This window comes from Euprymna scolopes, chromosome 4 (assembly GCF_053919585.1).
Source record: "Euprymna scolopes isolate OS-2025 chromosome 4, ASM5391958v1, whole genome shotgun sequence".
NCBI classification, from domain to species: domain Eukaryota; kingdom Metazoa; phylum Mollusca; class Cephalopoda; order Sepiida; family Sepiolidae; genus Euprymna; species Euprymna scolopes.
The window spans coordinates 29,965,950-30,038,038 of NC_136485.1; the positions used below are offsets into that span (position 1 = coordinate 29,965,950).

Consider the following 72,089-nt stretch of genomic DNA (forward strand, 5'->3'; position numbering starts at 1 on the left):
AAACGTGCAAGGGCAATAACTCAAATCTAGATGTTTTTCTTTCTATTTGACGAGTTATTCCTCTTTGATCTACATTGCTGAATCTTGAGATACGAGAAAAATATCTGTTGTAATTTGTAAGAAAAAAAAATGGTAAATTTTTTTTTACTCTCCACCTTAACACTCACTTTTTATGAAGTTTTCGGGTATGCTGAAAACGAATTTCACAACTAAAACGAATTTTGCGCAGACAAGTAGTTTTCTGGATATTAAGATATTTTTCCAATGTATTACTTAAATGTCAGTAACCGTTCTTTACATAAGAGGGTGTGCGCATTAGTACTTTTTTTTTAGTTTGGAAAAAGCATGGCCACCATTGAGATTACATTGGATAATAAAGTATTTATATCCAGAAAACTACTTGTCTGTGCAAATGCAACATGTGATATTCGTTTTCAGCGTACCCGAAAACTTATAAAAGTCGTAACTTTTCTCAGAAAACTTTTCATGACTTGAAAGGCGAACTTTCATTGATTGATAAATTAATGCCATGTTCTATTACACTCTTTTTTTTGATTGGTGGATTGACATTAGAGCACCGGGTATGGGCTGGTGTTCAAATCCATAACTTCAGTTCATATGTACCTTTCTAAAAAGCCAAACGCAATTTTTGTGTCTCTCTTTTCTCTTCCATGAAGTCATTAATTGAAGGCAGTTGGCTCCTTTATTCTCTTGAGACGTTTTACCTAAGCAATTAGGTTTCTTTTAATATCGTCTCCTTACATCAGCAAATAGGCTGATATTGTTTTTATCTATTCAGCAAAGATATATATCTTCAAATAGATCTGTAATTAAACAGAATCATACCAAGAACTAAAAATTCTACAGTAGAGACCAACTAATTCTTCTTTTGAAAACAAAACTCAATAGAGTAGCAAAAAGGCTGTAACGACTTTAGCAAGCCAAAAGAACCCTATGGAAGGATAACTGGTTTTTCATCATATCGGGTAAGTATGCCTTTCTTTCATTGTCTAATTTTGCACTCTGTTAAGTTCTGAACTGTGTAAGATTAAATTACCTACATTTCAAAGGTTAGTTTTGAAGTGGAGAGAAAATAAAACAAAACAATAACAAAAAAATATATTAGATGTTCATTTAACTGGCGCTTTTGTAGAACTCGTCATTAGTGTGAGGAGGATAACTCCATTTTACTAAGAGATTTTTCATATGTGAATTTAGGATGCTAAAACCAGTACATCTTAGAGAAATTGTAAGAAAAGAAAGATGCGTCTACCCTTCGTTTTTTTTTTTTTATATATAAATCTTAACCTTTAAAAAAAATGAAAAACTACAGAAGAAAAAGAAGCTGCAACTACTTTTTTAATGTAACAAACTGCGACTTTTTTTTTTTTTTTTGACTACATTTTTTATTAAATCATCCATTTCATCATAAAAAATGTTTCTAATAAAAAATTACATTTTGTTTGAAACAATCTTTGGATTGATTTTTGGTTTTGCAATACAAAAAAATACATTTCTAAAAACCTGAATAGTTTTGGGTACTGTTGCTTCTTATGAACCGGATTCTCATTGGATTTAACAGGAAATGTGCCGAGCACTCAGCCAATCAAAGAGCGATGACAAACACTTAACAAAGCAGCGCTTCTCTTTATTTGTCACTCAGTCCTCATTTTTTTTAATGAGTGATTTTTCTGACAAAGGGAGAAGAAAAAGCTGTATTTTAGGTTGGCAGTATTTTGCGTGAACAGTCGACTGAGATGGCAAAAATTTTCTGTTTCTATGTCTATCCTTGTAGCCATGTCACTAGTAAGGGTGCTGGAGGTAAACGTTTTATCTGGGCTGACGTTATCCGCCTGATAGTCAGGGACCCGAACCTTGGATTAACCACTAAGGAGGCTGTCCTATCAGCAGGTGCAAAGTACTACGGCTGCTGTATTGTCATTTGGTGAATGGATTCTGGACCATGCAGTAGCTTCTGGTGGGGCCTCTCGATGCCATATTAGTGGGTAATTGTTACAGCTTTACCTTATCATGTTCTACAAAATAAAAAATTCTTTGTTACTTTTCTCTCTTAGTTTCCCCTCTCTGTTATGCTCTAAGCAAGTCTGACGACCTAGTCCACAAACTCTAAAATCCCATCATGACAAGTTTAAATAAAAAATACATGATTAAACCCGGATCTGAAACTTCCAACGTAGATACTCACTACCATGTCTCCTTCTCCAACATCAAGGGTCTACGTTCTAACCTTCCAGAGGTTGAAGCCCAATTACAGGAGACTAAACCAGACCTTTTATTTTTAAGCGAAACCGGAATTGGACAAACTATTTCCCTAAATGAGTTCGTAATTAAAGGATACTCTAACTTAACTTCCAAATCTGACCCCCATGGTCATGGAATATTTGCCTATATTAAAGATGGCCTTCCATGTGGTAGGGACATCTCCAGAGAAGATCCTAACTTACCCTATATGTGCTTCCGGGCTGCACTAGCTCACACTACCGCATTTATATTTACTCTCTATCGCCCCCATAACAGCGGAGTTACTATCTTTAAAAGCATATCTGAGAAAATTGACCAAGTTCTATCAAAATATCCTTCAGCTTACATTCACGTTCTATAGTTTATTTTATTGTTTTTTCTTTTTTTTCTGCAATTAGTATCCGATAAATGTTATTTTCTGTTTCCTAGCATTTTTAAATTTGACCAGGTTTCCTCAAGTTTCTTGTTTGATCGGCGCTTAGGATATTCTGGTGGTTTCTGGCAGCTTCTGGTTGAACCAAAGCTGACATTTATAAGAATCATGCCGTGAAGAGTTGCCTCCCCTTGTCTGTTTTGTGCTGACTTGTGATTCATTTTCCAGGAAGCATATCTAGACTCAACTTTACCTCTAGAAATACCTCCTGTGTATTTCTATGGGAGTTTTTGGTCACAATTAATGTCAGTTTAAAAATTCAATCCAGGAGACAGATAATAGTGGAATATATTAAGGTACATCATGGCAACCATTTGAGCATAATTTCACCAGTGGTCCACTGAATATTATTGAGCACAACCATCCACGTTTTTAAAAAAGGGTATTAAATGTAGTTCATTATAGTACAGAGAGCAAACAATTGTGTGAAGATAATTTTTTTTTCTGAAAATTAGAATTATAAATGGTAAATTTTGTTAAGAAAGTCTTGCTTGAATTAAAAGTCAGGCTTAATATATAAACAGTAGATTTATTGCCACAACTAATGATAATTTTGTTTTCCTAAATTGAATGGAATATCTTGTTTTTTTTTTATATTGAGCATTAACAACGTTGTGAAATTCAATGATTTTGATTTTGGATATTTTTAACTCTGAATACATATTTATATATTCTCGCCTGCTATATTTGACCTGAAATAACAATATTTTACCACCCAAAAACGTAAATCTGAATTTTCCTTCAATTAATCATTTCATATTTACCCTAAATGCTATTTAAATATCTGATATTTTCATGATAAAGATACTCGTTATTATGAAGGAGAATTAAATGAAGAAAATAATTGGATGAACAAAACTATCTATGAGAAAATTCTCAAAAAATAAAATAAAATTTTAATAATACAAGGGAGATAATTTGATAGTTTATACTGGCAGACACAATGATTTACAACAAATTGCTGGGTGCAATAATCAAAGCCGAAATTTAGGATGACAGCTTTCTGATTAGATTCACATGTTTTTACATAGTAGCAATTTTTATAGCCTTACTTGCAGAAAGAAAAGGACTAGTTTGTAAATATGTGGAGACAGTAGCCTGTTACTGATTATGTGCTGAAATTACCCATCATGCCTAATTATAATATTACAGGTTGAAAATCAGTATTTACTAAATGAAGATCCTGTAAATGTAAATTCAGACTAGTAGTAACCGTGGAAATTCCACAGTAATTGAAAATATCAGCCCTCACATTAACTAATACCTTCTCATCACATAAGCAAACAATTAAAATAGTTTTCTAATGATTAAAATAGGTTTTGCCAATATTTCTAAATGTTCATTGGATGGATTTATAGGTCAGAATTCAATGCAATTTTGTTCCATTTGAATATTTTTATTAATTAAACATTCAGGAAACAATTTTAACTTTTATTTATTATACAAGCTTTTCATAGATTCATTTTATTTTGGGTTCTAATTATCTGCTTTACCCCACTCAAAAAGTCCATTGTAAAAGTAAAAAACCAGTTATTTTCTTCTTTTATTTTTACTTTCGAAATAAAGTAAAAAAAAAAAAATTTAAAAAATGGAATTTTTACTTGATTAAATAATTCAGAAAGATTTTTTTGTTTTAATTTAATCATAGTTTTTTTTATTGTGCAGAGGGAAGTAAGATACAAGGTCGGTTTTAAAAGTGTGGAAAATCCAGCTCCCCCAAAAAGGAGCACTCTTGATAGGAACAAAAATAAAAATTGTCCAAGTCATGAATGATTTCTCCTCCACTGATCGAGGGCAGGAAATGTGAAGTGTAGCATCAGAACAGAGACTACACTGTGATTTTAACCCGAAATAGATTAATATTTTAAAAAAACATTTTTACAATATTTTGTTCATAAAATTGTTAATAATTTAATTTATAAACTAAAAAATGAAGACAGCACAATAAAAGAATAATATTTTTTATTTATCATATATGTTTTTTATGGATTAATTCTATTTTGGGGTCAAATTATCTGCCTTAACCCCCCCCCCTCTCCGTTCGAGAGGACACAGGTCAGAGAGAAGCAGCAAGACAAGGATGTACAAGAGGACACAGGTCAGAGAGGATCGGCAAGACAAGGATGTACAAGAGGACACAGGTCAGAGAGGATCGGCAAGACAAGGATGTACAAGAGGACACAGGTCAGAGAGGAGCAGCAAGACAAGGATGTTCAAGAGGACACGGGTCAGAGAGGAGCAGCAAGACAAGGATGTTCAAGAGGACACAGGTCAGAGAGGAGCAGCAAGACAAGGACGTTCAAGAGGACACGGATCAGAGAGGAGCAGCAAGACTAGGACGTTCAAGAGGACACGGGTCAGAGAGGAGCAGCAAGACGAGGATGTTCGAGAGGACACAGGTCAGAGAGGAGCAGCAAGACAAGGATGTTCAAGAGGACACAGGTCAGAGAGGAGCAGCAAGACGAGGACGTTCAAGAGGACACAGGTCAGAGAGGAGTAGCAAGACGAGGATGTACAAGAGGACACAGGTCAGAGAGGAGCAGCAAAATGAGGATATTCGAGAGGACACGGGTCAGAGAGGAGTAGCAAGACGAGAATGTAGAAGAGGACACAGGTCAGAGAGGAGCAGCAAGACGAGAATGTACAAGAGGACACGGGTCAGAGAGGAGCAGCAAGACAAGGACGTTCAAGAGGACACAGGTCAGAGAGGAGCAGCAAGACGAGGACGTTCAAGAGGACACGGGTCAGAGAGGAGCAGCAAGACAAGGATGTACAAGAGGACACGGGTCAGAGAGGAGCAGCAAGACAAGGACGTTCAAGAGGACACGGGTCAGAGAGGAGCAGCAAGACAAGGATGTACAAGAGGACACAGGTCAGAGAGGAGCAGCAAGACAAGGATGTTCAAGAGGACACAGGTCAGAGAGGAGCAGCAAGACAAGGATGTACAAGAGGACACAGGTCAGAGAGGAGCAGCAAGACAAGGACGTTCCAGAGGACACAGGTCAGAGAGGAGCAGCAAGACAAGGATGTACAAGAGGACACAGGTCAGAGAGGAGCAGCAAGACAAGGACGTTCAAGAGGACACGGGTCAGAGAGGAGCAGCAAGACAAGGATGTTCAAGAGGACACGGGTCAGAGAGGAGCAGCAAGACAAGGATGTACAAGAGGACACGGGTCAGAGAGGAGCAGCATGACAAGGACGTTCAAGAGGACACAGGTCAGAGAGGAGCAGCAAAATGAGGACGTTCGAGAGGACACAGGTCAGAGAGGAGTAGCAAGACAAGGATGTTCAAGAGGACATGGGTCAGAGAGGAGCAGCAAGACAAGGATGTTCAAGAGGACACGGGTCAGAGAGGAGCAGCAAGACAAGGACGTTCAAGAGGACACAGGTGAGAGAGGAGCAGCAAGACAAGGACGTTCAAGAGGACACAGGTGAGAGAGGAGCAGCAAGACAAGGACGTTCAAGAGGACACGGGTCAGAGAGGAGCAGCAAGACAAGGACGTTCAAGAGGACACGGGTCAGAGAGGAGCAGCAAGACAAGGATGTTCAAGAGGACACGGGTCAGAGAGGAGCAGCAAGACAAGGACGTTCAAGAGGACACGGGTCAGAGAGGAGCAGCAAGACAAGGACGTTCAAGAGGACACGGGTCAGAGAGGAGCAGCAAGACAAGGATGTTCAAGAGGACACGGGTCAGAGAGGAGCAGCAAGACAAGGACGTTCAAGAGGACACGGGTCAGAGAGGAGCAGCAAGACAAGGACGTTCAAGAGGACACGGGTCAGAGAGGAGCAGCAAGACAAGGACGTTCAAGAGGACACGGGTCAGAGAAGAGCAGCAAGACAAGGATGTTCAAGAGGACACAGGTCAGAGAGGAGCAGCAAGACGAGGACGTTCAAGAGGACACAGGTCAGAGAGGAGCAGCAAGACAAGGATGTACAAGAGGACACAGGTCAGAGAGGAGCAGCAAGACGAGGACGTTCGAGAGGACACGGGTCAGAGAGGAGCAGCAAGACAAGGATGTACAAGAGGACACAGGTCAGAGAGGAGCAGCAAAATGAGGACGTTCAAGAGGACACAGGTCAGAGAGGAGCAGCAAGACGAGAATGTACAAGAGGACACAGGTCAGAGAGGAGCAGCAAGACAAGGACGTTCAAGAGGACACAGGTCAGAGAGGAGCAGCAAGACAAGGACATTCAAGAGGACACGGGTCAGAGAGGAGCAGCAAGACTAGGACGTTCAAGAGGACACGGGTCAGAGAGGAGTAGCAAGACGAGGACGGTTAAGAGGACATAGGTCAGAGGGCAGTAGCAAGATGAAGACGTTCGAGAGGACATAGGTCAGAGAGGAGCAGCATGATCAAGATTTCTTCGGAAAAGTACCTGGAAATAAATATTGTTATAAAAAAGGAGTCGAGTTGTTACTTGTCCTATGTTCCTTACAACATACTCTGCGCAAATGTGTTGGGTCGCATGTGCCTAGATGTTAACACATGTGTAAACATGTGTAGCTTTACATTTGGCTTGAGATAATTTTTTCCAATTTTAGCCATAGCATCTTCATATAGTAATGTCTGCAATGTACTTGTGTACAAAGGAATCTATGTAATTAATAGGTTCAATTGTGTTGAGTCATCTAAGCATTTGTGTGATAACGATGAAAAGAAATTTACATCTTTTTCACAGTGCATCGATTCTTAACTGGCAGTCCCACTAGTTGATCAGTCAAGAAACATAAATTCTAGAAGTTTATCATAATAAAAGTAATTTCTGTTTTTAATAATTACTAGTTAGGTAGATAAAATCTGAAAAGAGTTGAGACAAACAAATATTTCTCATGTTTTTTTATTTACCAATAAATGAGATACAAGAATAAAAGAAATAGATTTGAATGGAGTCATAGACTTAATATAGAATAAGTGAGATTTACATAGTGCAACGGTTAAGCTAGTATATATTGTGTGTACAGGCAGGTAGTTTCAAGCTGGTTTAGTATACTCAGCATGGAATACAGGTTTGGTTTTCATTCTTATAGGAAGAGGTCTTAAGTGCTTTGTTGTAGGGAGATGTCATCCACTGCAGCAACCTGGAAAACTTGCTCTAGTCATGAATCCTTGCATAGATCAGATCCGCTGAGGCAGCCAATACTTCTAAGGGTGTATTGTCTGGCATTGGGCCAAGGATTTTCTGTATGATGGAGGGTAATTTTTCGAACCATAGCTCACGGAGTATGGAGTCTTTTAGTGTATTTCTTTCAAGGGACTTTTGCATAGATTGCAGAAATTGAGATGGAGTCTTATTGCCTCTGGCAACACGAGTAAGCTTTTTTATGAGATCCTCCTTTTTCTCCTGCTCACAGCGATTCTGAAAAGAAATATTTCACTTTTAAAAGATTTTATGAATAATTATTTTTTTTAACATCAACAGTTCTTTGTATAATTTGGATTCTTCTAACTACTGTTCTTATCTTAGATATTATTTTCACAACGTTTTGGTCAATCTCCATCATTTTCATGTGTATCTTGTCGAACTCAGGAATCAGTCATTCATCCCTCATTTAGGTCATTAAGGGCAGCGTGTTTTGCTCTGTCAACTATGACTGGACAGAAGCAAGACCGTCTTAAAAGACAAGATGGCCAGTGGGCAAAAATAATTTAATCTGCTGACGTCATCACGGATAGTCCATACCGGTGACACCGGTAGTCACCGGTAGGCACTCGTAACGTCTTGAAGTCAGTGTAATATTTCTTTTTTTATTAAAATGCCTTCACGGTGCATCGTTCCAACTTGCTGAGGAAATTATCGTAAAGGACCAAAAAGTGACAGTATTTTCATTTCCGAAAGATAAAGAATTATAATGCAGTAAAAAAAAAATATATTTTACACCATCTCCATTCAGCAAAGTAAGTTTTAACGTGCTCCCCCTCCTCCTGTATTTAACACGATGTAACTATAATTTAATTCAATATTATCATCCTAAATGTTTTACTATTCAAAAGAAGAAGCTTCAAATAAATTGCTAATATTAAAAAGAAATTTTTTACAGCATACAAAACTAATGAAAATGCGAGACAACATTGACTCTTTAAAACACGATTTTTTTAAGCTGTTGACACACGTTTTAAAAATCTAACAAAAATTAATTTTCCTGAAATTTTTCAATATTTAAAAATAAATTATGCCGGCTGATAAAATTTTTAAACTTTTTTTTTAAAGCTAGAAAGATAAAATTTAAAAATACTTATTTATATATATATATATATATATATATATATATATATATGAAACTAAACTAAAAAAAAAAAAACCCGCGTTCACTCGTGGTCTTAAACAGTCTTGGCCTTCGGGACAAGATCAAAGTGTAGTATCTGTTCTCCAGATGCTGCATTCTATTTCTTGTTCTCTTTCGGTGGAGGAGAAATCCTTCACGACTGAGACAATTTTTATTTTTGTACCTTTTCTCCACGTTAAAAAACGACCCTGGTGTAACTCTGTCCCGTGGGCCGTGGGGAGGCATAGTAAATAGGTACAATTCATTTCATTAACGTAATTGGGTTTGTATTACTGTACACATAGATTCGAAAAAGTTGTCAAAAATAAATATATAACAAATAAATGTTATCAAAGGCAAGATAAGTTACTTTTCTACAAAATATTTTTCGTGTTTTTATTCAATGTAACATGTTTATTCAGCTCGAAAAACATAGTGTTTACCGATGTATTCGAAAATTCAAGATGGCGTCTGATTCTCTCTTTAACACGGTAAGTTTGGGATAAGGTGTTATAAATAAAAAACTATACAACATACTATTAAAAACCCGCCGAATATATGTCAACCTATCTCACGGTAATATATATTGAGCGAGTTTTTAACAGTATTCTATCCGGTTTTGTATTTATAACACCTTTTCCCAAACTTACCGTGTTAAAGAGAGAATCAAACGCCATCTGGAATTTTCGAATACATCGGTAAACACTATGTTTTTCGAGCTGAATAAACATGTTACATTGAATAAAAACACGAAAAATATATCCAGTTTGGCAGAAAAGTAACTTATCTTGCCTTTGATAACATTTATTTGTTATATATTTGTTTTTTGACAACTTTTTCGAATCTATGTGTACAGTAATACAAACCCACATATTTTAACAAACTGAAAATATGGATATAAAAAAATGATTTTGCATGTTATTTTTGTTATGTGGTGAAATAATCTTAAATAAGAAACATGATTTTTTCTTTAGGTTAATTTTTTTACTGTGAAATATTTCATGAATTTATTAAAAATATTGTTTTTGATTTTGAAAAAATATTGTGGTTCATTTTGGTTAAAAAATATTCATTTTGATTAAAAAATATTCATTTTGATTAAAAAATATTCATTTTGATTAAAAAAAATATTCATTTTGATTTAAAAATATTCATTTTGATTTAAAAATATTCATTTTGATTAAAAAATATTCATTTTGATTAAAAAAATATTCATTTTGATTTTAAAAAAATATTCATTTTGATTAAAAAATATTCATTTTGATTTAAAAAAAATATTCATTTTGATTAAAAAAAGTTTAATTTTAATATTTGTTTATTGTCTTAACTCATATCAAATGTTTTGCTTGTGTTCTCCTTCAAATATTCATAATCTTAAATGCATAATTTTCATTTAATTATATTAAATAAACTTCAAGTTTATTTCAAATCAAATCGTGTTCCTTCACTTTTTTAAAATGTAATTTAAAAGTAATTAAAGAACGCATTCTAATCTTTAAAATCTATAATACAACGAAATATTCAATTGCTAATATACTTAAACAAATAACTTGTGTTTTTTTCTTATTATTTTTATTATTAATATTAGATGAGTTTCAGTATAAATCATCGTGTTCTTTCTTTATTTCTTTATTTTAATCCAATTTTGAAGTTTTGTAACGCTGTCTGTAAAAATTACTCTTAATTATTGACAGTCTAAGAGTTCCACATATCTTGCTTGTTGGGACCTCGGCGATGACGTCATTTTTTCAGCTGGCCGGCCATCTTTATAACGAAGGCCACGACAGAAGTCTCTACTATGAATTTCAAGAGCCTAAAACTTATTTTTGTCTCGTGATGTAAATATAACTATTTATTATTCCACTTTTGGAAACACTTATTGTAGTGTTTGTAGGCACCCATCGCTGCAGAGAATTACATACAAAGTACATATGGGGAAACCGAATTAAGCTACCCTGTTTTGTTTTCTCCTCAAACAGTTGTCTGTCTAAAAATTCAAAATCTGAATATCAGCAATTCTTATATGAAACTTTTTTTACCATATATATATATATATATATATATATATATATATATATATATATATATATTCTATAAACTTCCATATTAGACCTGAAACACAATATTTATGTATCTCAAATGTCTTTTAATTAATTATTTCATATTAAATTTTACCAGCAAGTTACTCATCGTGTCACAGCAGTTTTTGTTCTAAACAAACACATGTAAATGGAGATTATGATATTATGTATTTAATGTTATTCATGTATTTTGATCAATTTTGCTATTTACCCATGAGGTAAATGACATGACAAGCAACTTGCTGATGTAATTTTAATTAAGTTAAATTAATTTAAATTCGTAGCAGTTAAAAAAGTGAATTTGATATTTTCATTTTATTTTTTCTAATAAATAAAAGGAATTATGCTACAAAAAACACATTATGAAGAAAACAGAAATTATTCATTAAAAATTCTTTATAATTATTAAGATAATTTTTTATGAAAATGAAAACGAATAAAAACCTGAATTAAAGAAAATAGAGAAACATGAACAAAAAACAAAAGAAACATGAACAAAAAACAAAAGAAGCATGAACAAAAAAACAAAAGAAACATCAACAAAAGAAACATCAACAAAAGAAACATCAACAAAAGAAACATCCTGTGCATTTATTCTACATAAATTATTTTTTTATTTTAAATGAAAATTCTTTAAGATGTTGTCTAACTTTATTTTTTATGTTTTGGTTCATTGATTTATTCTAGAAAAGTAAAAAAGTTTTAATTGTCATAAAATCCACGCGGTGCAACAACGACTTTATTTGTGCCACTCGCTCTCTCCACATGAATTCATAAAGAGACAAACTAAACAAATTTGCTAAAATCCCGTCGATTCATTTCATTTTGACTCAATCTTAGTTTTTTGATTGCAAGGTCAAGGCTGCTTATTAGTCAAGAAAATGGTAACTGCACAGCCATATTGCTTTTTTATTCACTGAATGCTTACACATTTTAAGTGTACATTTCTGTTTTTAAATTGATTGAGTCTTTACTTTAATAATTAACTATTAATAGATTAATATAATTAATCATACCACATTAATTTGCTGTAGATGAGCGGTGTCTGCTATTAACCATTCCCATTTGGTGTAGGATCATTTTTAAGCATGGTTGGTAAAACCTCTCTAGGATCTTGATGTGTCAGTGATACATGCACTACGTCTTCAGGAAATGTGGATAACGTGAAAAATTCATGTGCGCTACATTTTGGTTTGATAGTGATGCTTCTGTCTGACCAAAAGTGCTATTAAAGCCTAGCAAGTGCTTTTACTTTATGCTTTGAAAATTAAATTTTTATAATAAAATATCATTTTTGAAATAAAGAGTCTAGCATGTAGAAGAATATTACATTTTTATTAACTTTATGCAAGAAATTAAAAATTTTCTTAATGACAATATATTTGCAGTTTTTTTCACAATGGAAAAAGGTTTGTCCTAAAAAGTAATGTGAATAAAAACCAATATTTAAAAATGTAGAATAAAAAGAAAAACTGTTTTAAAACACGCTTTCAGATGCAAATAAAAAGAATTTTTTCTGACTAATTTTGGATTTACAATCCCTTTTCAGAAAAAGAATTCCTAAGTTTTGTAGTCTGTGGTAAGTAATAGGTGTGACGTAACCATCCTAGGGAGCGATTGGGCTCCCCACTTGGGGGAGGCTGAGACTCCCGAAACACAGAAGAATGCCGGGCAGATATGATTGTTTTATTCATTAAGTATTGTTGTGTACCCGGGCGACAGCAACCAACCCTGCTAAAACAAAGATTTGATCTATTTTATGAAAGATGACAACTGCATGTCACTGTGAGAGTCGTAATGAAAACAATTTTATTTCTGACGCCAGCAAGTGATTACTCAGGGTTGTTTGGCCGGAGTGCAGTTACCTGACTGAGAGGTCACGGGGTTAACTTCTCAACTTTTCAATCATGAGAATAGCGCCTGGAATTCACAGGTGATGCCGGGGTGATGTAACTAGTTGCGATTGGTCCAGAAAGCAGCCCCGGCCTACCCCATCACCTCACTACATAAACGAGTGCCAGCGCAGAAATCGGCAGATCGAGTCGTGGTTTTGAGAGAAACAAATACAATCAAAGGGTTGTCACCCCTCTCTTCCCTGTGTCCTTTCACCGCCATCTCGAGAGAGAGAAATCAATCTATTGTTATATCTTTTTGGCTCAGTGGAATCTTGCAAAATACAAACAATTGTATATATTTTTTACATTTTGAATTAACCAGTAGAATAGATAATCAAGTCTGGCTTTCTTTTGTGCACATGAGATTGATTCTCTTCTAGTGTGACGGATTGACAAAACAGCGGAATATAAACCCAAAGATGAAATCGACTCTGACCAAATCGATCAACGGGTCCTACTATGCTGAGATAACTAACAAAGTATTCCCTGCGAAAGATGAGTACAGGTCACATTTGGGTGACCTACGATGGGAATAGCTTCACATGTGGAGCCGATTAACCAGTATCGGACCACATAGGCCTAGAAGTGATCGCTATCTGGGAAGTGGGTTGAGAACATGACTGTCTGTGTGAGGGGGGGCCATAGAGAAGCTATAAGTAGAGCATCCATCTGCATCTGTGTAACCTGAGAAAACAAGCCAATTCTTACGATGGACATCATGACTACGATTAAAGTCACCAAACACATGTATTTGGACATTACTATCTAAGGAGAATGCTGCATCTATACTATCAGACATAATCGATTAGTGCACAGTCCTAACTTGAGAAAGAACTGTAGAGAAAATATAAGTAACTAAGGCAGTGATGAAAGGCTAGTCGAAAACACAAACGTCTGGTCATCCAATTCGAGACGTTGCTCTCTAGTTAAGGGGAAAATGCTTCAAGTATAGACTCCAAGCCTGTGCATATATCTATCCGAGTTTTTTTACAGCCGAGAGAGAGAGATATCCTGTCATGTTATAATAGTTAGAAAGGATTAAGATATGCAGGTTTGTTTCACTTAATGGTAAGATATGTTACCCCATTCACGGACTAGGATGCGCCTAAATCCAAACGTAGATTCCATGAGCAAAGCTTCTTTTTTAGAACTGCACGCCAGTGGAACTCTCTGCCGCTTGCCTGTTTCCAACCTGACTACAACTTGGACGTCTTCAAGGCCAACATAAACAAACTCCTGACAAACCGCCCCCTTAAGTAAGACACTCTATCAAAACACCTAATACTAATGATTACTACAATATTATCTCACTGATTACTGTACACACAATAACCCTTATCCCTAAGTGGCCTTCGGGCCTTGATAAGTGGTGAGCTCCATGTAAAAAAAAAATATATAAGGAGTTTACTAAGAGATAAGACTTTACATCATCTAGATTACTTCTAAGCCCATGGATATTTGTGAATACAAGCCTTTATGGAGGAGGTGAATTGGTTTTGCTTGGATGGTTGTCCGATTTAATCATGCTATTTGTTGGGGGTTGTCATTTCATTTCATTATGTTTTGTTTAATTTCAGATTGTGAAGAAAGAGTTGGGTAACATGGCCCAGTTTTGACGCTAAGTACAAGATATACACACAACAGGCCCATTAGCTGAGTCGTGCCCAGGAAGTTGTGGCTTCATGAAAGCCCACCAGAGATAGGCACTACAACTATCCTCATATTATACAACTGATGATAGAGTTAGAGTCCTGTACTGTCAGCCGGAAACAGCAGCCAGACAAACTGTCAATCAGGTACACTCAACCTCCAAGACAAGACTGGCCCAGAACTGACCAGTGAGAACAAGTGGCATGCAAGCAAACCCAATTTATCAGTTTGTGAGAAAAAGAAAGAAATTGGGGATAGAAGAAAGGCATTCAATGTCCTAGTCGGGAAATAAGGCCAAGTACAGGGTGGCTCAAAAGGATCCCTGTTATTGCACCTCTGTGCATGGCTAATAGACAAAGGAGGATGAAAGCCGGCAATATGCAATACCTATCTGCTCCTTAAGCAATTTAGGTTTGCAAACTGGAGAATTTGTTTGAGTCACCAGCTCTAGGAGGTTTGTCGATCATGACTAAGGAGGCCTCTCTCCCCCAGTTTTAATATCAGAATTTTCTTTTTCCTAGATGAATGATTTGAGAAGTTCTACAGGTCCATCACCCCAAGAGGGGGTAACCATGCACATGGTTTCTACACCAGATGTTTCTATGCCTCCGCATAAATGATATTAAGTATCATACTTAAGAAAGTTTTGCTCTATTCTAAAAAAAAGTTTAAAATCAGAGATAGGATTCTAACATTAAGAAGCTGTGTATGTTATTTAGTATAGTGAGAAAAATAATTTGTTTTAGTAATTAATTTGTTTTATTATAAGTAAGTAAAATATTAATAATAATAAGTACCTTTAGGAATGTAAAATATACAAAGCAAAAAATAAAACGAAGTGGGTTGAGATTTACATGGGTTACATACTGTAGCAGTCGAAACTTGCTAGCAGCAGGCAGGGGCGAAATATTGCGGCTCAAGATTTAAATCTACTGTCTTTCTGGCTTGTCCAATCATAAGTCAGCTATCAGTTACATGATCGAGTGTATAAAACATGAAACCATTAAAATATTATCTTTTTTCTCCCTCCCCCCTGCTGGCTGGCAGCAAACACCACCTGGGCTCTTTAGCCACAGGCTTACTGGAGTATCACAAGCCAACACACATACTCTTTCCTACCATGGGACTCTAATTTAATCCTTTGTCCTAACTTCTGACTACAACACTTGTATACTGAACTATTCTTTCCTTCAACAAGTCGGTATAATTTTCAATCTATCCTTACACACAAGAACACTTCCATCTACTAACATGTTTCTCTCCTATACTAACGAGGATGACAAATGTTAAAATGAGATTTCCTTTCATTGTCTCCATATTTAACTACAATACAATGGATGGATGCAGTTTGTCCATTGAAAGGGGCTCCATAGCAAACAAGCATCTCCAAGTGGAATAAATTTTGGGTGCCAAGATTTCTATCTATTTCAAAAGTAGTAATAAAGGGGGGGGGTACCTTAATGGCCATGTATGTTTTTTTCAAGGATCGGCCGGTAATTTTTTTTTCCTTGTATTTAATTTGAAGAATAAGTTTTGACTTCTTTCCTAATGCTATTTCAAAACATACAAACTAGTTCAAAAGTAGTAATAAAAGGGGGGGGTACCTTAATGGCCATGTATGTTCTTTTCAAGGATCGGCCGGTAATTTTTTTTCCTTGTATTTAATTTGAAGAATAAGTTTTGACTTCTTTCCTAATGCTATTTCAAAACATACAAACTAGTTTTCGAAAGTTAATAATCAAAGTTAATGCTAACAAACAGTTACACATCTTCTGATTCGAGAGACAGAAATCTGGAAACAAAGAGTCATAAGCGAATAGATAGAATGGAATATAGAACTAGAATAAAATAAGAAAATAAAATTTGTAATATTTACCGTTCAGAAGTTTAGTTTGAAGTAGGAGTAATAGTGCGTTCTTTTGTTGTTATTTTTTATCCCCCCCCCCGCATCCGATTCCTAAATCAGGTACTTTGATGACCCCATATGGGTCGTTTTGATTTGTTGAGTTAATTCTATAGGTTTTATATCTACTGAAATGTTTCACTCCTCAAAATAGTTGGAAAGGATTTTACAATGCTTCCCATTTCATTGTTAATGGAAAAGAGGGGGTAAGTGAAAAAGCATACACTGAAAGTATCCAGTTTTAGTTGATTTTAGAGAGGATATTAGTTTGTTGTTGACCATATGCTTCATTGTTTTATAGTGGCAACATATCAAAGCAATAGGTCTATAATTTTGTGGATTGGATGCTTCTTTATCTGTTTTAAGTATTGGGATAATTGTCATTTTTTTTTTTTTTTATTTATTTCTGAAAATAGGTTATTTGTCCATATACTATTTAGGAGACATTTGATTGATTCTACTGGTAATTACTTTAGAAACTCGTGGATTTTATCAGGACTTACTGCTGAGTTATGGAATTTTTTTTATTGATTTGGTTAGCTCTATAAGAGTGTTTGGTTTGTTGTACGCTTTGGAGTTGTTTGAGGTTAGATTTAGTTTATTTTTTCTGCATTCTGTTTTATTTTTTTAAATTTTGGATTGATTTGATTCGAGTTCTCAGCAAATAGTTTTGCTAGTGTGTCTTCTATATGTTCTACTTGTGGAGAGAGAGACTACTTAAGGAAAATTATTTTCTTAACTTAGTCTATCTAAATTTAAGGATTGAGAGACGCAGACGGACAGACATTCATGTGAGATTTGCCTTAGATTATTCACATTGTTTTCCACCTTCGTGAAGAGAACTGGCAAAAACCATGATTCTCTCATCCGAAAACGTGACACCATTCATATCATGATTGTTCGCTTCAGATAGGGAGTTTGACCTTTACACTTCCCTCCAAATCATGCCATCTGTCATTGAAGAAATTAATAAATATTTCATGAAGTAATGTATTTTTTTATCATTCTAAAAACAAATTGAAAACGATGAAATAATAACATTTATTATTTTATGCAAAAAGTAATTAAATATGTGAACCGACACCTTGCTGCCCAAATCCCTACATAGTACCCCAGTAGTTGTTGCCCCTGATAGTAGCCCCCTACACCAAAGTGGCAATTTGCCTTGTTTGGGGTGAAAATGTAATAAAAAAAAAAAAAAAAAAATATATAATGTCGAGTTTTTATTTGACACTGCTTGCTCTAAACTTGGAGTTGCCTATTCTCCTGCATCATCAAATGAGGAATTGAGCAGCAATATATGTTTTTTAATTTAATTAAAGTTTTCACTAATTAACTTAAACAACCACCGCAAAAATTAAAAATAAAATGTTTAAATAAAATAGTTTTAAATCCAGATTATACAAATAAATAGTATTGATAGGACATATTATGAAGTATTGAAATTTAAATGTCATATTTTGAAGTTTTTATTTTTTTAAAATAGGATTCTTTGTGAAATTAATTTTATTAAGTCAGCATTTTTTTTCCAGTTGTTGACACTGAAGCTTCCCATCAAAAAGCTGTGGATGTAAATCTGCTTCTGCAGTAATTTAAGTCGGATATCTCATATGGTCATCTGAGGGAAAGTAATTACCAACCTTTTTTCTGTTGTATGTCAGCAGATATGAGCATTCACAATGCAGGCAGAGAAGGCAATGCAAATACACTAATTAAATATAAGATGAAAAATTATTTGAATAAAGTAGTCAATTTAAAACAAGAGTTGCACAAAGTTTACTTAAAAAATTAATGGATACTTACTAACTTATCCCAATATTTCAGGATAATCGTGATAAGTCCTGTTTTTTTGCGTTCTTCTCTGGTCAAATTATCAGAGTAGAGATTTTTTTTTTTTAAATATTCCACCAAATAGGTTTTTTTTATTTTTGTTAGGACTTTTTCAAGAGAAGTGACACCGGAGACGATGACTGAGGAATAAAAATATAAGGAAACTTGTTTAATGTTAGAATAAATATATTCCTTGTAGGGGAAAGAAGTTTAAGTAAAATTATATCTCTTTGCCCCAAACAAAATAATAAGAAAAAGAATAAAACAAAACGACACCTCCTTCTGATTCAAAATGCACAGCATTTTATTTTTCAACAAAAACAAGGTGAATAAGCCAAGGTTCGATCGATAAAGGTTCTTTCGAAATCATTATGATTGGACTGTTAGGTAAAAATCCTTTGTGGAATTAATGAGATTAGAAGGTTAAAGTCTTGTGTGACAATGAGATTATTTTAAGGTTTGTGTTTTAAACTGGTGAAGTTCGCCTTATTCAAAAGTCTCATGAGGAAAGTAATTCGGGAGAAAAGTAATTTGTTTTTTGTTTTTTTGTTTTTGTTTTTTTTACATAGGCGTCACCACTTATCAAGGCCGATAGGCCACTCAAGGATAAGGGTTAAAGAGTGTACAGTAGTCAAAAGGACGATATAGTAATCGATAGTAATGAAAGTTCGGTAAATTTGTTAACTTAAGTGGAACGACTCATCAGAAACTTGTTCACGTTGGACTTGAAGACAACCATATTATAGACAGCTGGAAAGCAGGAAAACAGAATACAATTCCACAGGCGTGCAGTTCTAAGAAAGAAGCTTTGATCATGGAATCTATGTTTAGGTTTAGGCACAGATAAAGAGTGGGGAGAATTATTGATAGTGTTTTCAGCTAGTCGAGTGTTTCTTGTGAAAGTTTGGCGAGGGGGAACCATAGATTGAAGCTCAGTCAAACACTTTCCATCAAAATAACGATAAAGCAGAGACAAACTCGCAACATCTCTTCTGTGAGATAGATTGCAGCGAAGAGAAAAGGACATCTCCCACCAGGCCATGAAGTCTATTTTGAACCCTATCAAGGCAGGACAAGTCTTTTCTAGCAGCTGCTGCCCATATGTGGCAAAAATGTGCAGAATAGGAGCGTGTGTGCATAAGTGATTTTTGAGTGCCCGTGTGGCGTGTGTAATCATAGTGTTGACGGCGTTGACAGTGATGATGTTATGGAAAAATGAGAGGCATATTCTTGTGTGACGTCGAAGCAAAAAGAAGGGAAAGGAAGGAAGAAGATTGTTGACTGCTCGAAAAAGGAATTTTTGATGCGTTTTTATACATTTTGGCCCGGTTCCAAAACACGATTGCTACTGCTGATATTTTGGTTTTGGAAAAGCGTTAAAAAGACGATCTTCCAAATTTTCTCACTGGTTGTTTGTGTCACATGATACTGTCGTCAACTATGTCTGCCAGAAATATGTTCATTTTACTTTTGTTGTTGTCAGGAAAAGTGTGTGGGCATATTTGAAATTATGCCATTGCTAGAAGAACATTTTTGTGCAAATGCGCGAGGAAATTTTGTTTATCTGCGAGCGTGTGTGCGAGTGAGTGGTGCCCTTTTCTCTACCCTGCAACGTCTCTCCCACAGAAGAGACGTTGCGAGCCTATCCTTGTTTTATCGTTATTTTCATGGCAGGTGCTCGTCTGAACTCCAATTCCTGGTCCCCCCTCGCCAATCTTTCCTGAAAAACACCCGTCTAGCTGAATCCATTGTGAAAAATTTCCCCCACTCTATATCTGTGCCTAAATCAAAACGCGGATTCCATGAACAAAGCTTCTTTCTTAGAACTGCACGCCTGTGGAACTCTGTTCCGTCTGCCTGCTTCCCTCCGGACTACAACTTGGATGTCTTCAAGTCCAATGTTAAAAAATTCCTAATGAACCGCCCCCCTAATTAAACAGTTCATCAAATCTCCACACTAACGTAATGTACTTGCAATAACCCTTATCCCTGAGTGGCTTCCGGGCCTTGATAAGTGGTGATCACTGTGTAAAAAAAAAACAAAAAAAAAAAAACATCCTTCAATCTAATTTTGAAAATAAAATAAAATTATGAAAAAAATAAAAATTTGTAGCTTATGTTAAGTTTTATGAATAATTAAAAGGACTTTTTTCATCGATTAAATTTCCAGACTTTTTTCATCGATTAAATTTCCAGACTTTTTTCATCGATTAAATTTCCAGACTTTTTTCATATGATCACTTTTATTGATAGCACACACTTGAACCTCTTCAAAATAATCTCCTCCAGGTGCAATGCACTTGTTATACCATTCCAACAACTTCTGGAAGGCCTCATGAGAGTTCTCCTTTGTAAGCACGTCAATGATCCCTGTTGCAGCCTCTTTCATCTCCTCAATTGTCTCATAACAACAGCCTCTAAGGTTTTTCTTAAGCTTAGGGATAACCAAAAGACACAAGGGGCAAGGTCCTAGATGGTATGGAGGATGAAGAATTGCCTTGATGCCCATCTTGGTCAAAAAGTTTGCGACAAGGAAGGAGTTGTGGACTGGTGCATTGTCCTGGTGAAAATACCACTGACCTGATTTAAGGAGTGCTGGCCTCTTCTGACAGAATATCTTCCTGAACTCCCTTAAAACCTTAACATAGAATTCCTTCTTGACTGTCCAGTGGAAGCCGGTGCATGTAGATTATGCCCAAGTGGTCAAATAAACGGGATAGTCATATGTTTGGGGGAGGATTGCTTTGCTTTGCCTTCTTGGGTCTGAGAGAGCTCGTACGCTTCCACTAGGAACTCTGTATCTTGGTCTCTGTGTCATAGCAGTAGATTCAGCTTTGATTGCAGGTCACCAGAGTAGCAAGAACTGTGGAATCTTAATTGATCAGTTCGACCATCTTCCTGCTATCATGACAACGTCTTTCTTTCTGATCTTCTCTGAGCACTTTGGGACAAACTTTGCACAAATCTTTCGCATCTTCAGCTTTTTTTTTTTTTTTTTACATGGTGGTCACCACTTATCAAGGCCTGGAGGCCACTCGGGGATAAGGTTTATTACGAGAACAGTAATCAATGGGATAGTATCGTAGTAATTGTTAGTATTGGAGATTTGATAAAGTGTCTTACTTAAGGGGGCGGTTCATCAGGAATTTTTTTTGTGAGACTTGAAGACATCCAAGTTGTAGTCACGTGGGAAACAGTTCCTTGCAAATAATTGTGTGTACAGTTCCCACACTGCCATCAAACTGTGCGTGTATTGTATCTATAGACACATGACGGTCCTTATCCATGAAATTCTTTATTTGGCCAATCAACTTTGATACTGTGACTTCCTTACTCCTCCTACATCTCCCATCATCCTTCAGACTTCCTGCCTTCCTTGAATCCACTCAAAAACTGATGCCCGATTCATGCAAGATGATCCATATGCAGTCTGAAGCATTCTATACACTTGCAGCAATTTTTTCAAGTTTAAAACATAATTTTATTGCATATCGTTCTTCTAAAGTGATCTCACATCCAGATTGCATTTTTGAAATTCACCAGCTGTCAGAGTCAAAATTCAGTAGGGTGTATTCCAATTTCTGGTGTAGCTGTTCATTTGAACCCGAAATCATAAAAATGGGACACTCATCTCATAACATGTACAGAAATAACATACTGAATTTTCAAGTATACAACAATTTTAAATGCCTGGACAAAAAATGTCTGAGAACTTATTGAAGTACCTCATCTGTAAATCTACATATTAAATGTATATAAAATATCTCTTCACTTAGTTTATACTTTTGAATTTATTATTTGATTTGCTTATAATATGTGTCGCTCGCTCTAAAATTTAAAGAGTTTCCACTAGAAATGTCTCCCGAAAATCGCTCCCCTCCAAATATCATTCCATTCACATTTAAATTCCTACTAAAGGAACCTCCAGAACACTATTCCCTTTGTGAGAAAAAAAAAAAAAACACACTGTTAACTAATCAATAAAATATGGCATACGATTCGAGAGATTCATATTTTTATATACACCACAAGAAACAGATACTATGTTTTTTAGGTGATTACATATAAACACTGAATGAAAAAAATAAAAATAAAAATAAAAATAAACACACAAAATGAATAGATTTTAGAGCGAATGATCAAATTTGGAAAATAAATTTAACGAAAAGGCCAGATAGCAGTTGAGGATACTTAACCTTTTTTGTCATAATCTGGAGTATTTTTCTCTGAGATTTTTTGTCTTCAGTTTTGGATGTTTAACATGAAACTAAATTTACTTTCTACTAAAATAAACATGTTAAAAACGAATTAAAAACGATCGCTCTCCTTATTTCCTTCTGCGGAATTACAGTTTGAAAAGTGAAATTAAAAAAAAAAATCTTGCTGATCAAGGAAGTAAAGTATGAATATATCGGCGCCTAATAAAGGCAGATAAGTATAAAGAATCGATTAATGCCAACTAAAGGGAGGTAAGTATACAATTTACCAGTGCCAATTAAAGGGAGGTAAGTATACAATTTACCGATTACATTTAACTTAGTTTCATTTTTTTTTTTTTTTTTGCTGAGTCTTGTTCTAAAAGGACTCTATAAATCTGAACAAATATTCTATTTCTTTCTATGTATGTAAACTTCCATTTTAAACATATAAAAGAGCTTTTTTATAAATTTTTGTTTTTGAATTCATCCATTGGAAACATTAATTGCTCACTCTAACATAAAATTGATAAAATTTTATGACGTGAAGAAGCACCCCAATCTCCCCAGGTTAAAAAAGGCTTTTGGAATAAATACCCCACAACCTCGAAAGCCGTTCTCAACATGTGGTGGTTGGGAGTGTTTTATACTACGCTGGGGCAGGTCGTAAAAAAAAAAAAAAAAATACCAACAAATATAACCTTGAAATCGTTCCTCTCAAAATACGGCTATTTTGACTAATAGCGGGCGAAAGAAAATTGTGGAAGTTACCTGGTAAATCAAAATTGCGAAATATGTAACGCACGCAGGATATATGAAACGAAACACATGTTCCGGCTCTTGAAATAGAATCGTTCATTTAACTAGAATTTGAATAAAATAATAAAATAAATAAAATCGATTATTGTTCTTTTTTGTTTTTGTTTTTGCGTTGAAATGGATTTATTGCGTAAGCCTTTTTTTCTTTTTTTTTTTTCTTTTTCGGCTATTTATTACGTACAAAGTGGTAACAAAAAAGCAAATATATAACAAGTAAACGTTTCATATTTCGTAGTTGTAATTTACAAAGTAGGGGAAGTCGGGGTAAGTTGAGCATAGGGGTAAGTTGAGCCACCTCCTTTTAACCACAATTGACTAAGCCAATCCAAGTTTGTATGCAATCTATAAACAACTGATCACGTGACTTTAATCTCCACCATTTTGTTTTGCTGAACCAAGATCAGAGGTTGATGCAGTAAAAGAAAATTAGATTTCGGGCCAAAAAAGTAAAATAAAGCGTTACAGAGGTGAGTGCATGTTTCTTGTGTGTAGTAATAGTTTGATTAGATATAATATGTGGTAGTTGTTTGTTCAATTACTTGCCTTCATACCTGTAAAAGATTTTTACATTCACCACACATGAGATGCATGCATTTGAACAGACAATTCAATGAGGTCAGAATGGGGTAAGTTGAGCCAATGCTAATGGGGTAAGTTGAGCCAGTGGCACAACTTGCCCCATATGTCTTTTTACACGTTTTCAAGAAACAGATGAATGTGCAACCACATCAGTAGGCCTGTTATAGAGTGAATTCAAAATGCATGTTGTATAAGTTACATGCTCTACTTGTATAAGAATTAGATTTATAGGGTTACCTGGTAAATGTTTAAGATGTGTAAGCCGTGCTTGGATAGGAATTTGCATGCTGTATTGCTGTACAGGCGCTTTGTTATTCTAATAATAATAATTATTTTTATTATTACTATCATCATTATTATTTTTAACATTATTATTATTATCATTGTAGAATCAAGAATGCACTTACCTCCCCTCTCCACCATTATGGACTAGCCTACAATTAGTCAGGCATGGTGGGTTATTCCATTTGGAGGCGCCTGATTGGCTAAACATGCCAGGAGAGGCAGGTGCCTCTCTACAAATGCCAGCTGTTCTGGCATTCATTGTTCAATGTTCCAGACTTATGCCAGGAACTCCACTGAATCAACTAGTTCACTCTAGTAATATTCTACATCATTATCGGATTTATTGTGTTAACTTCATTTGTCTTTTTTGTGTGTTTCACAGAAAAAAAGCCCACCAGACATGCGCACTACGTGCGAAAGACAAATCGTGGACAAACTCCTACATACGTTATGGAACAGGCTGCTGTTACTGGAGGTCAGAGTGTGAGGAGTGCTGCAGAGGACTTTAACATTGATCGAATTACACTGAAGCGGTACATGGACAAACAAGACAGTCAACCAACAGGGACTGCTTACACACCTGTTTCCTTACGGCAATTGGTTTTTATTCCTGAAATGGAAAGGGATTTGGCTGACCACGTGAAACAATTGTCAGACATGTTTCATGGTTTGTCATTGAGAAGATGTCGCACACTGGCATATGAGTTTGCTAAAAAAACTGTCTTAATCTGCCACCAAGTTGGGATCATGAGAAAAAAGCAGGACATGATTGGTGGTTAGGCTTCAAGAAGCGCCGGAACCTGGCAATTAGAGTGACAGAAGCAACATCTTTTAGGCGTGCCACAGCCTTCAACCGCCCAGTTGTTAATAAATTTTTCAACAACTTGAGTCAGATAATGGACAAGTACAAGTTCTCACCAAGTGACATTTACAACACTGATGAGACTGGGTGCACCACCGTTCAAAACCCTGGAGCCGTTGTCACAGAAAAAGGAAAGAAACAAGTTGGCTCAATCACCTCCGCTGAACGCGGGGAATTGGTAACGGTGGTGTACACTGTGAGTGCAATTGGATCAGTCGTGCCTCCTCTGTTCATCTTTCCCAGAGTCCACTACAGAGATCACTTCATCAGAGGTTAACCAACACAGTGCATAGGGAGGGCAACACGAAGTGGCTGGATGAATGAAGAGGTATTTGTGGAATATTTAAATCACATCATCAAGCACACCAGATGCTCACCAGGAAAGAAAATCCTCTTAATCCTCGACAACCATGACACACACATTTCTTTGAATGTTGTGAACACGTTGTCTTACTGATTATTCCACCACACACTTCCCATCGTCTCCAGCCGCTCGACCGGTCAGTGTATGGACCCTTCAAAACAGCATACAACAGAGCCATGGATGGGTGGCTACGGTCCAATCCAGGGAAAACAGTAACAATATATGAAATCTCAGCTCTAGTGAACCAAGCCCAGATGATTGCCATGGCACCATTGAACATTGCTGCTGAATTCCAAGCCTCGGGCATTCATCCATTTAACCGGGACATCTTTAGTGAAATTGACTTTTCCCCTTCTCTTCCAACTGACCGTGAGCAAAATGTGGCTGCAGAAAGCCTTGAGGCAAATTCTCCCGTGGAAGATGCAGGACAATCAGGTGAGGTTCCTGGAGCAGTCTTGCCCATACACAGTGATGATGTCCGACCACAAAAACAGCAAGAAGATGATCTTATGCAACCATCCGCATCTGGGTCTTGTGTTTCATCTAGTTCACATGATGTCATGCATCGTCCATACATTTCACCATCTGTAATTCAGCCATTTCCGAAAGCAGCACAAAGAAAGGCAAGAAGAGGTGGTCACAAAAAGGGCAGCTCAAAGATTTTGACAGAACGACAGAAGTTGATAGCCCTTTCTGAAAATAGAAAGAGGAGCCTATTAACAAAAACAAAGCAGTGTTTGTTCAATGCTGGTGGGAAAAGTCATGTCCCCCGAGATCTAAAACCCCATGTTCAAGTGACACTGATGATTCAGATTTTGAATTTGATGGTGTGTCATCAGATAGTGATGGTGACATTGATCTGGATAGCCCAATAATCGAAGGTGACTTTGTGGTTGTCAAATGTGCTGGCAAATCACGAATTGTGAACTATATTGCCCGGGTTGACACTCTCAACGGGGAGGACTTTGAGTTTGAAGGTGTTTTCCTTCAAAAAGTTGCTGGGAAGGTAGGAACGGACAAGCCTGTGTTTGTTCCAAACCCAAAGGACGAAGCGGATTTCAATGCAGAAAATGTTGTTTACAAGCTGCCACAGCCAAATAATGTTGGCAGTTCTGTCCGTTGTTCTAGCTAGCTCGTTTTCAGCTGTGACTTGTCACAGTGGCAACTTCATTAACTTACTTTCAGATATATGTTTCAAATTTTGTGCTGGTTCATTCATTCGCTGTAATTAACATTTCTACTTCATTATTATAATTTGTTTTATAACCACAGCAACAATTTTGGGCTTGTTCTTTCTTTATTTGCAACACATTTTTGCGTGGCACAACTTACCCCTGTGTGGCACAACTTACCCCAGAGGTTGGATCAACTTGCCCCATGGTCGGGGCAAGTTGAGCCATTTGATATGCATTTTTGTAAAGCACATGGTCGGTTTAAGTGTACTAGCAGAAAACTGCAACTTGTTTCAAAATGTTCCCAAATAAAAGAATTTTATAATCATACACTCATCTTTGCAAAATAATTAGTCGTTTGGATTCTGAAGAGCCAAAATGGAAAATTGGCTCAACTTACCCCGACTTTCCCTAACACCCGCCATTGTTTTTCCTCTGCAATAGTAAATATAGCCCCAGATGCCTTTCCGGCTACATTTGAATTAATAAAAAAAGAACATCCAAACAGTTGCTTCTGCGGAAATCAGATAAAACTAATCAGTAAAAAAAAAAAAAATAGTCTATACGATTTGAAAACTAAACGTTTAAATATACAACATAAGAAACAGATTCTACATTTCTTCGGCAATTACATGTAACAGTAACACATTCCGGTTACTTCACCATAAAAATAATTTAGATAAATAATAATAGTTAAGATTTTTGAGTGAATGATCAGTTTATTTAACGAAAGAGCCAGATAGTTTTCAGAATACGTAGCATTTTTCCTTTTTTTTTTCTTTCTAATTAGGAGTAGTTTTATTTTTTTGATATTTTCACTATCAGTTGTGGACGACTAAATTGTTTTTCTACTAGAGATATTTATTAAAAAGATGTTTATAATAAATTAACGACAATCTCTCTTCTTATTCTCGGAACATAGTAAATACTTTATCTGAATTACTGTGTGAGAGTAAAAAAAAAATGTCTTGCTGTTAAAGGGAGGTAATTATACAATTTACCAGCGGTTACGTAAAGGGAGGGGTGATTATATAATTTACAAGTGCAGAATAAAGTGGAGGAATAATTATTTGCCACTGCAGTTTATCTCTAAAGAAAAAAAAGAAGTTATTTTGAAGGGAATAGTTTCCAAAGATGCTGCCATATTTTAACGCATAAATTTGGCCTTTTCTCACATCGATGAAAAAGGAAACTAGTCTATCATGTAAACATTAATTTTTATGATTTAAAAATTTTTATTTATTTTTTATTACATTTTCACCACAAACAAGGCACATTACCACTTTGATATAGGGGTCTACTAGGGACATAAACTACAGGGGTACTATGTGGGGAGTTGGGCAGCAAGATGTCGGTTCACGTTACACTTTAACTTCTGCATGTCAGTACAGTTGGGAAAGCAGGAACCTGGAAGGGAATTCCAAAGTCTAGCGGTTCTGGGGAAGAAACTACGGGAGTAGAAGGCTGTCTTATATCTAGGGATCTCTACTGTGAAGAGGTGGAATTTTCAGATGATGTTAATTAAAAAACACATAATTAAAAAAAAAAATCAAATAAAATTTGTATAACCAAACTTTTTAATGGCAGAAACAAATATAAAATAACTGACTTATTCAGATTTTTGCGACCAAGATTAATTTTTATGTACAGTGTGTGTGTATGTGTGTGTGCGTGTGTTTGTGTGTGTGTGTGTGTGCGTGTATCTTTCTTTGTGCGTTTTTAATACAATTCAATATTTATTTAACGTGCGATGTATGTAGGTGGTAAGTGATTGAGAAATCCTTCCAGACCGAGGCAATTGTATGCATAATAAAATCACAAGTATAAATAATCGAGATTTTTAAAAAAATATATTTTATTCACATATCTTTATAACTTTTATTGTTATAATATATATATATATATATATATATATATATATATATATATATATATATATATATATATATATATATATATATATATACAAATCTTTTTATAATTTTCATTTTTATTTTAAAAAAAGAAAAGAAAAAAACTTGCTATTTGCTTACTTCTCCATAAAGACAAATTCAGTACAAGTAAGTTTAGCGTCCGAAATTTTCAGTTTCTAATGTTTTGTAATTAATATAATTCATTCTTTTTGTTTTTTTTTATTTTTATTATAATTATTATTAGTTTTATTAAAGTTCTGTAAATATATTTAAAAAACGCACTCAGAAAGACATCCATTTATTTTAATATATTTTAAATTTACGTTCGTTTTGTTACTTATACAAAAAGTTTTGTGTAAATAGAAAAAAGTTTTTTTTTTAATCCTTGAAAGTTTTGTAAAAGTTCAATTTTCGTTCAGCAAAACAAAAGTTATTGTAAATGTCCCATCCTATTTTGCCCAAGGACAGACTGATGATCTCCCCTTGTATTGGAGGAGGGCCCCCAGGGGGTGGAAGGGATCTAGGCAGTTTAGTACTTCTCTTTGAGACAAGTTGCACGCGTTGTTACTCTGAATAAACATCTTCCGTCTACCACATCATCGTCTGGACATTATTTATTTCACTTCAGCATCTAGTAGCAGCGCGTACAAGAGCTGTATAAAACGAAAGGAGTTCCAGAATATTTGAACCACCAAAATTAAACCCAGAATTTTACGATTCATGGAAAAGAGAAATTCAACTTTTGCAGTTAGCAACGAATATTCCGCCTTCTCGTCAAGCATTGGCCATATTTTTGTCTCTCACGGGACAAGCTCGGGCAGCTGTATTAGAAATGGACATCTCATTACTAAATGCTGAGGAAGGAATGGACAATCTCGTTGAAAAACTGGATACACTTTTTATGGAAAACAGAAATCAATCTGCATTGAATTTTGAAAATTATCATTGTGAACCCGACACTTCCATAAATGACTATTTGATTAAATTCGTCCAACACATGGCAAAACTCAGAGAATTTCAAATAATTTTACCTGAACCAGTCCTGGATTATCGCACCCTTAAATCTGCCAATCTCAGCCCCGAAAATGAGAAATTAATTAGAACAACGATAAATAACCTCATCCTAAGCGATATGTCAATACAATTAAAAATAAAAAAATCACTCCTGGAAATTTAACTCCTACCAAACCCTCTCACCAGCAATCCATGTGTGTCAAAAAGGAAATAGGCAATGTTACTTACAGTATGGCTACTGGTGGCCTCACTTACAGTCAGGCAGACACACATACACAGAACAACGAAATCCTATACGCATGATGTTAAGCCTTCCCCCTTACCTGCTAATTTTGCAGGCGATAGCAGTAATAAGAAAAGAGGTCCCACGGTAATTTTAGCCGACATTCAAATCGAAAAATCTCGAATAATTGTTACGTCTATGGTTGCAAATTCCACTATGCCAACAAGTATCCTTATTCTAAAAATAATTACCATACACAAGAAAGGAGTATAAAAACGATCGCCATGATGTAAATAAGAACTGTGAAGAAATCGCTAATATAGTGTTGCTTAACCAAGACAAAGTTGATAATATGCTTCTGGGTCAGACAATAAACTCTGCCATCTTGGATTCAGGAGCGAGTGGCACCATATGCGGAAAGAAATGGCTAGAGTGTTTTTTTAAACTTTGCCTGAGGACTCCAAAAATGAAATTCCCTATGAAGAAGGCAGAAAGTCCTTCAAATTCGATGATGGCATTAAAATAAAAGCACTAAAAAAGGTAACTCTACCATGTATCATTGCTAAAATGAACGTTAAAATAACAAATGATGTTGTTGATGATGATATCCCTCTGTTATTAAGCAAAACCGCAATGAAAAGGGCTCAGACAACCCTCAACTTTAATCATGATACAACGGAAATGTTTGGCAAATGAATAAAATTACTGTGAACAACTTCTGGCCACTACCACATCCCTATATCTAGACCTCTACCAGACCGGGGTAAGTTAAGATATATTTTATTTCTAAATATTAATAAAAAAAGGCAAAGAAAAATTTTTTAAATTGCCACCAAATGACATCCAGTGCACCAAAACTATGTGATCTTGTCAGAAGTGCTAGTTTTAAAGATACTGAATTTATGGACATCTTAAGGAAACTCCCTTTTACTTGTCAGACCTGCATTAGGTATAAAAAACCTGCACCTCAACCTGTTGTAGGATTTCCCTTCGGAACTTATTTTAACCAGCCATTAATTAATTGACATAAAGTACTACACCTGGTTGACCATGCAATAAGATATAGCGTTCCTGTCCGGCTTACAGGTAAGGAAAGCTCTGATATCCTTACTGCTATCTTCAAATAGTCGATTGCATATTTTGGTGCCCCAGGAGCCTTTCTTACTGATAAAGACAAATAATTTGACTATCAATTCTCCCGAGACCTGGCTCAAAACTTGAATATTGTAGTCCATACCACTCCCGCACAATCTCCTTAGAGTAATGGATTAAATGAAAGGCACAATGGTGTTTTGGAAGAAATAGTCAAGAAGACATTAGAAGACGTTCAGTGTAATTTTGAAGTTGCACTATCATGGGCTGTCAATGTCAAGAATGCACTTCACAATTTATATGGGTGTAGTCCTAACCAGCTGGTTTTTGGTAAAAATCCTAACCTACCTTCCCTTTTGAATGATCAAATTCCTGCACTAGAAAGTGTAAGTACTAGCCAAATTGTTGCTGACAACCTCAATGCAATGCATGCTGCAATGAATGGTTTCATAGAGTGTGAAGCCTCTGAAAAATTGAGACGAGCCCTTTGTCATCAGGTGAGGACCACCATAACTGATCAAAAGAAATAGATTTGATAGATGGCTTGGTCCTGGTTCTGTCATAGACTGGGAACATAAAAAAATACTGGTAAAACATAGACCCACATATGTTAGAGTGCATCCCTCTCACTTAATTTTATATCCTGACACACACCATAACACCTCTGAGCACCATGACACCAGTGGACAAACAAAACCTCAGAGCCAAAATAATGACACAACAAGTGGTTATATGCCAGTAGATGACAGGAGTGAAACTGATGATAATCCTGAACAGAATGAATCTAATATATGTGATACACCACCAGAAATGATCACCAAATCTGTGCAACTGCCTAAACCAGGCCAAACTATAATATGCAAATTCGCCAATGATGAAGACCAAGAATGGAGAAAACTGAATGTGATCAGTAGAGCTGGTAAAGCTACTGGTAAAATTAAATATTTAATGAACGTTATTATGGAGGAAGGTGATTCATTCTGGCTTGATTTTGAGAATGGAGTCTTGGAATGGGAAACCAAGAATGACAATCAAACCCTCACTGAACAAGCCCCGAAAGTAAATCTAATTACAGACTCCTCTAATGATGAATATGACAAAGTCAGGAAGAGAGAACTCGAAAGTTGTGCTGAGCATAAAGTCTACACACAAGTGCTAGATCAGGGTCAACCAAAGATAAGCACAAGATGGGTCTACAGTAACAAAGAATACAATGGCAAACCAACCTTTAAGGCCAAACTTGTTGCCAAAGGCTTTCAAGATAAAGATGCCTGCAATGTTAGAAATGATTCCCCAACATTTTCCAAAGAAAGTTTAAGAACAATCCTAGGAGTTATGTCAACAAGTGTTTGGATATGCAAATCCATAGACATTAAAACTGCTTTTTAACAGAGCAAACAGATCGACCCATTGACTTCTTCCACCAAAAGAAGCCAATGTACCTCCTAGTTGCATTTGAAAATTATCCAAATGTGTATATGGTCTAACTGATGCATCTTGATCCTGGTACCTAACACTTAGAGAAGAACTGGTAAAGCTAGGGGCCACACCATCGAAATATGGGCAGGCTATATTCACTTGGCATTTTAAAAATAAGCTACAAGAGATAATTGCCACTCATGTTAATGATTTCTGCTTTGCTGGATCAGAGACTTATGAGAACAAAGTCATTAATGAGCTTCGTAAACTTTTCAAAGTAAAATCTGAAAAAGTGGCTAAGTTTCGATATATTGGATTAGAAATTTTAAAAAATCCAATAGTAACATCAATATTGGACAAGATTAATATACAAAGAAACTCGGGCACATCCTGCTGCAGAATGGAAGAAGGCCGGAAGATAAGCTGAGATCACCGAGGCCAGGCAGCTAATAGGTCAGCTCAACTGGCTAGCCACTCAAATGAGACATGACCTCAGTTTTGATGTTAGTGCCTTAAGTTCCATATTAAAACAAGAAAATATGGAATGCATTAAACAAATTAATCGAACCATAAAAAAAGGCCAAAAAGGAGAAATCTCAAATTCACATTCCAAATCTGGAAAACCCTAAATTGCTGCAAATCATACAGTGATGCATCCTTTGTTAACCTAACTGATGATGGATCACAAGGTGGCTACATAATTTTTTTGGTAGGTAATAATAACGAATATATGCCAATAGCCTGGCAATCTAAACGCATCAAAAGAATAGTCAAGAGCACTTTTGGTGCAGAGACTTTGGCCATGGTTGATCTCATTGAAGCCTTTATTACAGAAAATTGATATTAGATCTGTTACAACTGGAAGACAACTCTACAAATATCAAGATAAAATGCAAAACAGACAATTCCTTTTTGTATGATGCGGTGCACATACCACACAAATACTTGACAAAAGACTGCGAATTGAAATGGCAATTTTTAGAGAAATGGATGACAGGAGAAATTTGCAAAGATATCTTGGATACCCACTGATAAACAGATTGATAATGGTTTAACCAAAAAGGGAGTTCCCTTCTTTAAAATTCTTGGATTCACATCTGAACCAAAGGAATTATCAGTCTAATTCTAAAATGTAGAGTCATACAATTTTGTTCCATCATTCCTTTTTTTCTTTTCTCTGCAGATAACTTTTTGATGTTGTCTCCTGAAAAGTCCATCCTTAGTACCAGAAAGGAAAGTGAGGAAGTGTTAATGTCCCATCCTATTTACCCTGCCCAAGGACAGACTGATGATCTCCCCTTGTAGTGGAGGAGGGCCGCCAGGGGGCAGAAGGGATCAAAGCAGTTCAATACTTCTCTTCAAGACAAGTCGCACGCGTTGATACTCTTAAGACGTTTTGTCGTGTGGTGTTGGTGATGATGATAACGTCACAAAAAAAACAACAACGCTTGTTATATGTAGAAAAGAACCGGGGGGGGGGCAATCAACACTGCCAGGCGTTTCGATTCTACGATTCTAAAGATGGGACCAGAGGGCGCGGCTTACTCAATTCGAGCTGATTGTCTCTTCACCAGTACCGCCAGCCGACTACTCCCTTGCTAAAATCTGCACGGTTTTTATATGATTTCTGTCGCATTCGCCCAGAGACTCCGACCTACACGTAAGCGTAATTCGATCTGCTAGATACTCGATTTCGTTGACATAGAATGATCGAATATCGACCGAGACATTCCATGTATTGTTCATCTGATTTCTATTTTTAGACGTGAGTGTTTTTTGTTTAAATTAAGAAAGATGGACCTTATTTTGCATGTTTCCATATTTAACAAACAAAAATATTATTTTGTCATTTTTTTTTTCGATTAAAAAAAAACACCACCAGCGCCAATTCCGCTTTTCGGGCCGCACTATCTAACAGTGACCATCATTCAAAATCAAGACGCCTGACCGTGTCACACTCTGAATAAACATCTTCCATGTATCACATCACCGTCTGGACATTATTTCACTTTAAAAAAAATTTTTTTTTATCACATTTTCACCCCAAACAAGGCACATTGCCACTTTGGTGTAGGGGGCTACTATCAGGGGAAACAACTACTGGGGTACTATGTAGGGATTTGGGCAGCAAGATGTTGGTTCACGTTGCACTTGAACTTCTGCATGTCAGTACAGTTGGGGAAGCAGTGACCTGGAATGGAATTCCAAGACTAGCAGTTCTGGGGAAGAAACTACCGGAGTAGAAAGATCTTTTACATCTAGGGATCTCTACAGTGTGGGGGTGGGATTTTGCAGCTTGTCGGGTCTGTCGAGGGTGTTCACGTCATGGGGGCACAAGTGCTTGCAGTTTATCAGAGCATTCACCATTAAAATAGTTGTAGAACAGGCAGAGGGATGCAACGTTTCGTCGATGGGACAGAGGCTGAAGCTTAGATGCCAGTTTAGGGCCTATCAGATTTGCGACTCTCTTTTGAACCCTGTCAAGGAGCGAGAGACTAGTAGTCGATGCACCAGCCCAAACATGACAGCAATACTCCATACATGGGGGAATGGTTGCCTTATAGAGGTACAGGATACTTTAACAGTTATGATGAATTTACTGGTGTTCAAAAGCGTAGAAATACGTAAGGAGGTGAGCAACGTTTTTTCTGACTAGTTTCCATAGTAACCATGTTGCTTCAGCGACTAGTGTGACTTCTAATTCACCGCTCTTGTGAAAACAGAAGTAACAAGTAAAACAAAGAGAATAAAAGCAAACGAGTGCCATACATTGTTTTACATATGTGTATGTTATGTTTATTTGGGGTAAAAAAATGAGACTCGATTTAAACAAAGAACAAGTGAATTTACTGGAAGCCTGCAAAAATCATAGATTACAATAGAAAAATGTGAGCATGAAAAGTAATATGATTAAGCTTAAACATGGAAAAGAAAAGGACAAGATATTCTAGTAAAAAATATAGTAAATTTATAACTTACAATATTGCAGCATTAAGAATTGATTATATAATTCTAAATTGAATCTTTAAAAAAATTCTTAATACTGCAATATTTTTTTTATTTTTTTTATTACATTTTCACCCCAAACAAGGCACATTGCCACTTTGGTGTAGGGGGCTACTATCAGGGGCAGCAACTACTGGGGCACTATTTTGGGATTTGGGCAGCAAGATGTCGGTTCACGTTACACTTGAACTTCTGCATGTCAGTACAGTTAGGGAAGCAGGAACCTGGAATGGAATTCCAGAGTCTAGCGGTTCTGGGGAAGAAACTACTGGAGTAGAAAGATCTTTTACACCTAGGGATCTCTACTGTGTGGAGGTGGGATTTAGTTACCTGTTGGGTTTGTCGAGGGTGTCTACATTGTGGGGGCACAAGTGGCTGCAGTTTGTCAGAGCATTCCCCATTAAAATACTTGTAGAACAGGCAGAGGGATGCAACGTTTCGTCGATGGGACAGAGGCTGAAGCTTAGGGCCTATCGGATTTGTGACTCTCTTTGAACCCTGTCTAGGAGTGAGAGACAAGCAGCAGAGGCACCAGCCTAAATGTGACAACAATATTCCATACATGGGCGAATGGTGGCCTTATAGAGGTACAGGATACTTTCAGGTGTCAGTAGTTTTCTAGCACGGTAGAGAGAGCTACCTTTTTCACAGCGGTCCTGGCAATGTTTTCAATATAATTGTTCCAACTTATGTTTCCTGTGAACGTTAGGCCAAGCAGTTTGAAAGATGTACTCTCAGACAGGGAGTCACTGGCCATTGCTATTGGTGGCAGAGAAGGTTTCTTGTAATTATTGAAAGAAACCAGTTTAGTCTTGGCAGCATTGAATGTGACCATCCATTTATGTCTCCCTTCCACTACAGATTGGAGGTTATCCTCTAGTGTTTTTTTCATTTCTTTAGATATGTGTTCATTTGTTTTCCTGTCATGCCTGTCATAGAGTGTAGTGTCATCAGCATATATACCCATCTCAGAGGCAGTTTTGTCGGGGAGGTCATTAATAAATATCAGGAACAATAGAGGTCCAAGGATAGACCCCTGAGGCACTCCCGCATTGATATCACACTGTTTAGATGAACGATCGTCGAGGACAACCTGGATGTTTCTCATATCTAAGAAGGATTTAATTATGTTGAGTATTCTACCAGTGATACCATATGATTTAATTTTCCTGAGGAGACCCTCATGCCATACCCTGTCAAAAGCCTTAGATATATCTAGATCTACCGCTCTGCCCTCCCTCGCTTTGTCCAGAGAATGGTATATACGTTCAGAGATTACAGTGAGGATGTCAGCTGTGGAACGGGCTTGTCTATATCCATATTGTTTGTCAGTCAAAAGTTTAGCATCTGTAAAGTGCCGGACTAGAGCATGGTTAATTATGGTCTCAAATATTTTGGCGAAAAGTGGGAGGAGACTAATGGGGTGATAATTTGATGGGTCAGTTCTTTCGCCAGAATTCTTGAATACTGGTACCACAGAAGCAGTTTTCCAGCAGCCAGGAAAGCATGATTCATTAAGGCATTTGTTGTAGAGTTTGGAGAGAACTGGAGCTACTTCGGCTGAGCACTTTTTTAATAGCACAGCTGGGATGAGATCAGGTCCACATGCTTTTGAAGTGTCAAGTTTTTTATGATAGCGTGTACCTGAGCAGGGGTGATTTTTAGATCGTCTAGCGTGGCGCCTGTCTGGAAAGGAAAGTCAGGCAGGGGGTGGTTGGAAGGGTCCAGTGTGGAGTTCGAGGCAAACCGGCTGGCAAGCATATTAGCCTTGTCGGTTGCTGAGCAAACAACCTCGTGATTGTTGGTAAGCGGGGGAATTGTTGATTGTCCATTATTTACTACACTGTTGTAGATTTTCCAGAAGTCACAATTTCCTAATTTTTGTGCTTCGATGCGTTTTTTAGTGGTTTCAGTAAATTCTCTCTTAGCTGTCGCTATTTCTTTCTTAACGTTACTTCTAGCTTCTATATACTTCTGTTTGTTTGAACTGGACTTATGTCGGTTAAATCTGTGGTATGCATGCTGCCTTTGAGCAATGGTAGTTGCGTCAGTCGAAGTAAACCATTGGGGAGAGTGGGGCTTGCTATAAAATTTCCGCATGGGAACATGTGCTTCCATTGCTGTTTTGAACCATTCAGTGGTCTCATTTGCACACTGTTCAGCAGGAAGATAAAAAATATTTCCCCATGGGGCATCTCTGATAAGATCTCTGATGGCTTCCCAGTCAGCCTTTTTATAATATCTCGTTGTTTTGAGCACTGGCTCTTCAGTTTTGGGTCTAGAATTTAGGGCGATTTCTACCATTATCACTGCATGATCAGCGTTCCCGAGTGGGCTGTCAGCATTTGTTGTACAATCCTTGAGAACTGTAGTCAGAAACAGATCTAGAAGTGATGCTTGTTGTTCTTGCTGGTCAGGGAAACGGGTTGGAAACGTAACCATTTGTGATAGGGAGTGAGATATAGCAAAACTATATGTTGTGCTGCCCGCTGCATCTGTGTGAGTTGAGAATCCAAGCCAGTTTTGTGGTGAACATTAAAGTCACCAAATACATGTACTTGTGCACTAGTGCCGAGGGAGAGTGCTGTGTCTATGCTGTCAGAGACTTTGTATATTATGGTGCAGTCCTGGGTCGAGGGAGAGCGGTAGAGAAAATGAAAGTAGCTAATGTTGTGTTGTATGTTTAGTCTAAAGCACATAAAGGCTTGATCCTCCGTTTCTAGGTTTGTTTCTCTTGTCAGGGGGAGGGTGTTATGAATGTAGACTCCAAGTCCGTGCATATGTCTGTCAGAGTCCTTACGGCAGAGTGGGAGATAGCCAGGCATGTTAAAGTAGTTAGAGGGGATGGAGGAGTTTAGGTTAGTCTCGCTTAGTGCTAAGATATCCAGGATATTTGTTATGAGAAATGCTTCAACATCAGCTAAATTAGTTCTAAGCCCATGGATGTTAGTGAATGCAAGCCTCAAGGGAGGAGGCAAGATGGATTTGTTTGTCCCTAGGCCTGGTTTAAGCTTTTTTTTTTTTATTGTACTGTCATCATATTTTTAAAGAGTTTCAGTTAGGTGAGGGAGAGCTGAACAAGAGGTTATGCAGGGTATCAGATTATGCAACACAAGTAGACCATTAGCAGACCTTTCTTCAACTAGGACTGTGGCCTCAGAAAAGCCCATCGGGGATGAGCGCAGGGTCCCTTTCCATGCGCGATATGGCACTACAAACATCCCAATATTATACAACTGTTGATGGAGCAGCCGCTCTAAGCGCTACCAAAGAGTTAGGGCACCTGTACTACCAGTCGGAAACAGCAGCCAGGAACTGTCAATCCGGTACCCTCAGCCCATCAGAAGAAGATCACCCCAATCTAATTGCACAGGCATGCGTGGTACTCAAGCACTCCCAAGTGTCCAGTTTTGAGGGGTGAGATGTGTCGGGAGTGGGGGAACGGCATTCAATGCCCTAGACAAGGAACAAGATCTACCACTAGGTGTTTTGTCGATTCACTTGTGATAGTGTCTCTGCGCCTGACTAATAGGCAAAGAAGGAGTATGGAAGCCGGCGATAGACAGAGCCTATCTACTCCTTAAGCAATTTAGGTTTGCAGACGGTAATTTGTTTGAGTCATCAGCTCTAGGAAGGTTGTCATCCAAGACTGGAGAGGCCTCCCTCCCCTTTGGTTTAGTTTCAGAGTTTTCCTTCACCTAGACGGGTGATATAACCCCCCCCCAATATTCTGATAAGCTCACGTTAGGGTGGGTGATTGGTGTAATGAGATTTTATTTTATGATAATATTTCAGTTTATATATAGTTCACGTTGATCATTTAAATAAGTCTATGTCTATACAAAATATCGAAATTGATCTGTGAGAAATTTTTTCAAATCACGTTTTCATTGTTTACATCAAAATATGTAGAAATAACATGCAGCCGCATGATATTTCTACATATTTTGATGTAAACAATTTTTGTCCAATTAAAGTAGCTTTCGGAATATATAGGTTGGTCAACCAGTGCACATTGACCGTTTTGTTTTTTTCCAGTAAATATTACAAAAATTAAAATAGAAATTTTATCGTAGGTCGCTGTTTCTTTTTTTATTTCAATTTTTTTCTTGTTAATTTTATTATACTTACATGTTTCTTCTGTTTTTTTTTTCTTTGTTTTTTTTTTAGTAATGTCTGTTAAACTTTCCTAATCAGCGACTCTCAGCAAAGCTCAGTGGTTGACGTCATGTTCTGAGCAAAGCTGATTGGACGTTGAGTTATGTCTGGTTCAAATTATTCATAAGTACAGATTTAAGAGTTAATTAAATTTCTTTATCCATGGCATGTTTATCAATCTGTTAACCTATATATCTATTACAATAGAAAAATGCGAGCATGGAAAGTATTATTATTAAGCTTAAACATGGAAGAAAAGGACAAGATATTCTAGTAAAATTATAATAAATTTATAACTTAAAATAAGCTTCGTAAATCTAAATATACACTGACTGGGCAAAATTCTTACCTCAATTCCTAATACCTACTCAAACTATAACGTTATCTTGAACCTAAGCTAACATAAACTTTAGGTTTTTCCATTTTTTTTTTTTAACTTTATGATAAAGTTAAAAAAAAAAAAAATGGAAAAACCTTAGGTAAAAGTCTTAATCCGCACTAACGCTTTTAGAAAAGCGTTAGTGCGGATTAAGACTTTTACCGTAGGCTTCCACTGCATGCCCCTAAATCACTTTGAGGAGTGTAACTATTCATTAGATATATAATCTCTCGGAGAAAACAACAACTAGAAGATGGGGATAATAGTCCAAATAATTAAATAAATAAAAAAAAATTACTCATCTCCAAAATAATTCCCAAAATTAATTCAATACATAAATAATTGTTTAAACTTAAAACGTTCTTTTGTTTGATCAGGACTACATTTTTTATTTTTTTTCTACTTAGCTTGTGTATATTTACGACACAACAAAATCTTTTTACTGTCAATAATGTATCTTAACACAAAATTTAAAAATTAACTTTATAAATTTGACTTGTAACAACAACAGACATTAAATTTCATTTTAACAGTCCCTAACATTTATTACACAAAAATTCACAAGATTTTTACTCACCTATTACTGAAACAAAAGCAATACATTAGTATAAATTTATTTATTAAAAAAAAATAACAAACTATGGTAAATTTTTTACATTGACTTCTAACTGGTCAGGAAGTGGGGGATCATCTAAATTTATATACAGATGTGATCACAGCTATAAAGTCTTAATTATTTATTTTTTAATTCTTTATTGGCGGATATTTTTAATGCTGTTGAACCATAACAGACATAAAGTAAATTTTAAAGATTTTAGAGGATAAACTATGCTGTGTGTAAGATAGCAAAAACTATCTTTTATCAAAACATTAATTCTAAATTGAATACAAAATTCATCTTTCACACTAAATTCTAAAATAATTGATTTTTTGTTAATTTTGTTTTCTCTTGTAATATTACAATCGAGTTTTTCAGGTAGTTAAATGTAATCGCCTACAAGAAGTGGATTTTCAGATCTGATAAGGCAAGTTAGAATATAGTTAATTTCTACAATTTTAATTAAAAAAAGAATATCAAACCTTGAAAATATACATCCTTTTTAAAATTAGTTGCCAAGGTTAACTTGTCCGCTTTCGATAATTTATTTACGATAGCTCGAAACTCCTCCAGTTCAATTTCGTTAAAGGTGTGTCTCGCCATGGCCAGCTTTCAAAATGAATCCTGATTGTTCTATGCCTGTTTCCTGGAACATCCTAACTAGTTTCACGGAAATACAAGGGTAAAAGTGAAACTAAAAGAAACATTAAAGAGATGTATTTATACAATTTACAAATGTTAAATGAATGTTAAATGAATGACTAAACATGTAATTTGCCAGTAAAATTTAGAAGGAAAAAAAATGCCATAAAAGTGTAAATTGAAATGAAAAAGTTTAATGGTTGGTTGTGTTTTCCAGTTTAAGTTTAACACTGCCCGGAACATTTTAGTTTTAATTCTATCTAAATTACTTTTAGGTTTTTAACTGAGAGTCTTGTTCTAAAAGAACTCTAAAAATATGAACAAACATTCTATGTTTTTTATATACGCAAACTTCTATTTTTATAGTGAATTTAGGCTTTTGAATTCATTTATTGGTGTTCAGAATCAAACATTCACTGCTAATTTATTGAGATTGTCGGACTGACTTCCTCATCTTGGTTGTTATAGTCACAACGTTTCGGCCGCTTTGCCCTCCGGCCTTCATGTTTTGTAGCGAACTGGGGAACCGTTTGTTAGGAGTCTCGAACCCAACCCTTTATTATTATTACGGGTACCGTGTTCTAACTCTCTTTTTTTTAATGTTACTTTTCACTACCTTCGTTCAGGATTGAACTCAGCACCTTTGGGTAACTGTAAACTTTGATACAACGTCTAGGACCATATGTCACTAGGACAATTCTTAGTTGGTTTTTGTTAATGTTAAACCTATGTTGTTATTCAAGGTTTTCTCTCTCTATTAGAGGTGTCCAAATTGCATTCAGCTCTACACTTGGTTTGCTTATGTCCGAGCATGTGAGCTGTTTGTTTAAGTTTTCTTACTTTTCAGTGGGTCTCTCTGTTTATTATTTTTACTTCATCCCATAGGGGGCGGTGCCCCCCCCTCTCCATCCAGACATGGTTGGCTTGTTGTGGGGGCAAGTAAAAATACCTTACTCCTTCCCCCCACTCCACCGTTTTATATACTATAAATAAGCACCCATCATTTCTAGCATGAGCGACAGAAGAAAAGAAAGGAGAGTGGACGAATAACCACACCTAAAAGGCAAGGCCAGCTGACCTATGACTAGCAAAGACTATATGTGGGGGTAACCCCACATATCTGAACTTGGTCAATGTACGGATCACCCTACAAACCACAGTTACTATCCAGCTCCCATTTCCCACCTCTCGGGAGCTGGTCCCCCCTTTCCCTCCCCCCTCCCTCTCTCTCCACATTAAAAAACGGCCTTGTGCCTAATTTGCTCAGTGGGGAAGCAAATAAATCCCGTCCCTAAGGCCAGGATCAAAGTGTAGTATCTGTTCTGGCAGATGCTGCAAGCAATGACTAGCAAAGACCATATGTGGGGGTAACCCCACATATCTGAACTTGGTCAATGTACGGATCACCCTACAAACCACAGTTACTATCCAGCTCCCATTTCCCACCTCTCGGGAGCTGGTCCCCCCTTTCCCTCCCCCCTCCATCTCTCTTCACATTAAAAAGCGGCCTTGTGCTTAATTTGCTCAGTGGGGAAGCAAATAAATCCCATCCCTTTATATTTAATTTATTTCGTTTAAAGAAAACATTACAATTAAAAAAATTCCAATATAAAATTAAAACATTTAAAAAAGTAAAATCTTCAAAAGACAAAACAAACTTAGGCACAAGGCCCTATAAGATCTGTGGAGGGGAGTGTTGCAGGGTCTTTGTAACTAAAGTAAAAAATTGGAGTCTTTGTCGACTTTACTCTTGACTGGTAACATTTACCACAATACCTCATTCACTCTGTGGAGTCTAAAGTTAACTAATGAAAACCCCAGCGTTTTTGCAAAAAAAGATATATATATCTGTATGTGAGTGTGCATTTTTTTTTTTAAAGTGTGTGTGTGTGTGTGTGAAAAAAGTTCAATTCATTGGAAAATAAAAAGTTCTTGAATTTGGAAGAAAAACAGTTAATGTTGGGGAGTGGGAGCTAACAAAATAAAAATCCCTAGTGCATTGTTATTAAGGTCCCTGCCTGAGCTAATCTAGAAAGTTAGATCACCTACTGTTTTCCGGGGCATAAAAAACAAGCGGGGAGATCCCTAATGGGGATTGGGAAGAGTTCATATCGGGTGTAGGGAGTAAAATAAATAGATTGTTAAAAATAAAAAGGGGGGATATATTAGGTGGCGACCTTCGAGTAGGGGTTGATCAGGGGATGATAAAACAAAAGGATAGGGGGTGGGGTAGTGGTAGGGTAGCCCTCGAAAGGTTCTCTAGTGCCAAAAAACAAACAATCGAGGGACAGGATCTCATTTGTACCACCAGTCAAGAGTCTCTTTACTTTTTATTTGTCTAACCTAGCAGGATGGGCTCCGTAGGACCCAGTACTGCATGTGCCATACCTATGGTGGTAACACGAATTCAAACTTGGCACCTCATCGGATGCACAAGCTAGCGTCATGCACCCACGTCTTGTCAAAGGCCACTCGAGGCAACCTCTTCCAATCGCATCTGATCTTTACTTTAAGCAGATGTTTAAAGTAGACGATCAGTCCCGATCCAGAACAGATATCCCTTCGCGGACTCGCTTGAGGCGTGTGATCCATATGACCATCCTCCTACTGCTAGTATCGCTAGAAAAACCATTCTTTTCTCCCTTTTTCAGCGGTGGATCAATGTTCTCCACAAAATATGATTCGTCGAGTTCAAGCCAGCGCTCGGCATCGATGAGAGCCGTTACCTCGTTGACGTACCCTAGGAGGGTCTTGAGCCTGCTACATCGGAAAAAGGCATGACCGGCTGTTTCTCTCATGTCTTCGTCACAGCGCAGGCAGTAGACCCGGGTTTCTTCATTGTAAAGGTTGAGTTCCTCAAGGAGGGGCAATGCGTTCCGGACAAGTCGCCAGGTAAGGGAAAATTCTGAATTTGTAAGAAAGTCCCGTCCCGGTGCCCAACTCCACTGGGAGCGGACCTCCTCCAATGACATCCCCGTCCATTTCACTAGCGGTTCCTTTTTTCTACGCCCCACTAGCTCCCAATAAAGCCTGTTCCTAGACTGTTCAAGGACACTGGTCCCCGGCAACGCTCTAAGTGCGGACCGGCATTCGGCGTAGAATGTTTGTTCCCCCCTCGGTCGAAGCCGTGCTTTGACTGAGGGCTCAGGTGTGAGATTGGAAAACGAGCTTTCAACCGCAGTGACCCATGGAACGTCTACGTACAACGAACGGCTCAGAAAGGCCAACCTCTCTGCATGCTTGTGACACAGGAGATCGGGCAGTCCCAAGCCTCCCTCGCTCGGATTTCGAACACAGACCTCTCTGCAAACATAATGATTACCCTCGTTCCACAAGAGTGTGCCGAGGTGTTCCTGTAAGCTGGTTCGTCGTTCTGCAGGGAGGGGAAGTACAGACAAATGCCAGAACCAGAACCAGCACTGATGCAGCAACAGCAGTAATTCAAAGATCCCTTTTCAGGGCTAGGTTCCTACGAAAGACCTACCACTTTGTTTACTCTGTTAGCCCTCCTCATAACCACTCCAGAACCAGCGCCGATGCAGCAACAGCAGGAATTCAAAGAGCCCTTTTCAGAGCTAGGTTTCTACGAAAGACCTACCACTTTGTTTTCTCTGTTAGACCTCCTCATCACAGTTCCAGCAGCAGCCTTTTCCAGCCCTTGGTGCCTCCAGCTTCCTGCATCTCCTGCCTGCAGCTTCCTGCACCTCCTGCCTGCAGCTTCCTGCACCTCCTGCCTGCAGCCTCAACTTTCTGCACTGCACCTGCATCTCCTGCCTCCAACCTCGCCTGCACCTTGCACCTCTGGTCCGCTACCTCGCTTGCACCTTGCACCTCTGGTCCGCTACCTCGCTTGCGCCTTGCACCTCTGGCCTGCTACCTCGCTTGCACTTCTGGTCCGCTACCTTGCTTGCACCTTGCACCTCTGGTCTGCTACCTCGCTTGCACCTTGCACCTCTAGTCCACTACCTCGCTCGCACGTTGTTTCTCTGGTTTGCAATTTGACTCCCTACCGGTCATCCATTCCTAAACACTGATCCCTCCGTTCTCAGTGTCGTTCCGGATCACTCTGATGCCCAGCTGACCATTCCATACCCAGCGAGCACCCTCTGAACCACACTACATCCAGAGTACCAGTCCGAACCTCCAGACCTTGCCTCCCGTGACGTGCGACCTTCCAGGCGACCAGCACCCAGATTAAACGATTTTTGCTTCCTTTATACAAAATAAAAGGCGAACCCTCGTCTTTAACCAAACAACCTGTGTCTGTCATTCTTCTTTGCCTTTAAGCTGTTTACCTTTTGCCTGTGTCTATTTTGTTAGTTGTTGGGTCGATTGTCTCTGGACAACCAGCCCCCACTACAGACTATACCCGATTTTTCCGTCTCCCCTTTAGTTACCGCTTTTCAGTGTTCTTCCACCCTTACTTTGAGGGGGCGGCATGTTTCACCCTTGTAAACCTTTCTGCAACTGCATGGGATAGAGTATATGCAGTTCTTGATCATGTTCTCCTCCATGCGGTGCTTCACTCGTAACAGATGTCGTTTGAGTGTTGACTCACTCTTGAATACCGTCCTGATGTTGTAGGGGGCACATATTCTTTTTCTACTATTTTTAATTAAATTTTAAATGTTAAATTTTCTTAAAATGTTAACAATTGACATTTGTTGTCTTGCACAAAAAACGTACATAAATATTTAAAAAAAAGGTTTTTGAAATAATTAATTTATTTATTTGTTGTCTAACTAAGATTTAGAATGATTTTCTAAGAGAATATGCAAAAATATTATAATATAAGTACCTGGATTTCAAATAATTCCACTTATTCATATAGGCAACCAGTTATTTCGCGTCGATCTAGAGTCTAGATCGACACTGTTTACATTTGCATTTGATAAAAAGCAAACTATGGAAGACCAAACAGGCCAAAAAAACTTATTTTTCAGTGACGAAAATTTCAATGTATTATTAAGCTGAGGCTGGCCAGTACCAGATGGGTGACCATTTGTATGAGTTTGGTTTTTAATGTGTATGTGTGTGGGGGCCAGGCTCCCCAAAATGGGGGGGGGGGATTTAAAGCAGAATAAAAAAAAAATTATTTCAGCGCGTTTGGTCCACCGTAGTCGAAAGGCGGCAAACGTTTTTAAACTTGATTGAAAAAAATGATGCTATTTTTAACACAAAGGGCACAATATTTATCGAATTTTTTTTTTGTATCGATTCTTCAAAGCATGCCCTGTTTAATAATGGTCATGCATTATTCGGCTCGCTAAAAAAAATTGTTAATTTATTCATCAAAGATTTTAAAATGGCTTTTTTCGTATAAATATTAAAAAAAAAATTTTTTTGTTTTGCTTAACTTAAATTAATTATTTTACTTAACATATTCACCGAATTTCACACTTCAAAACTGAAAAGCGGGATAATTAAACACAATCGAAGTTCTGATATTCAGACATCAAAATAAGGTATGCAAACAAGTTTTTTTTTTTTTTAAATCTATAATTCTGTCCCTTACAACAACACAATATATTGTGTTCAGTTTCAGATGATTATTTTAAGCATATTTGTTCCCACTTCAAAACAAGGGGGGGGGCGGTTGTAAGCAAAAATATAAAATATCGTTTATGAAAAATGAGTACATTGTTATAAAGTTCATTCTTCTCTTAATAATCGCTGAAAATTTCGTATTGATCGGATAATTACCTGCTTTTTGGTAGATTTTTAAAAAGACGGTCCGTCTAAAAGTACTGACCTGCCCCCACCCCCCAAGTTTTGGCGGTGCCTAGATAAAACTAATCAGTAAAATATGCCGTACGTTTTGAATATTAAACCTTTCAATATACTACATAAACAAATTCTACGTTTTTGTCGGCGATTACATATAACACATTCGGGTTGCGTTGCAGTAAAAATAACGAAAACACAATATGAACGAGTTGAGATTTTTGAGTGAATCATCAGTTTATTTAACAGAGTCACATAGCGTTTTCAGAATACGTAACATTTTGTTTTTTTTTTAATTGGGGCGTTTCTTTTTTTTATGTATTTCACTTCAGTTGTGAATGTTTAACACACGACAAAGTTGTTTTTCTACTGAAAATATGTATTTAAAAATGTTTACATGAACTAACGACAATCCCTTCTTATTCTCAGAACATTGTAACTACTTTCGCAGAATTATTTGCGTGAAAAGTGAAAATAAATAAACGCCTGGCTGTTAAAAGGGAGGTAATTATACAATTTAACTGTGCTAACGTAAAGGGAGGTAATTCTACAATTTACAAGTGCAGAATAAAGTGAAGACTTCACATTATTTGCCAGTGAAATCTATCCATAACAAGTGAAGCATGCATGGTCCCCCTGTGAGGGAACAGTGAACGAGGCATAAAAAATGACTAAGGTCAGCATTTGCCCCCCTCCCCATAATTTAGCCTCCAAACTTCCCTGGGGACGTCAAATCCTGGTTAAAATGAACAAACGGTGCAGTTTTAGGCCTTAACATATGTAAATTTGAATTCTGCACCATGCAAAAAAAAAAAAAAAGAAATGGCTAAGTTCATCATTTGCACTCCACCATTTAGCCCCAAAAGTCCCCAAGGCCTTAATGTATTTAAATTGGAGTTCAGCACTATGCAAAACTGCGAAATAGACATGCACAGAAAATTTTTGACAAATATGGTAAAAAAATAGTTCCCACAAAAAATGGAGTTTGTATTAGCCTGTGCGAGCCTTTCTAGTCGCGCACAAAAACACGCATTCACATCTCAAGCCATTTTTCCTGTCATACACATAAGTGCACAAAAACATACGCATGCACGTACACACATGTACATATATTCACGTTCGCGTACATACACTCACATTCACGTGCATATACACACACGCTAACGTACACACATGTACTCACATATACGCACGCACATGCACACATAGGCAACGTCACTTCCCCTTCGAAGAAATCCACACATGCGCAAAAGACCACCGGAAACAACTATAAAAGCAAGAGACAAGCTGTTTCCTTCCTTTTTCGACTCGCCTTCCGAGCTGAGTGGTTAGCGGAACAAACGTCTCATTTGCTGGGCGCGCGCGCCCACGTGCCTAACGCCACTTGTTACTATGTGTGAGGCAAGAGTCAACAGACAGTATGTACACTTTACACGTTTTCTATCTCCATGAACTGGATTGACATTTTCTCTTTCTCTCTCTCTACAACAATAGACATTTCCTCTCACCAGCTAACAGCGAGAGACGCATACCAAACTAAACACATGCTGTACCCTTTTCTTTCATTTGCTTTTTCACAAAATAAATTCTAGTTTGTTTACTTCAAATAAATGCGTTGTTCATTTTTTCCTCGTAACAATTCATTTTCCCTATTTTGCACCACACTGCAACAAATTGGTGACCCGATGTGAGATGAACACGTATTTCATTCTATATCCACAAGTCCACAACAAATTTGTGACCCAACGTGAGATGAACACATATTTCCTTCTATACCACAAGTCCACAACAAACTGGCACCCGACTGACGTGAAACAAACATGCATGGTGATACTACTTTTTTGGAATTAATTGTTTTGAGCGAGACTAGCTTTTTATTTGATAAAGAAAAAAACCCGAAGATTTCAACAAAGAAAATAAGTGAACTACAATGACAAAACCCCTCATCAGACTCGGCAGAAAATGACGAACAGTCAACTGCCCAAAACATTATTTAAAAAAAAAATATATACACTGCATATTTTTTTTTCCTAGGAAGCGGAGTATTGTGCCAGCCTTTCTAGTCTCGTACAAAAACACACGTTCACATCTCAAGCCATTTTTCTTGTCATACACATATGTGCACACAAACATACGTGCACACGTACACACACATACATATATTCACGTTCGCGTGCATACTCTCACATTCACGTGCATATACACATATGCTAACGTACACACATACACGCACACACACGCACACATGGGTGTTGCAATATTTTGGACTTGTAATGGGGGTATGATCCCACACAGTTGGACGATTCTATTTATAAACGATACTGCTAAGAACTGACGAATCAAATTAATTCACATTCTGCTACCAACCAATCAGAAACCAGAATTTCTTCATAAAAATTAAACCTTTTCTGGAGCAATTTCACATGTTCTTTTCCGTCTTGACACGGTAAGAATATTTTGTTCTGTGGAACTGTCTACTACAAACAAGTCACCTCCCAGGACTTGTGTGTAACAGCGAACCATCTGAAACTGTTCTGAAACTCAAAATGGCTAACACTTCTTTGAAGGAAATCCACACATGCACAAAAGACCACCGGAAACAACTATAGAAGCAAGAGACAAGCTGTTGCCCTCCTTTTTCGACTCGCCTTCCGAGCTGAGTGGTCGGTGGACCAAACGGCTCCCTTGCGGGGTACGCGTGCCGCGCGCCACCTGCTACTATGTGTGGGGCAAGAGTCAACAGACAGTACGTACACTTTTTGTAATAAATAATAAAGTGGGCGACTTTTAGGATTAGATATATAGTTACAAAATTTAAAGTAAGAAATGTGCAAAAACATCAGAAAAATGATTAATATTTTAATTTTTATTTTGAATTTGCAAAAACAGAAAAAATATTTGTGCAAATTTATAAGGTGGACTTATTTACCTTGTTACCACTACAACAGACAGATAAGACAAGCCAATAAAATATGGCAGTCTGTTTTTGAGCTAACCATTTCAACCTCAAAATAAAGAGATTCTACATATTTTAGACCTAATTTTTTTAATGTCATATATGGTATCCAGAAAAAAGGAAAGTTGTGCAATTTTGGCTAGGTAGGTAAACTAGGTAATATGGAATAAATATTGCTTGAAAATAAATTTTAGGACCATTCTTGTGGAATATAGTTTTAAAAAGAGTCTTAGTTCAACCGACCCCCCAAAACGTATATTTTATTAGTATAACCATTGGAAAAACTACTACAAGGACATGTTCGTAAATCACTTAACTAAAAAATCGATTTTATTTAGCTAAAACAATATTAAATATTTTTTTAAATATTTTAATGAATATTTAAGTGAAGGGAGGAGTTAAAATATGTATATATTTTGAGAAGTTCCTATTCATTTTGCACATGCCTTATATATACCATTTCTTCTCTAGCAACATTTATTGGCTCCTTACAGCAACACCTGCTCCAGTGGCTTTATCTGCTGCCTACTCGTCCTTCCAGCAGTTCCCACTTAGAGTCTCCAGCTCCCTATTCCAATGCCCATTGATGTTGGCTGCCTGATTGAGTTCCCAGCAACATTCAGTGACTTGTTCCAGTGTCCGTCAACATCCGACCGTCTGTTCCAGTAACCGTTGATGCCTCCAGAGTCTACTCTACCCTGCAATATCTGTTCATGTCAATCCAGTTCTTAGCCATGTAGACACGAACCGGACCTACCTGCGGCATCTCACCACAATCCAGGGACGTCCACACCAATCTCAGTGTGATCCCATTCCTTCTTATCCAAGATCCAGCTTACTCACTTTCATATCTGAAACTCTGTTTCTGTCGATCCAGCCCTTGGCCACATACACATGGATCAAACCTATTTGAGAAATCTCATCACACCTCAAGAATGTCCACATCAATCTCAGTGTGACATCACTCACTGCTGTCCAGGATTACAGTTTCCACATCTCCAGTCTTTCCAATTTTCCAGCACCTTGCATTCCTGTCTATCCCATCTCCACTGTTGCCCACGCACAACACAATATTTCTAGTTTTTCAACCTTCCCGCTTCCAGAGTCTTTCTCGATCGACTTTCTCCAGTTCTACCCTTTTTCCTCTTTTATTTATGGCGGAATAAATACACATTTATTTTATTGTTAATTTTATAATTGTTAATTAATAAATACACATTTATTTTATAATTGTTAATTAATAAATACACATTTATTTTATAATTGTTAATTAATAAATACACATTTATTTTATAATTGTTAATTAATAAATACACATTTATTTTATTGTTAATCTTATAATTGTTAATTAATAAATACACATTTATTTTATAATTGTTAATTAATAAATACACATTTATTTAATAATTGTTAATTAATAAATACACATTTATTTTATAATTGTTAATTAATAAATACACATTTATTTTATAATTGTTAATTAATAAATACACATTTATTTAATAATTGTTAATTAATAAATACACATTTATTTAATAATTGTTAATTAATAAATACACATTTATTTTATAATTGTTAATTAATAAATACACATTTATTTTATAATTGTTAATTAATAAATACACATTTATTTTATAATTGTTAATTAATAAATACACATTTATTTTATAATTGTTAATTAATAAATACACATTTATTTTATAATTGTTAATTTTATGATTGTTAATGAATAAATACACATTTATTTTATAATTGTTAATTAATAAATACACATTTATTTTATTGTTAATTCTATAATTGTTAATTAATAAATACACATTTATTTTATAATTGTTAATTAATAAATACACATTTATTTTATAACTCTCCATCTGCGTTTGCCGTCTCTTTTTTGCCATTTGTCAATTTTGCCTGTGTCCACTTTCTTAGTTGTATGGTCGATAAGCACGCCAACCCATCATACACTCCCCTGCAATAACCTCGTCTTTGGGAATTAATCGCTTTAATATCCCTTTGAAAAATCATTAGGCATGAACTGCACCAAAAAAATTCTTTATTATCTCCCTTTGATTTACATTTAATTATTACCTCCCTTTACCAAAAAATTTACGTTTTCTTTATGATGCAAATGGAAGAGAAATAACTCAATTTATTTTTCATAACACCGAAAACAAGAAGAAAAACGATTAAAACTAAAGAATTTGAAATAAATAAATGAATTAATTTTTTTTTTTTAAATACATTCGAAATTATAACCTATTGGTCTAAGGGAAGTAATTTATTGTACTAAGAATTGTAAGAAAAAATTTTTTTTTCAACTACTATATTTAAATTATTAGTATTATAACTACTTTATTTAAATTATTAGTTTTATAACATTAATAACAAAAAATGAAAAATGCGACGATATAGCAATTTTTCTTAAACAAAACATTCGAGTAACTATAAAGAAACAAATACAAAAAAATGTTTCTTTTAAAAACATTTACTTCAATAGTTACCTCCCTTAGAACAAGGTTACACTTCTGAATAACTTGGCCTTTTGGCTAGGAACAAAGTGTAGTATCTGTTCTGACGTAACACTTCACTTTTATGTCCTACGTCAGTTGAGGAGAAATCCTTCATGATTGAGACAATTTTAATTTTTATCCCTATCCAGAGTGTCCTTTTTGAGGAACTGGATTTTCCCCACATTAAAAACCGCACTTGTGCCTAACTCTGCTGTCATGGGGAGACAATAAATAGGAACCTTATATTTTTAAATTGGTTTACCATTTATTTTTGTTTTTTTATTAATCATTCATTTTTTTTTATTTATTTATATTTTATTTGTTTACTTTTTCAATTTTGTTCTATTTTTCAAACGAATTATTAATTTTGCTTTGCAACTTTTGCAGAACATACAATTTTTTTTTTAATTTAATAGAAAAATATTTTTTTTCAAAGTTAGTACAGTTTTTTGTTCAGTTTTTTTTTCTTTCTTTAAAACAATAATCAACTTACTTCTCAGGTTGAAATATAAAGCTACGCTAAATTCCATGATATCGGGTAAGATACGCCCACTTTTTCAATACTCTTCAAATTACATTTAGTTGAAGGTTTTATATATTTTAGAATGTGAACCGTGCTGAAATAATAATGTTATCATTTAGAAACTCATTCTTACCATGGGGAAGGAGGCCCCGTTTTTTGATATATTCTGTAATTTCATTTAACGATTTGATAAACAAAAGATACCATAAAAATTGAATGTAACTTGAAAATCTTATCTAAAAAAAAAATAGCACAACGTGTGTTCCGCATAATACCCTATCTTTTTTCAGCAAAAATTGTAGCCATTTATCACCTAATAATAATAGTAATAATAATAAAAATTATATATATATATATATATATATATATATATATATATATATATATATATATATATATATATATTACATTAATTTTTGAGTGTAAATCTTTTTTGACTGGCTTTAAAAGCTTGTAAAGGAAATTTGATCAAACAACTTGGTAGGCTGAGATTATTAACAGTTGGAAAAGGAAGGTAAAGCTTTCAGTTTTGTGGTTTTACCTCGATTAGTCGTTGTTTTTATCTATGCTAACATTCTCCTTGCATATGACAAGAGGAGGAACTCAATTGTTAGTGATAAAAATAAATTTCTTATAAGTCTCTCAAGCAATGCATGGTAGTCATGCTCATTAAAAAAGATATATATATATATATAATATTAGCCTGGGTGCCCGGCGGTGCCCGAATGTTTGGAGATGTCTGTTGAGTCTTTATAAAGGGTTCAAAGAAAAATATATTTTTTTTTCATTTTTAAGCACTTTTTTTTTCAAACTTTTTTTTTGTCAAGGAAATTTAAAGAAAAAGGTTTGTACATCTCCAGTCACATCAATCGCTTACAGAGTCTCTCTTTGCAATGATGCACCTAACGCTACATGTACTGCAATTCTTTTTCAGATCTGATTAATTTCGTATTTTGACAAAGAAACATACAAAAAACAAATAAACAAAAAACAAGTACTTCTTCGGGCGTCTGCATTTGTTTATCTAACAATGATAAATTCATAGTGCTGTTCGTCTCCATACTTTCCACGTAACATCTAGTTTTATTTCATTTATTTATTTATTTTTTATTCCAATATTTTCCCAAAATCGTCTGCTTGTTGCTGCGCATTATGATTGGCTGATCAGCGTCTCATGTCAGATTACAGGCAAACTTGAGTGGGTGACATCATGTTCTGGCCAAAGCTGAGTGGACGCTTATATATGTGCGGTTCAAAATCTTAACAAGTACCCAATAAATTAAACAAACTTGTATCGCTTAAATTCTTGTCACATGGTGAATAATTGCCTAAACTAACTGGGAAAAACCTTGTCTGGGGACTAACCTCATCCCTGGTTGAAGTCCTAATTCTTGCCATGTATTGAATAATCACCAAGTGTTTATCTTACATAGAAAAAAAAACACACGATGGTTCACTGTCTTAAAACGCTAGAATAGGTATAAGTGAGAGATTGCATTACATTAAATTCATATGCAAAACTTATCCCCCTCTATAAATTCTAAATCAATTTTTGCTAATTTTTTCGAGTGTTTACACATAGTCGCCAAAAGAAAGTAGAATTTCATTTCGAAGTGGATAGGGTTATTTACAATACTTTTTTCATAATTGGACTATTGACTAATATATTTTAGCTTCCATTTTGATTTTTATTCATTTAAAATTAAATTTCCATGTAAAAAAAATACCCAAAGTTTAGTTTATGTGTCCAAAAACATTATCATTTAGAACTCACTGTTATCAGCACCTTTAACCATCTCACCATGTGAAAACACCAAAAAATTATATTATTAAAGGAGTCAATTTAAAACCCTGTTTGCACAAATGAGTTTATAAAGATGTAAATAAATTCATATTAACTTACTCACATTTTCCACGATTCTGTCGATGAGAAGCTCTTGTTTGAAGAGCAGTTGAAAGGTCTTTATGTTAATGAGGATAAGACAAAGTTTATGATTTTTAATGTGGAGGTGGATCAAAGCTCCTGATGGAACAACACTGAAAGAAGTCACTGAGTTTGAATACCTTTGCAGCAACATAGGTTCCATAGAGAGAGATATTGAAATTCGCATCTCAAAAGTATGGACTGCATTCGATTAAACTCATTTAGTAATATAATTTTAGCGTTTTTGTCTTATATTTTAATCAATATATTGGTATTAGATTCATGTAATGTATGTAACTTACAAATGTTGACATATGTTAGACCAGAGATTAGGAATTCATTTTCACAATGGTCCACATGAGACATTGCGACAGTTATCAAGAACCTGACTGATATATTTAACTTGTTTCTGTCTAATGCATTTTATTATTATTTTTAATAATGAATCTAACTTTAAAACAATCTTGTTTTTACAACTCACTATGCATGCGTGTGTGCGCGTGTGTGTGTGTGCGTGTGTGTGTTCGTGTGTGTGTGTTTCTTTTGTTTTTTTTACATAGGCATCACCACATTATCAAGGCCAAGAGGCCACTCAAGGATAAGGGTTAAAGAGTGTACAGTAGAAATTGGACAATATAGTAATCATTAGTAATGAAAACTTGGTAAATTTGATAACTTATATGGAACGGCTCATCAAGAACTTATTTACGTTAGACTTGAAGACAACCATATTGTAGTCAGCCGGAAAGCAGGAAAACGGAAGACAATTCCACAGGTGTGCAGTTCTAAGAAAGAAGCTTTTTTTTTTTTTTTTTTACACAGTGATCACCACTTATCAAGGCCCGGAAGCCACTCAGGGATAAGGGTTATTGCAAGTATATTACGTTAGTGTGGAGATTTGATGAAGTGTTTACTTAAGGGGCGGTTCATTAGGAATTTGTTAACATTAGACTTGAAGATATCCAAGTTGTAGTCCGGAGGGAAGCAGGCAGACGGAACAGAGTTCCACAGGCGTGCAGTTCTAAGAAAGAAGCTTTGTTCATGGAATTGATTTAGGCACAGATATAGAGTGGCGGAAATTTTTCACAGTGGATTCAGCTAGACGGGTGTTTTTCGTGAAAGATTGGCGAGGGGGGACCAGGGATTGGAGTTCAGACGAGCACCTGCCATGAAAATAACGATAAAACAAGGATAGGCTCGCAACGTCTCTTCTGTGGGAGAGGGGTTGCAGGGTAGAGAAAAGGGTATCCCCACTAAACGACGAAGTCTATTTTGTGTGTGTGTGTGTGTGTGTGTGTGTGTGTGTGTGTGTGTGTCCGTTTCCATTTTTCAAATTGCATCTCAACTGAGATGCAAGATTGCAGAGCAATGCGAAGGGGAACAAATGATTGCATTTATTGTGGACGATTGTTTTATGGACTTTTAGTCGGTAAAAATAGCTGCTAAGGGGTCTAAATTACAAAAAAAAAATGGAACTTGGAAGGTGTAAGTCGACTAAACATGTAATCTATATGCATGTGCAATTACACATTTATATGTTAAAGTCGGTTCATTTAAAACTATTTCTTATCCATCTGACGATAGCTTGAATGATAAATACTAAGACTCTAGAGTGCTATATGTTTTGGTTTCGGTTCTAGCTGATGGCACTCTATTCATATATTTTTTGCTTTTAAAATTACAACTATATATTGGGTATAATATAATATATAATAAACGATATAGAATTAACTCTATAATAATAATTTCAGAATTCGCATAAATTAAAATATCATATTTAAGGGTATTTTACGATCCAGCAATGCCGGGCACCAAGCTATTACAATATAACTGTGGAAATATTATCAATCTATATAAAAGGCATCATTTTCTATGTCCAACAAAGTCATTTTTCGCCGGTGTTCCGAGGGGGGGGGTTACTATTGCTTAGAAGTGTTTATATACCCCCTAGATAATGATATCTAGGATTTGCGAATGCGTGTTGCATGTAGATTTATTTATGTCGACTTTTACACAATTCTTGCTATTTCAGCCCATCTCGTGTTGATTCGGCTTTTTGTAGTAAAGCGAAACTGATGAGAAACTAAGGTGTGATTCTCAGCGTCCAGAAAGCAAATGAACGTTTGGTCAATGTCGGTTTTCACCGTCATATCAGAAAATTGCTTTCATTTGGACACTCCCCCAATAAAGGGGAGCTGGTTTTTCCTAACATGTTGGGGAAACAAAACCAGACAAAGTTGGGTAAAAAACAAACTAAAAAAAAATATCCCTCAGTTAAAATCAAGTGCGGAATTTCATTAACTTTGACCTAATTAGATTCGCCACACACCTGCCATTTATGAACGTTACATTGAAATTTTTTTAGTTACTTTCCTTTCGTGGGCGAACGGGTAACTTACCAAGTTTTTCGCCTCAACGTTCAGGGTTCGATCCTACCTACCTACCAAAACTTTATTTTATTTTTTTTTTATTTGACTTTTTCTTCTTTTACATCAAGTTCGCTGTTTTTTTGTTTTGTTTTTCCGATTTTTAACAAGAAGTTTAACATAGGGTTTGGATCTACCCCCCCCCCCTTCCAACACACACCTACAGAAAACGTTTTTCACTTTTTTTTTTGTTTTTGTTCGTTTTTTTAATATTTGTTTTTGAGCCTTCCTTCCTACCAAAACTTTTTTTTCTTTTTTGATCCCCCCCCCCCCCAACACACACAACTACAAACACCCGGGCAACGCCGGGTACCCCCGCTAGTATTTAATAAATATTAATAAACGCATTTTCAATATAAAACTAGCATTATGTTTTGTTTTCGCTAGTAGAGTCATTGAATAACTAATAAAGATCAATGTGTGCACATATATATATATATATATATATATATATATATATATATATATATATATATATATATATATAATAGGAAAATCCCTTAGGCTAGATAAGGGTTTAAATTTTTAAATACATTTCGATATAATTATATGGAATTTTAAAGTTTAATCGATATTGAGATAAATTAACATTTTTAAATTTGTAAAACAATCTTTTTATTAATTTAGGTTTTTATATTAAAGGTACTTACAAAAAAACTTTTTTAATGAAAATTAGGATATAATTTTAATGAAAATTAATTTTAAAGTTAATAATATAACTAAACTTAGCATCATGTTTTGTTTTCACTAGCAGAGCCACTGAATGAACTAATTTTATGGCATAATATGAGTCGAAAGTTAATCACCTGTTGAAACTCATGTTGCTGCACATTTTCATAATGATCTGCCACGATTTTTTCATATTTTTAAATAATTATGCAATGTAAAACCAATACTGAATATTTGGTAGTATTAATTTTTCAATTGATTAGATTTATAAGAATTGCAGTCACAGCAAAAATGTTACATACAATAATCAGATAAGAAACTTACAACAATTCTTATGCCTACGTGCATCTGTACTTTCTCACTTTACTTCAACAAATATTCGGCCAATTTGTAATTGCCAATTGAAGAAAAAAAAACGTGTTCTATTTCTATAAAACTATTATATTCTTAAAATAACTGTTTTATTAACATTAAGACACTATAGAGTGTGTTTAGTGCAAATTTAACACTTTTTTATTAGAAAAGAAAATACTTCATATCTTGGTTAATAATTGATGCATACTCAAAATTCAAAGCACATCGATTGGAGAATCATTTGCCGAATACAGGTCCCACAAACAAGTTGCCTGGAGACTCCAGTATCTCCAGACAAGATTTCATATTTTCTTTTTCTTTTTTCTTTTTTTATTTATTTTTATTTGTTGTTTTGATTGACTTTTCAAACTTCGAGTAATGGTAACAAAAGAGCAACATTTTCTGTTCAGCAAAATTCCATGGCTGAGCTTTTAAACCTCTTCATTTCCGATTTTTACCTGCTGAAACTGGTTGAGCTAGTGGGTTAGGACCTCTAATATGAAGGCCATGTTGGCCTCTGTCATGGCTGTAGTGCCATTTTCAGAGGAAAGAACGTTTACACCATTACTTACTCTTTCCTGCCTGGAGTATAAACGGATTGAGGGACCTCTTTTATCCTGGGTATCGGCCTGCCAGTATGTATAATTATTTTTATTCATTTTTTATTAGAAATTCCTTATTTACTACCAGCCTGGGTACCCGGCGTTGCCCGTGTTTTTGTAGGTGTGTCGTGAGCAAAAAAAAAAGTGGTAGTAGGCAGGTAGGCAGGCAGGCAGGCTCGAACTCATACTGCGAAGGAGGAAAAGAACGTGACCCCCCCCCAAAAAAAAAAAAACGTGACGTCTTTGCTGTTGCGCCCATCGTGAAACCGGAAGTGACGTAGTTAATGCTAGTCAATCGAAAAGAGACGATGACTTTCGAAAATAGCGTCGAAAACAGCGACCCCTTCCTGTATAAAAGTGCCCAAATGAGCTAATTTTTCGATATTTGTCGTCCGAAGGGTCGAGCTTAAAAATGATACTGTACTCATGAAAATCCATTGCCTCTGTTAAAATTTTTTGCGAGACATACATACATACATATATACATACATACATACATTAAAACAGACAGGTGAGATTTTTATTATAGATTAGAAGCTGCCATCTATTAATAAAGAGGGTTTCCGAGTTCGCATCCTTAAGAACATGCTGAATGGCTTGAGGAGACAGCACACCATGTTTTATTTGATCTTTATGGTTAGAGTTTACTTCTGATTAGAAGTATCCGCATGTCAAGTCTCTGACAAACCCTTGTACAGAGAGACTGAAGACACCCAAATATGGTGTCTAGTAGACATTCAGTTTCTCCTGAATTTTGAAGCAATAGTCCTTCCACAGACACCTAAACAACATGTTTTGATGATACAATGAATAACGGAAAAACAAGAGGCGAGCACAGAGAACTAAATTATCTCTGGCCAAAGTCTGATCACCGATGAGATATGCTTTTTGAAAAAAGGTCACTTTAGATGAGAAAGTCATGCTAAAATCATGTATACCAACAAAATTTTTTAAATTATTTTTAATTGTAATAGAGACTATTCAAATAAACTAATGTTTTCTATTAAAATTGAGAATGCTGATTAATTATCCATAAAAAGGAAAGAAGATTGACGGAATAAATTTACACACAACATTTCTGATTAATTATTAAAGTAGAGCAAAATCATCCTTATACTATGGACTAAGAAAACGTCAAAAATTATCGTTTAAGGGAAATAACTCTTATATTTATTATATAGGATCCAAGAAAGACAACTTTAACAGATTGTTCCTATTTACAATGTCTCCCCACGGGACAGAGTTAGACACCAGGGTCGTTTTTTAATGTGGAGAAAAGGAACAAAAATAAAAATTGTCTCAGTTGTGAAGGATTTCTCCTCCACTGACAGAGAACAAGAAATTGAAGTGCAGCATCTGAAGAACAGATACTACACTTTGAGGTATTTATTTGCTCCCCCACCGAGCAAATTAGGCACAAGGCCGATTTTTTAAGTGAGGAGTAAAGGGGAAATGGGGACCAACTCCCCGGGGAGAAGGGAAGCTTGATAGTGACAATTTGTATGAAGGGTTGCCCCTACATTGTCCAAGGTCTTATATGCGGGGTTGCCCCCACATATGGTCTTTGCTTGCAGTATCTACCGGAACAGATGGTATTTATTTGCTCCCCCACTGAGCAAATTAGGCACAAGGCCGTTTTTAATGTGAGGTAAAAACCAGCTCCCCTAAAAGTAGGCAAAAAAGGGGGCACTCTGGTTACCAAAAATAATAATTGTCCCAGTATAGAGGGTTTCCCCTCCATTGACTGGTACAAATTATCTTAAGTGTAGTATCTGCCAGAACAGATGGTATTTATTTGCTCCCCCACTGAGCAAATTAGGCACAAGGCCGTTTTTAATGTGAGGTAAAAACCAGCTCCCCTAAAAGTAGGCAAAAAGGGGGCACTCTGGTTACCAAAAATAATAATTGTCCCAGTATAGAGGGTTTCCCCTCCATTGACTGGTACAAATTATCTTAAGTGCAGCATCTGCCGGAACAGATGGTATTTATTTGCTCCCCCACCGAGCAAATTAGGCACAAGGCCAATTTTTAATGTGAGGAGTGAAGGGAGGGGGAAGGGAAAGGGGGGATCAGCTCCCGAGAGGTGGGAAATGGGAGCTGATTAAAGGTCAGGCATGTGGGGTTGCCCCCACATCTGGTCTTTGCTAGTCATAGCTAGTCATAGCTTGCAGTATCTGCCGGAACAGATGGTATTTATTTGCTCCCCCACCGAGCAAATTAGGCACAAGGCCAATTTTTAATGTGAGGAGTGAAGGGAGGGGGAAGGGAAAAAGGGGACCAGCTCCCGAGAAGTGGGAAATGGGAGCTGGTTAAAGGTCAGGCATGTGGGGTTGCCCCCACATCTGGTCTTTGCTAGTCATAGCTTGCAGCATCTGCCGGAACAGATGGTATTTATTTGCTCCCCCACTGAGCAAATTAGGCACAAGGCCGTTTTTAATGTGAGGTAAAAACCAGCTCCCCTAAAAGGGGTCACTCTGGTTTTTATTTAAATGCTGCCCACATCAGCATTATGTGGCACAAGGCCGGAAAGTGGGAACCCCGCAGGCTCCCCTAAAGGAGGGGCACTCCTGCAATTTTAAAAATTGCCTGAGTAACCCCGTCGGCATTCCCCGGTCGGGGCGCCTCAGGCAGCAAGCAATAAACTTGCCCCACCGGAAAGCCCGGTGGCAAGGCCTGGGAGGGTGGACCTCCTAGGTATTACCCAGGCGGTTCCCAGTATAGAGGGTTTCCCCTCCATTGACTGGTACAAATTATCTTAAGTGCAGCATCTGCCGGAACAGATGGTATTTATTTGCTCCCCCACTGAGCAAATTAGGCACAAGGCCGTTTTTAATGTGAGGTAAAAACCAGCTCCCCTAAAAGTAGGCAAAAAGGGGGCACTCTGGTTACCAAAAATAATAATTGTCCCAGTATAGAGGGTTTCCCCTCCATTGACTGGTACAAATTATCTTAAGTGCAGCATCTGAAGAACAGATGCTACACTTTGATCTTGTCCCGAAGGCCAAATAAAACTTTAGACAGATTGTTAATATCACTAATTCTAACTATTCTATTTCTGTGCAATTATTTCAGATCTGATTACACTAAATTAAAGTTGCTTAATCGCAGTGATTTTACTATTTACTTTGTAGAATCTGGATTAAAATCATGTTTTGGTTTTTATTTTATTTTATTTTTAATTTTCATGAAGATTGTTCAAGCAATGTACAGAAAGTTCAAAGTGATGAGCATTGGTTGTTCTAGTGGAGAGACTTCCAGAAATTTCAACTTGCACAAAAATTTTGCTGACCAAATTGTCCTCTATAAATCTAGTCCGTATCACAGTAGCTCATGGACAATATAGGAAAGTGAGTGATGATCAGAAGACTTTCTTGCTTTAGTCACATTTAAAGAAAGAATGAGAGTTTTTAAGTAAGTATAGGAAGAAAACCTAAGATGGCAGGGGAAATCTAAGGGAAAAAGTTACTGATGAACGTAATATTTCAATATTACTTAAATAGGTCAAAAGTTCATTGGAAATGGTGATGACTATGCAGAAAAATAAATTCTGAAACAAAACAAGTCGATCGTTTTTAATGGTATTATTCCCGTCTTTGTAGATCTTCTACTTTAACAGGTCCTGAATATGACCTAAAACTATATCCGATGGTGAGGCCCCACCTTGTAGGCCTTGGGGAGTGTGGAGCCACCCTTTAATTGCCATTGCTCCCAGGTCCACTCTGACCCGGAGTGGTAGTACCTGTTAGGGTCCCAACTATGGGTTAAATAGAATCCGACTTAAAACCCCGCCAAAAAAAAAAACTCCATTAAAAATCGTTCTTCAAAATAACTAGATTCTGCATTAAATAACCTGAAAAAGGTGGATATGCCGTAAAACAAAAACAACCAACATCTACTGTAACAGGGGAAATCTAAGTAAAAAACGGAGCAAATGATGAAGTTTTATTTGAGAGAAAAATATTGTCACAAATATGTTAGTTTAAAAGTCAATTTATAAATACATTTCAACATGTAAAACAGATATTAAACTGATTAGGATAATGATGAATTAAAAAGAAAAAAAAAAAAATTATTTGTAATTTTCACATATAATCTCCAAAATAACTTCTTTTGTCATTGTTTGTTTTTAAATGTCTTTTTATTATGCATATAACATTAATACACAGGCTCCTTCAGTCTTTGACAGACTAGGGGTGCCTGCGCATGACATTTTTGTGGCTAAAGGTGCGCAATCTCAACCACACTTCTTCTGAGTAAACATTGTTAAATACCAGCATCAACTGAAGTGTATGTACAGGACAACTGTTAACAATGCCGAAATAAGCAGAGAGCACCTACAGCGCCCAGAATTCCGAAATGGTCACCCATCTGGTACTAACCAGTCTCAACGTTGCTTATCTTCGATGATCTGACGAGAACTAGTGATAACATTGATAGATACTAGCGGGACCTGTGAAAATTCCACAGGGGACTCATTCATATGTAATATACTGATATTGGCATTCTGTAAATGTTCAGTGTAAATGGATACGCTCTGATATTATTGTAGTTTTTTTTGTTAAAACTGCAGAAGTATTTATCTTAGCTAGGAAGAACGTCCGGTATAGCCCGGTCGTAAAGTACGCTTAAATATGATATTTTAATTCTTGCAGATTTCGTATATATTATTTATTTATCGATTTTTATATGTTATAAAGTTGCGATTTCAAAAATAAAAAAATATGTAGCCATATAACTTGGGTGCATTAGCTTGAATCGAAACCGAAATAAAAACTTATGAAAAAAATATATGTATATATATATATATTACTTGAGTTCCTTCAGTCATAACCGAAACCAAAACTTATGAAGAATTCTTGATAAAATTATTTATGACAAGAAATAGAAGAACATAACAATTAAACGACCCGGATGTAACAAAAGTACACACACGCTATCGTATTAATGTATAGATTATAAAAAAAAATGATACTTGGTATCATTTGGATAATTTGAACCATTATTCTCATCCTGAAGGCCATTTTTACAACGTTTCGCTCGATGTAACTTCCGACCTTCTTTAAGTGCATCTTGTCAAACTCTGGAATCGTTTAAAAAAGTGTGAGAAACAATGACTTGGGCAGGAATAGATTAGTTTGGAAATCATTTTTAAAAACGTTCAAAAATATGCCATGATGATTATTAAAATATTTTATTTTTCATTTGAACATAATATTTTAAAAGAATCCCTTTGCATTATTTGGGTTAGTAAATTTTTGTTACTGTTTTTTTTTTATAGGTGTAATATTAATGGATATAAAAATGGTAATATATATATGGCTAAGAATGTGGGTATAAAATTACACATAATACATAAAAAGAACCAGATAAAAAAAGAAATGAAAGAAGTCACGAAATAAAGGTAAAACATCTAAAATATTTACAAACATTTAAAATTCAACGAGAAACTTTTGTTGAATTTAAATTGTAATTTTATTTAAACTAGTCGAGGTGCTCGCTCGTAAAATACGTTTAAATATAATATTTTAATTTGTCCAGATTTCGTATATATTATAGAGGCGTGATTTCAAAAGTAAAAAAAAAAGTATTTGGGTGCCATCAGCTAGAATCGAAACCGAAAGCAAAACTGTAGAATTCAAAGCTGATGACGTTAGTACTGTACCAACGTGAGACGCAGATGAACTGATGAAAAATAAACTGAGATAAATATATAAGTTATATAACGATTTTTTCTTCAATTTTTACCCCTTTTTGACTTCTTAAAAACATTTCAACCGGCTAAAGACTCATAAAAGAACAGCCCATAAAAATCCATTCAGCCTCTAGCGCTGCTCTGCATCTTTTAGTTTCGGAAGAGAAAGTTTGAAAATATGGAGACAGACAGACAGAAAGACAGAGAGATAGCCTTTTATATATTAGATTTTGAACTTTATTATTTTGACGGAATTAAATTAAGTTTATTACCAGGGTCGTTCCAAAAGTAAAGCCTCTTATTTTTGTTACTCAAAAAGTTGAAGAGATACGAAAACGGGAGTAGTACCATTTAAAAACAATCGACTTCAGATCGTGCTTCAGATTTATTTTTCTCCGTAGTCACCGATGAACTTTTGCCAGTAATGAACGGGCGCTTTTTTTTTTTTTTTTTTTTTTATACAAGGTCATTGTGCAAAGGGAGGCAACTCCATTTTACTAAGAGATTCGCTCATTTTATCATCTCATAATTGAGGATGCTACTACTAATGATATTTTTATTAAACCAAAACATAAAAAAAAGGTTGCGACGAATTTTTTTTTTTTTTTAATCTAACAAAGCTGATAACATTAATAAGACAAAATGTAGCCTTTACGCGCCTATTAAGAGAATCGGTTTCTTTTCATGTCACAGTTGCGGCAACTTTTTCTATTTTTTTTTCCAACTACATTTTGATTAAAGATTAAATATTATGGTGAGGTTCTATAAAAATTAGTCTTTAAGCTTAAAACCCAAAAAATGTAAACATGACTGAAGAAATGGAATATTTATAACTTTTACTACTTTTTTAAATTAATAAATAAATGTCATGGTAAGATTTTTTTGTTGCGAAAATGAAGGAAAATGCAACGATAGTTGAAGAGGAAATTGTGATTTTAACAAACAAACTCGTTAATAAAACAAGTATGAAACTGCTTTTTTTAAAAAAAAAAAGCTGTGGCGACTTTTTTTTTCTGTACCAAAGCTTATAATATTAATAACACCAACATCTAGTTTTTAATATTACAAAAATCTTACCATAACATTTATTTGTTAATTTAGAAAAATTAGTAAAAGAAAAACAAAACAAAATAAAAAAACTTGTCGTAAAAATTCCATTTCTTTTGTAATGTTTTCATTCTTTGGGTTTTAACCTTAAAGACTAATCTTTTTCATAGGACCTCACCATAATATTTACTTTTTGAAAAAATAATTAAAAAAAAAAACTAGAAAAAAGTTGCCGCAACTTTCTTTTTCAAATGTTTTCATCTAATGAAAATATCGTTGGTTTTAGCGTCGTAAATTGTGATATGAAAACATAAACGATTCTCTTAATAGTCGCATAAAGACTACGTTTTGTATTATGTTATCAACTTTGTTACACACACACAAAAAAAAAAAAACGCCGCTGTTTTTTTTTTTTTTTTAATGTTTTGACTTAAGAAAAATATTGTTGGTTTCAGCATCCTAAATTATGAGATGAAAAAATAATTCCTCTACAACTATTGTTGCATTTCCATTTTTTGCAATGTAGTCGAAAAAAGAAACTGTGACATGAAAACAAGAGCGATTCTCTTAATAGTCGCGTAAAGACTAAATTTTGTATTCTTAATGTTATCAACTTTGTTAGATTAAAAAAACAAAATCGTCGCAGCTTTTTTTTATGTTTTGTTTTAATAAAAATATCGTTATTAGTAGCGTCCTAAATTATGAGATGAAAATAATGAACGAATCCTTAGTAAAATGGAGTTGCCCCCCTCTAAAAATGACCTTATATAAAAAAGCGCCAATGAAAGATAGCTGTGCATGGGCGTCCAGAAGCACTTTGTCATACAAGAGCTCATTCCAAAAGTAAAACCTCATATTTTTTTTTAACCACAAAAGTTGAAAAGCTTCAAAGACACAAATACTACCAGTAAAACAAGCGACCTTTTGAGCTCTGAGATTTTTCTACATAGTCACCACCATTCTAAATGTACTTTGTCCAGGAATTCTATGACGCATCTCTTCTTCTGACGCATGCCCATGATATGGGTTGATTTCTTAGAATCACACACCGTCAAGATCTGCAAAAGAGACCTGAAACTATCAGGTCATGAATGCGCAAGTTCAGTCATCATAACAATGTAATTTGCAATTCCTTTTAATACTCTCGAGCAGAGTAAAAAATAGGACGCATTACATTTGGGACAGCCCTAATATTAAATAATATTGAAAAAAAAATATTAGGTTGAGATGAAAGTTTATGCAGAATTTTTAATTTTGATTTCAAATGATGTATTTTCAAATAGGTTTTCGTTATAATAACTTTACTTTATTTATTATTTTAAAGAGAGTTTTTTCTCTCTATTTAATCGTTTAAATTACATTCGTTTTAAAACAATTATGTCTTCTTTTCAGAACGTTGAATACAAGATGGAAAAAAGCAAATTCATACAAGTTTCTTATTTCAATTCAAGTTAGGCCGAATTGTTGCTGAAATAGCTCGCGATATCAACAAAGGGTTTCACACAGGAACCACTACTGAACGCACAACACAATGGTGATTTAAAATTTTTTGTGTTGGTGACGAGTCTTTAAGATGATAAAAATAGTGGTCGGCCATCGGATACTGTCTAATTCATTAAAATGTTTTGAATGCAGGCGAAATCATTATGGCGGTAAAGTACTGTCAACAAATGAATTAAATGCATCAGAAATTTCGACAAGACTCAGCATTAATTAATAGAAAACGCACAATTCTCCTCCAAGACAATGCCCGATCGCATCTTGCTAAACCCACCCTACAGAAATTGAACTAATTGGGCTACAAGACTCTGCCTCAACCCCCATACTCTCCAGACCTCTCACCTGCTGACTACCACTTTTTCAAGCATCTTGATAACTTTCTGCGTGAGAAATGCTTAAAAAAAAATAGCGATATAAAAAACGCCTTTAGCGACACCATCCCCATTAGAACGCAAGGTTTTTACGCTACTGCATAAACGCACTTGTTTTGCATAGGCAAAAGTGTGTTGATTCTGATGGGGCGTCAATGGATCAATAAATTTTTGTTTGAGCTGAAATATATTCATCTGAATTTAAAAGCTAAAAATCACAAGTGTTCAGACAGATTTGTACACGTACGAAAAAGGCTTCATGTAACGTTATCTCAAGTCCGCAATGCAAAAAGGGAAATAACACTTAACAGCACTTTACACGGTGCAAGGGAGATAATAAACGTAGATTGTTATTTTCAACAATTTATTTGTATATTTAAAAGTGCTTTACCTATTCCATTAAAATAAATCAGTTTTTATAGCTGCTGTTTCTCTCCCATTTGAAGGAAACATGTTATTTTTTCGTTTATATTTTGGATATAACTTGGAGATTTAAAGACATTACCAGTAAAAAAAAAAAATTAGGGAAACAATCTTGCCGAAAATAATGAACCATTTTACTGAGTAAATTTTAAATGTGCTTTCGGGTAAATATACATTAGATTTTACTTGAAAATGCGAAAAATTTTTTTCTATTATTTAAAGGACATAAAGGAGCCGTGACGCTAGGTGTATCAGAATTTCTGTAGGAATTTTTGACACCCCTAACACGAAACTGCAAATAAAATTAAAAAAACTCGTAATTTCTCTTTTAACGGTGGGTTGTTTATTTTCTTTATGGATTATACTTCCAAAATAAACCATTAAAGTTGTATAAAAAGTAATAGAAATATTTAAAAAAAAAAAAACAGTAATGAAATTAATTGAATTTTACGAGTTCAGTATTTTTCAATTTTTAAATTTTAAAAATCTATCAAAATTTTTCTATTGATTCTATTTTTACGATATTTTCAGGGTCAATGTGAAATTTTATGCTCTTTTCAATAAACCGAATATAATATTTTAGACAAACATTTTTTCTTAAATTAACGCCCCCCATTTACAAATGTCTATTAAAAACTAAATAATTAATTTATGTACCAAAGTTTTATACATCACAAATTGAAGAGAAAAGATCAATAAATAATATATTCAAATTTAAAACAAAAAAAGTAGTGTTTTTTAGAAATTTACCTGTAAAGTCCGAAGTTTAAAGCCATTAAAAAAAAACAAAAAAAACACGTTTTTTTTTTTTTTTTTAATTTTTTTTTTTTAACGAAACTTGGTCCTTGCTCCTTTAATTGAAAAAAAATAGAGCTTGAATTACATTTTTCAAGGAATTATAAGCTTCGAAAGATAGCGGGTGGAATTATTCAATAGTTTTCACGAAATTTCTGACACTGCTACCGTGGCACTCAATACAACCTCCTGATAAGGTAAGGGTGAACCAAAGCTGTGCCAATCGACGATTATTATGACTATTCAAGCCAAAAAGATTTGTCAGCTAAAATATGTGTTAGAATAATCCAAACATTTAGATATTCATTTACATTTAATTAGGCACCGCCAAAACTGGGGGGGGGGCAGGTAAGTACTTTTTGACGGACCGTCTTTTTAAAAATTTACCAAAAATCAGGTAATTTTCCAATCAATACAACATTTTCAGCGATTATTAAGAGAAGAATGAAATTTATAACAGTGTACCTATTTTTCATAAACAATATTTATATATATATATATATATATATATATATATATATATTGTTGCTTAAAACCCCCCTTGTTTTGAGAGGGTTCTAAATATGCTTAAAATAATCATCTTAAACTGAACAAAACATATTGTATTGTTGTAAGGGACAGGATTATAGATTAAAAAAACAAAACAAAAACAAAAACTTGTTTGCATACCTTATTTTGATGTCTGAATATCAGAACTTCGATTGTGTTTAATTATCCCGCTTTTCAGTTTTGAAGTGTGAAATTCGGTGAATATGTTAAGTAAAATAATTAACTTAAGTTAAGCAAAACAAAAAAAAAATTTTTTAACATTTATACGAAAAAAGCCATTTTAAAATCTTTGATGAATAAATTAACAATTTCTTTTTAGCGAGCCGAATAATGCATGACCATTATTAAACAGGGCATGCTTTGAAGCATCGATACAAAAAAAAAAAAAATTCGATAAATATTGTGCCCTTTGTGTTAAAAATATCCTCATTTTTTCGATCCAGTTTGAAAACGTTTGCCGCCTTTCGACTACGGTGGACCAAATGCGCTGAAATAATTTTTTTTTTATTCTGCTTTAAAATACCCCCTCCCCATTTTGGAGAACCTGACCCCCACACACATACACATTAAAAACCAAACTCATACAAATGGTCACCCATCTGGTACTGGCCAACCTCAGCGTTAATAATACATTGAAATTTTCGTCACTGAAAAATAAGTTTTTTGGGACTTTTTGGTCTTCCGTAGTTTGCTTTTTGTCAAGTACAAATGGAAACAGAGTAATCAAATCGACGCGAAGTAACTGGTTGCCTATATGAATAAGTGGAATTATTTGGAATCCAGGTACTTATATTATAATATTTTTGCATATTCTCATAGAAAATCACCCTAAACAAAACTTAGACAAGAAATAACCAAATTAATTCTTTAAAAAACCTTTTTTTTAAAACTATTTATATACGTTTTTTGTGCAAAACAAAAAACGCCAATTGTTAACTTTTGGGGAAAATTTAACATTTAAAATTTAATTAAAAATAATAGAAAAAGTTTTACATTATTCTGCTTTCTATATGATAAAATTCATGGTTTTATCTTTCTGGGAAAAAAAGTTACTCAGAAATAATGGATTTTAATAAATGTTATTTCGTTTTAAAAAAACAACAACTTGATTTTTCGGCCATTTTTGGCGGTGTCTACATTTAATAGTTACAAGGAATGTTAAATTAAAAATGTTATAACACTTTAGTTAACAACGTAGACATAATGACATATAAAAACATCAGGGGATTATCTTAGTGACGTGTTCTAATGATATCATAAGGAAGGGGAGATGATCTTTAGAGATTCGTGATGATTAAAGTTTAGAGCTTGAAAGAGACAGTAGGTTGAGAATCTAACCGGTCATAATGGCTCGACGCACTCAGGAAAGCGAGGGGCCCAACAAATCTCAAATGTAGGAATCTGCGTTGCATCTTTCTAAAAGGGGAATAAAACATCTGGAATAAAAGCTGCCACAACTAAAACCTGCGGCCCTGTCATTCTTAGTGTTTCGTTATACTGTAGATCTTTGGTTTTTAACCGTGTCGCCTACTTAATCTATTAAATAGTTTCAAGTTCTTGACAAATGGATATGAGACAATTAGTTGTTTCGCAAAAACAAAAAACAAACAAACAAAAAAAAAACGCTTGACGTAAGTTTATAAAAAGAGAAGGACAACTTCTTTTCAATTCTTTATCAATGTGCTATGAAGAGATAGATAGATAGATAGATAGATAGATAGAGAGCGAGATAGAGATGGGGCGTGGTGGAGTATTGTGCTCGTCTTCCTTGGATGGCATTTGTTTTTATTTACGAAAAACTTTAGATAAGAATTTCGTTTTTCCATGCCGTATTCTGTTGGGCCTCATTAAATTCGTCCAAGGCCAAATTTCAATATGAATTTTTTTCAAAACTTAGTTGAGGAATGTTACTTTCAAAGCTTCTGCACACTTCTTTCAATTGTTATGACTTTGATGATATTTCTTGGTTTGAAGATTTCCACAATATTTACGTGTGTGCATCCAGCTCCATATACACACGTGTGCAAAACCAGCTACAATTCCGCCGTTGCCCAAAATACTATTCAACATTAGGATGAATATTTTTTTCAGTTTCTTGTCAAACATCCTCCTCATTTTATACATCTCCATTCTGGTAACCCCATTACATAGCACCATACTCAAGTACAGATTTGATAACTGATTTTAAAATTGAATCGAATAGAAAATAATTCATACTTGAGGAATATTTTAAGGATGGTGTAATTATGCGCCTTCCAAAACGGTCGTTTGTATTTTGTTTTTATTTCCGAACTGAATATGACCGGACTTGACCATATAATCGAAAAGATCAGTGTATTTATATATATGTATAAAGATATGTATATGTATATATATATATATATGTATATATATGTATATATATATGTATATGTATATATATATGTATGTATATGTATATATATATGTATATGTATATAGATATGTATATATATGTATATACATATGTATATATATGTATATATATGTATATATATGTGTATATACATGTATATGTATATATATCTATATATATGTATATATATATATATGTATATATATATCTATAGCCAGTAGAGTTTAGTTCCCTAGAAGTACATCCAATAAAACAACATATGTCTACCAAAATAGTGCTCAATGAGTGAACAGAGCAGGTATATTATTTTTATTTATACAAACATTAATGGCTACATATGTGCATACATGTTTCTGTAATCACCCACGTTGGGGAATTACGTCTTCAGGCCAAGAATTACCGTCGAAAGTGACATTTCCACCAAATACATTTTTCCTATTTCGTTTATCAAGTTAGAATGCAACCTGTGTGGGAGTCATAAAAAACGGTAAGAGGATGAGTGAGGTCTTTGAAGATAATAAACATCTTTTTCATTTCCCTTTCCCCCATCCAACCTAACTTTTGGTTTTTATGGCATAAGGTACTTGAGAATTTAGTTTTCTTGTCTTGG

At 35.6% G+C, this 72,089-nt stretch overlaps 1 protein-coding gene across 1 annotated transcript; it reads right to left on the reverse strand.

Moving 5' to 3' along the window:
- Positions 1 to 7,516: 7,516 nt before the first annotated feature.
- Positions 7,517 to 41,146, reverse strand: LOC145266987 (uncharacterized). The gene is made up of 3 exons (XM_080122838.1): positions 40,881 to 41,146; positions 18,293 to 18,459; positions 7,517 to 8,053 (listed from the first exon to the last, which is right to left on the reverse strand). Exons 1-3 carry the CDS (start codon positions 40,999 to 41,001, stop codon positions 7,790 to 7,792), a joined length of 552 nt encoding a protein of 183 aa, XP_079978964.1. The 5' UTR covers positions 41,002 to 41,146; the 3' UTR covers positions 7,517 to 7,789.
- Positions 41,147 to 72,089: the final 30,943 nt, after the last annotated feature.

Bases quoted from the DNA above. Each gene is read 5' to 3' on its own strand.
- LOC145266987 (XM_080122838.1), bottom strand. From the start codon at position 41,001: ATGGCGAGACACACCTTTAACGAAATTGAACTGGAGGAGTTTCGAGCT. The intron at 18,460-40,880 runs GTTTGATATTCT...TTTATTCCTCAG, and splicing joins AAAGGATGTATATTTTCAAG to TCATCGTCTCCGGTGTCACT. The intron at 8,054-18,292 runs GTAAGTATCCAT...ATTTCTTTTCAG, and splicing joins TGAAATATTGGGATAAGTTA to AATCGCTGTGAGCAGGAGAA.